The sequence below is a fragment of the Tyto alba genome, unplaced genomic scaffold, assembly GCF_018691265.1.
Source record: "Tyto alba isolate M040663 unplaced genomic scaffold, T.alba_DEE_v4.0 Super-Scaffold_40, whole genome shotgun sequence".
NCBI classification, from domain to species: Eukaryota; Metazoa; Chordata; class Aves; order Strigiformes; family Tytonidae; genus Tyto; species Tyto alba.
Genome location: NW_024881316.1, coordinates 47,282,982 through 47,344,939, shown reverse-complemented (window position 1 = coordinate 47,344,939; position 61,958 = coordinate 47,282,982). Strand labels below are relative to the sequence as shown.

Sequence of the window (61,958 nt, the reverse complement as noted above, 5' to 3'; positions counted from 1 at the left end):
AGGGGGGTCTCCCCAGAGCGGAGCAGAGGGGGAGAATCCCCTCCCTGGCCCTGCTGCCCCCCCTGCTCTGGCTGCACCCCAGGGCACGGGTGGGTTCTGGGCTGTGGGCACACATTGCTGGCTTATAGTTTTCCATCTGCTAATACCCCCAAGTCCCTCTCCTTGGGGCTGCTCTCCAGCCACTCCTTGCCCAGCCTGGATTTGTGCTTGGGATTGCCCTGACCCATGGGCAGGACCTTGCACTTGGCCTTGTTGAACTTCATGAGGTTTTCATGGGCCGACATCTCCAGCTTTTCCAGGTCCCTCTGGATGCCATCCCTGCCCTCCCGCGTGTCCCCGCCCCACACAGCTCGGGGTCGTGGGTGAACTTGCTGAGGCTGCATCGATCCCACTGTCCATGGCACCAACAAAGATGTTAAACAGCGCCGGGACCAACACCCACCCCTGAGGAGCACCACTCAGGCAGCATAAACAAAAGCCTCCTAAGGTTTTTGCTTTTAATTCTCGCATTTACTTTTCCTCCTTGCTCGTTTGCCTTGAAGTCGGCGACTGGCTTCCCTGTCCTCACTTTGCTGTTCCCGTGTAAGAGGGAACGCACAGAGCTGGAGCAGTGCTCACCCCGTGGTGATTGGCGAGCCTCCGCTAAAAAGCTTTAAAGGAAGGAGCTCTGCTCCTTCTCAAGGTGCGAGTGCTGGTGGAGTGTGCTTGTTCAGCTTCCCCCAGGTTTTGATGTCGGTACTGAACTACGTGCCTCTGTACTAATGTGCTATTAATACCCAGACTGCTGACTCTGAAACAGGGCCAGGGGAAAGGGTCTTTCTGTCATGACAAAAGTCACTGCTCAAGCCTGGGATAGAAATGCGAATCCTGCCTGGGTCTGGGTCCTATTGCAATGATTAATTCTTAAGATGTTAAAGTTAATTCCTTTGTTTAAACTCATATGGATGCAGCTGCTTTCCGCTCTTGGCTGCTTAAGATATCAGAGAGAGGTGCAGAAGAGGAGGAACCTTTGTCGCTCAGCAGAACAGCACGAGGGCTGCGGGCGATTAACCTCTGTGCTTTTGGAAAACGCCTCTTTTTCCTCCTCAGGAGGGTGTCAGGCTCTAACACACCATTTGTGGGGAGCTCTGTGTGCCTCCCGGGAAGAGATGTCAAGCCCCGGGGAGGCGGGGGGAGCAGAGCACAGGGTTAGCCAGAGGGCAGGAGGGTGGCTCCGGGGGCTGGGGTGTCCACCTTGCAGCCCCAATTTGTGACACCCCACGTTTCGAGGAGGGTTGGGGGGGGAGGGGAGCTTTCCTGACACCCTCGAGGCGGGTTGTTTCTATTTTAGGCGAACATTAGCAAGCATTTTGAAAATCTTTGCCCTTCTCCTGAAGGCTCGGGCCAGACGAGTGCTCTTCAGGCTATTTTCAGCTTCATACCATAATTGTATGTGATCCGAAATTCGCCGTGGGTCTGCGTGCCCGTGGCACGCCGGGGCTGGGGAGGGGGGTGTGTGTGCAGGTGGGGTGGGCTCGTGTATTCCCCCTGGGTAACAGCATCACAAGAACTGTTGCTGCCCTTCCTGGATGCTTCATTTATATCACACGGGGATGGCTGCCATGCTGCCTACTTCTTCAAGCCAGGGCCAGCTTCTGGAATAAAAACGGGTGTTTAAAGACGACCGTAACTCCATGCAGCAGCTAAGGGAGTCGGCACACACGGCTGGCTTTTGCAAAAGAAGACAGGAAACAAAAGACATTTGTGCTTCAGCAGTGCCACTGTGGAACTCAAATCTGGAGTTGGCATTGCTTGGCCAGAAAAGAAATTTGCTTCCTGCACCTGATACTGCAATCGGGAGCAAATTAGGATGTTTTCCTTCAAGCTGGCAGTGGTTATCTGTGTATTTTTGAGGAATCAAGCCAGCAGTTTGATAAAATTGAGATCCAGTTCAGCCCTGGAGTGGTTGTCCAGTACAACCATCATCCATCCTGACCCAGGGGTAGCTTCTGTGCATTTAGTATCTTCCAGTTGATGTATTTTCTATAAACCTCCGAGGAGCAAACTGAAGCTCCTGAGAAGGTGCAGCACACATGTTACCATTCAGCTTTGAGGGGATTTAATCTTCTTGTCAAAAAATATGAATGGCCGCGTGCCATCTACACACTCCGCTGCCCTCTCCCCCTCTCTCAGATGGCTCCCCACGGCAGAAAAGGTCTAAAGTGCAGGATAATATTCCTTCTGACCTCAAGCAGAGCTCTGATACGCTGCGAAGCAAAGTCCTACAAACCATTCATTATTTCCATTCTGCTGCCTTCTCTCTCTAAATCACGGTCCCACCTCATTTATCTCTCATCCTTCCAACGGAGGTGTGAGATTCTCCAGCCAGTCTGGGGGCCCACCAAGATCTTCCTGGGACCTGTTGCAGTCACTCACTGCTAAGTGTTTTTCTAGCTGAAAGTGCCAATCTTAAAAAAAAAAAAAAAAAAAAGATAAGTGCTGGTTTCAATGGCTTTTCATGTGGAAAATATATAGATCTCCTATAAATGACATTTTTTGAGTGAAGTCAGAAACTTCCTGTATAGAAGTAGAACAGGACGTTCGGTTTTATTTTTCCAGAGCAGTCTTTTATCTTGACGTGTGTTTCACCTCAGAAGATTTCAGACGGTGAGAAATTCCACTCCTTTCCTGATGCAAAAGGCATTTCCCCAGCACAGAAATGCTAAATGCTCTAGCTGCCACATCTTTCCAGGCTGCTTGGGCAGACCTCATCTAAGCACCAAGAAAAGCAGAAATCCCTTACAGATGTCAATGCTTGAAGGTCTTCATATTTCCTTTTTATTATTGTAATCGCTTTGTTCTTTAAATACACAGCAATCCCCACGCCACTGTGCAGACACAGGCTGGAAGGATCTTTCTGGCCCTCGAGTTTTAAAATCTTGCTGTATTAAAAAAAGAGGTGGGTATGGACAGAGGGAAGAGGAAAGGAAAATGGGCTTGGAGGCGTGGTTGGAGGCAGATAGACTTGGATGGTTTGAAGACGTATCCGTACATCTCAGCTCTCCTGAAGGTTTATGTAAAGCTGAATGGAAAAGCACTGCAGAAGGGGTTATTTCTTAGCACAGGTGTAACCTCAGGTTTCTCAGCCAAACTTTCCCGGAGGAGCAAACGGGACCCTTCACCTGAGTTAGCTCCCAGCCTGTGCACTGGTTGTGGATGTCCCTGGATCCACGGCTTTGACTGACAACATTTGCCACTGTCCTGAGGTGGAAAGCAGCTGAGGAATCCAAATCCCTGTCAGCCCGGGAGTGAGGTTTGGGGCAGGAAGGGATTTGGGGCTGGGGAGGAACGGCAGTTTTACCCAGATTACAGCTGATGCCTCTTCTCCTTATGCTACCTGCCAATCCTGTCCCTGGGAATAGGTCAGCGGTTAGCCCAGAGCAAGGACCATACCCAGCAGGCAATTTTAATGCAGTGACCCTGTTTTGGAGGGCAAGCAAGTCCAATATATGTCTACAGCAGGACTGTGCCAGCCAGAGAGGGCCCAGGCTCTGCTCAGGTTAGTCATGCAGTCCCTCTTACAGGTGTCTCAGTGTCTGGCACGGGGAACCAATAAGCAGGAGAGAGGGGATGTGGCACAGAAGTGTGGGCTAGGATGTGTCCCTCCTTGGGACCCCACAGCAACAGGCTTGGCCATCTCCAGCCTACCCTTCCCACCAAGGTCCTGGGACTCGACCATCCGGCCACGCTTGGGAAGAAACATAAGGAGGCCCTTGAATATCTCCCCATAATTAAATCAGACGTCCCCATGGCCCTCTTAAATTCAACAGATGCGTCTTCCACCTCGTTGCTGGTTGCTCAGCATGTCCCTGCCTTTGTTCCCAGTCCTGTGGGCCTCCTCAGCCCCTTCCTTGTCAAGGGAAAAAGGCTGGGACCACACTCCTGCCAGGATAAATGCATCCCCAGGAATTTCCCTCCTGCGGTGAGGTCACAGCATGTTTTTGGATGGGTGGGATGACCTTTAGACCAATCCTCAATAAAGGATGTTCTTGGCAGGGGACATCAGAGTGTAGCTCCAAGGACACCAGCGAGCTGATCATTTTTTGGCAAGAAAGGAGCATTGCTGCAAGGATGATCTCTCCTTATTGGTCTGGTGCAATAGGTCCTTAATCTCTCCAGCCTTTCCGTAATCCCAGGGTAAAGACCTGTCATCAGCAGAGCTGTTGCGAAAGCAGTGTGTCAGAGGAGAGAAAACAAAGTCCAGAGTTCATCCACCAACCATCCACTTTCCCTTCAACCGACGTTGCCAGTTCTATGCATCTGAAGCCCAAGATTCACGAGATTTGGTGCATTTTTAAAAGCCCTACCTCCTGGGGTCTTGTGATTCTGAGATACTCTCACATGAGGTTTAGAAACAATCCCTACCTTTCTAATTCTTATCAGTTTAAGGAAAAAATTACCATCTGAAAATTAATATGGACTGTATGAGCTCAAAAATCCGCAATTAATTTTAAAAAGTGCAGGGTTTTAGTATTTTATTACTATTTTATTTACAATCATTGTTTATATTTGTATTATCTTGCTTTATTTAGTGGACTCACATTATTTCACTATACGGCCATAGCAATATTCATACATTCCTTTGGTAAATACAAGAATTACACTGTTATTGCTCAGATATGGCTTGCCAACATTTCCTAAATTGTGATAAACTGCTAAAATGTCAGTTTCTGTAGTGTCTTACAGGGAGCTCATCACAGAGTGTCTGAATGTGTTCTGTTACGCAGAAAAACCACCCCAAGGATGCCATTTCATGGAGTAAGTGGTTTATTGAGCTCTAGCTCTAGAGAAACTTGATTTGATATGGATTTGTGTCTTGCAGCTGATTGATGTGGGTGTCTAATAATGAAATAAAAAATGTTCCTTTTGCAAATAGACACCTCCTCCTTCTTCCTGAGTCCAGCCCCCTCGCAGCCAGACACATGTGTCCCTCCATAGTCCTCCCTGATGCACTTGCCTTTGGGGAATGCAAAGGGAGGAAAAGTCAATAAACGAGCAATTTCCCTTTCTTCATAACACTCGTCGTTTTCATCTCTCCTCCTTCCACATCTGTGTGGGTTTTTTTTCCATGGTTATGTGTGGGTTAAGCGGGTTTGAAGTTGTGCCAGGGTCCAATAGGTGTCACAGCTGGCCCTGTGAAGCCAAATGTGCTTTGGAAACTGGGAATAACCCCATATTCCTCCTGCAATCTCTTCCCCCGCTTGAAGGCAATACGAAACCTGATGTATATAACAAAACAAAAAATTCCCCAGTCAGGTAACAGCCATCTTTACCAGTACAGAGGGCAGGAGGAGAAGTCAATGAGGTGCAGATCCTACTCTCCGAGCCTGGTACAGCTGATCTTCTGGTTTCCCTCCCTCGAGGAGCTGATACTGCTTGAGTGCTGATGGGGACCAGAGGGGTTAGTATCCAGCGTGTGGGTAGAAAGTGGACTCTGGCAAAATCAGAGCTCTAGCTGGGAGCGGCCGGAGACGCAGCGTGGCCCCACCACTCCGCACTGCATTGCATGCCCAAACTTCCCTGCGGACATCAGCTCCTCATGCCAACTGGCTAAGGTTCAGCCCTTGCTTTGCGCCGTGACACCACCTCTTTCAGCACTCGTCCATGAATATCTCCTCCTCTGTTAATGGCAGAGGACTTGCAAAGCCTCCTGGTGACACCAAGCAGAGGGCAGGGTCTATCTAGAGGTTTGCTCAGCCGCTTTCTCTGCTGGCTGGCTAATGAGCTGCCAAGAAAACAGCAACACCTTTATTTCTTCATCCATCCGACCCTCCGCCTTGTGGTCTTCTTGCTGGGTGGAAAAAACACCCCGTCCATTGCACAAGAGCAGTGGGGTCTCACTCGAGACACATGGTAGACAATAGAGCAGATGTTTGAGCTGCTGATGACCTGTGGCTGCCCAGGGGTATTTGCTCTGTTGGCAGCGTGTCCCGCGATCAGTGCCAGGAGATTTTCCACCTCCAGCCTCCCTGCCTGGCAACAGCGGTCAGGCTGTTTGCTCAGGGTAACACTGAACCTTTGGGAGAGAGGGGGTCACGTTTCCCACCCGTCCCCAGGCACGTATGCCTGCCAGTAACTCCGGTGGGTCCTCAGCTGGCAGGAGGCTGGAGCCAGCAAGAGCTGCATTGCATGGGAATGGTTGTACCTCAGTCCCTGGGGACACACCGTGTGTGTCTGTGCAAGGGTCCAAGGGCAGTTTGGAGGGGTTTCGACTCTCCAGAGATTGCAACCGAGCTACAGCCACCGTGGTGAAGGGGGGTTGTGGAGGGGAAGGGCAGTTGCAGTGTGCACAGGATGAAAAAGGCATCACTGGAATCCAAGGAGGATGCAGGATCCCACTCCACAGCCCCTAAGCTGCTTGCTGGAGGCTGTGACCCACCACCATTGGATTGCCCTTGGCTGGCCCTTTTGGGGATCAGGCACCACCCTGGTGTGCATCCATCTGCCATCTCCTTTGGCAGAAACACATGAACCAAAGTGTCTCCACTGCTTGGCCCTACAGGGTCTTCTTCCATCTCTCCTGTGTCTCCCTCTGTAAATCATTCAATACTCAGTGGAACACCTAAAGAGGCCAAGTGGAGAAGGTGTGAAGGCCTCATATAGCCTGGACACTGGAGTTGGTCACAGCTGAAACGGAGTGCAATGGGGATCCTGGAGGGGAAGGCAAAGAGGTGGGAAGTAGACATGAAATCTGGCTGCTGGCCCCTTCCCTGGCATTTTGGATTTCCTTAGAAATGCTGTCTAGACAGAACATGAGGATTTGAGACCTTCTCATGGAGTTCCTGGGACTTGGAGTGACCAGTGGGACAGGGTGATCAGAGCTCTCTGACAGATGTTTTTCCCCAAAAAACCAACCACACACGGTGTCCCAGCTCCACCATACATCCCTTTGGGGAACTGGTGGTGCTCTCCACCCTCTCTCCTCTGCAGGGAGTGCAAAGTCAACACGATTGGATTCAGCTTTAGCTGGGAAAATATTTCCAAATTTCTTCCCAGTCCCAGAACTTTCCATCATCAGAAAAGGGGAGAAAATGTTTGTATTGTTGATGTTGGCTTGGTTTTGGGGGGGTTGGGTTTCTTTTTTCTCTTTAGCTTTCTGGTTTTATGTATTTACTTTAAAAATTTTAATTTAAATTAAGAAAAAAAAATTGGCTCTTTTATTTACCAGAATGCAGGGGTTTAATAAGTAAAAATTTTCAGGGATCATTTTCTTTCTTAAAAGAACTCCCTCTCAATTCAGGACCAGGCAACATTTTTGAAAGAAAGGTTCCATATAAACCTTTTGAATGCAGAGATAGAAACATAGCAAGAGGAGAGCCGCTCACACTGGTGGCAGCGCTGCCAGCAGCTTCACTTGGGGAACTCAAAGCCTGGCTGCTCTTCCAACACCTTGTAGTTATTGCCAAGAGGTTTCTGCTCATTGCTCTGGCCAACGTTGCTTCACGATGGCTTTTTTTTTTTTTTTTTTTTTCCTGGGGATGGTGATTAGATATTTGCTGAGCTCGAGGCCTGAGCTGCTTGCATGCTACCTTCCAAATCCCTTCTCATCACAGCCACCTGCCAGGCCACGAGAAGCGGCGTTTCCATCTCTTCCGAGACACGTGGAGAATGTCGCAGCTTTACTTGTCATCCGTCCAGAGCAGGGGTCTCCATCCCTGCTGAGATGTTTGTTGAAGTGGAAAGTTTAATTTAAGGCTTGACTTGTCCTCTCTCCTAGGAAGCCGTTAATTAATTAGCACTGCCTTTGGCCAGGAGGCAGAAGTGGAGGTGGTGAGTGCTGCTGCTCCTCCAGGTGTAAGAGACACTTAGGTGTGCAGCAGTTGTCCCCATTTGGGCTGTGCATGGGGCAAGCAGCACTGCTGGAGCAGGAAAAGTCTTTGGAGAAGGCTTTTGCATGGCCAAGGTTGGTGTCAGAGGTACAACTGGGCCAGGTTTCTTCTGTGACCCCAGAGAAGTTGCTCAAAGAGCAATTTTGGAGAAGTGGGGAGATGGGCGAGTCTCCATCCTTAAATAGTGAACCCAGACCAAAAATGCTGCTTTGCATTTCTGCATCCTCTCTCCTCACCACCCTGGATTTTGAAGGCCTTGTGCATAATGTATTACATGGTCTGATGATGCAAAACTTCCCAAATACTGGATTTTGTTTGTGGGTCTTTGGTTTTTTTGTTTGTATTGTTTGGTTTTTGTTTTTTTTTTTTTTTTTTAAGGAAACTGATGGTTGTGCAAAACTGAGATACACAGGTATATGTAAAATCATCTCTCCACTTCCCAACAACATTGTTAAGAAAATTTTATCCCTATTTTCCCTGCCTTTTTTCCCCGTCCAGCTGCGGGTCAGCATTTTGGGATGAATCCAGCATTACTCTAGAACATGAGCAGTACATGCGTTTTGCTTTAAACTTTTGTTTTCCCCTGTACCTCTTCCACGCATTGGCGAGATTAAACCTGAGTGTCTGGCAAGGTCCAGGTGCACGGTGATAACCTGGGGAGCCCTGGTCATGCTGTGGCTCTTGCAACCCCCAAACTGTCTCCAAGCACTGTTAGGGGATAGCAAGTGCCACGCTGCTGCCGAGGCTGTGCCAGCAGCTGGGAATGGTTAGCAGCATGGTCCCCAGCCCCAGGGAGAGGAGATTTCCTGCCCTAAGCTGTGCACGATGCCTCGGAAACCCACGTGGCCCCGTAAGCAAGAGGCCAGACTGGGCTGCTTATGGAGAGGGTGGTCCCTGGAATAAATCCCGAAAGTATTAAAAATGGGAACTGGGGTTGTGTGAAAGAAACCTCTCCTGAGAAGGCTGAATTCAGGCAGGGAATGCAGCCAGGTGACCTGAAAGGAGGTTTGCATGGGGTCAGCATTGCTTTTTTGGTTATTTTCTAAAGGACTCAAAATCCGGCTGTTGCGCCTTGCTCCTCGCCAAGCTCCAGTGCCACAGGCATTTTTTAGTCGACTTCCTAGGGAAATGAAGCATTATATGCCCGACTGTTTGTCTGTCTGCCCGTCAGTGCTCCCCCAGCAATAATTGCATCCCATGGTTGACTGCAGACAAAAAAAAAAAAAAAAAAAAAAAAAATGCTGAGCTTGTAGAAATTCTGGGGCAAGGGCAGCTGGAAGAAGGGAGAGAAAGATGCTATGGCGTGAGCTGAACCCCATATTAGACACCAGAGAAGCCCCTCCCTGGCACAGATCTCTCTCCCTGGGGCTCATGGCTGCTCTCTCCCCAAAATGTGGGCTTGTCTTGCCATCTACTGGTAGGAGCCCGTGAGAGGAGCAGGAGCAGAGGACAGCCAGGAGAAGGAGACTGGGGGGGCTGAGCCCCACTGCAAGGCTCTGCTGCTGCTGGTACCCGCGGCGGGTGGGGGGACACACACCAGCCTGAGCAGGAGGGAACCAAGCATAGCCTCGCCAGTGAATTTCTTGCTTTCCAGAAGGCTTTCCTTGCTCCTGTGGTCTACTAATACCTGCTTAAACATGGTCATCCCTGTGACAGCATCATCCCTCTCCTAAAACCTCCTCCGGGGGTGCCTTCCTGCTTGGTCCCCTGCGGTTTGGCTCAGGGACGCTCCCTTCTCTGGCTCGTCTCTGCTGTTGCTCTCCTAGTTTCACCTTCCTCGATGCAGAGGTCCCAAGGGTGAGCTGCAAGTGGCCTGACCCACAGAGCCCATGGTGTGGATTATGGGGGGGTTAGGGGGGCTGTAAATCCCACCGTGGGAGAGATCTCCAGCCAGCGGGGCTTAGAGAAGCAAGAGGGACTCTCTTGTGCAAACTCTGATGCGCTGGAAAGAGACGGACGGGGGGAAAATCTCACCGTAGGTCTGGGGGAAAGGTGTGCCTCTGATGTGCGTGGCCATGCTTGGCAGGGTGCTGGGGGTGCTTAGATTTGGTTCAGCATCCTTAATACGGTCTTCTGGCAGAAGCTTTGCTGAAACACATCGCACCTGGGTGTTCCTTCAAAGGTTTCTGTGGGTGAACCATCGCCAAAACTGGATTTTGAGGGATGCCTGAGCCACTCGGTGGTTTTGTTCATGCCTGTGGCCCAGACTTGTTCGGTGGTAAACAACCCCGGGGCTTTCTCCACCAGCTTTTGAGAGGATGTTTGAACCAGTAAAAGGTGTCAGGAGAGGGAGCCAGAGCCTCAGCTGAGAGCTGTGAGAGCTGCCAGGAAGGGCTGCTCACGGCTATGGGGACATCCCAGACTATAAACACCCCCCTACACACACTTTGGAGCTGGTCCCAGCCACATTTGAGGATGCTCAGAGCAAATCCAGCAAGTCAGGTCCCTCAGGGCCCTCATTTTTGGAGACACATCCCGGTATATTCAGCACAAGGGACCAGTGCTCTGTGGGACAGCAGTTTACAAGCCCTGTGGGAGTTTTGCCTTGAATTTTAACTGCATTGAGTGCTGTGAGTGCTGCGTGCTTTGGGTGGGATTTCTCCTTGCCCCCTCTTCTGTGGTTTTAGGAACCTGAATTCAGCTGCCTGTAAATACACTCTGCGTATTTGAACGTGTTGGTGGATACCTGTATGCGTCAGCCCACGGCGGTGTGTCCAGGCTGTGCGTGCAGTGCTACACGCGTGTGGACGTGGGGCTGAACGTAGGCATGCACTAACCTGGGCCTGTTGTCTGAGAGCTCATCCAGGGCTGCACGGGTGTGTTTGTGTGAGACAGGCTGGAGATACCTTGGGCTGAGTTTTCAGTTTTCAACGTCTCTTGGATCCGTCTAACTTAGCAAATGCAATCCCTCTGTTTTGCTGAAGCTAAGAGGGGGTGGGCACGTGTCCTTCCAGAAGCTCAGCTGATGAGAAATACGTCCAAGGCTGAGCTGAATCCCCAGTTTATCAAGAGATGACCCCTGTGCTCTCGTGTTAACTTCAGCTTCAGGCTTTTTTCTTCCAGTTTTCCTTCTCCCTGCTCTCTCTGAATTTAAGGGATGCTCAGAAAGATGTGAAACCTTATCCCAACTTCTCAAGGATGGTAGCAGTGGAACATTTCTACAGTGCCGGAAAATGGACAGTGCAGTATGGCTATCTTAACCCCAACCTTACAAAAAAAAAAAAAAAATCCTGTTCCAGCAAGCTCAAAACCTTACTCAAGGTAGAGAAAAGCACAGAGCTGAGTGTGAGAAGAGGTGATAAATGAGACTTGTGTCTTTCATGGGAGGGAGAGCCTAGCAGCAAGATGGAACCTGGTGGCTTGATGCCTGGAGAGAATTAGGATCCTACCATCTTCATTTGCCCCCGAAGCAGGAAAAAGGATGGGGAGCCCGAATTTGATATCTGTCCTTTGAAATGCATGGGTGACTGCACCGCATCCCGTGTGTTCACCCACAGCTTGGCCACCCTGACCCCAGGGGCAGAGCAGCGTTGGGTGCTTCAGCAGCTGAGCAAGCACCATCCTGCATCTCAACGCCAGCTCAGTTTCAGAACTTCCTGAATTATTGATAGCTCTGATTCATTAGTCTATAATTAGCTCCCCAGACATTTTCCCTGTGGGCTGGAGCTGGGAACAAGTTTTCTTTTTCTTTCTGCGGTTTTGCTCTCGCTTGAATGGGTTGGAGAGGGAGGAGGGGAGCAAGGGATGCCCGGGGACCTTGGGGAACATCAAGGGAGGACTGGGATGGTTTCAAATGTGTGGGGTGGTTTAACAGAGTGGCCACACTCATTACAGTCCATCAGGGAAAGGGGCCTGGGGAGAGCCCTGGTTGTCTGAGGGGTCTTCAACCCAACTTGTATGGGGTGGAGGCTGTTCCAGGAGCCAAAAGAAGGTGAAGGGTCTTCTTCATGGCAACCTTTGGGACCTCCTCACCTCAGCCACAGTGCTGGTGAGTCTACAGGTCAGAGGGAGAAAAACACTGAGCCCTGGCTCTAAGAGAAAACCAGATGTCATCTCAAGGGGACAAAGGGTGGTGTTTGTAGATGTGTGGATATAGAAAATGATGGGTTCATGGTACAGATTGACAGCAAATGGGCTCTCCTGCTAGCAGAGAGCAGTTCGGTGTCAGAATGGGCTCTAAGAGCTATTCATAGTCTAAAAATGGCTTCTGTAATTTCCAGGAGGTCTGAGTGCATTGAATGTTCATTCCTTGAAACTGCAAGTCCCAGTCAAAACAGGAGCAGAAATAATTTATGCTTTTGAGGTCAGAGGCAGTAGCCCTGAAGTTTAACTCTATGTATGACTTTCTGAAAAAATAGTTTGAGCTGCAGCAAATAGTGGTACTTGCACACTGTCTTGGCTGCCCAAGTCCTAATTCAGGGGGGTCCATAGATACATTGGAGATCTTTTGTTTAAAAGGAGAGGCAGAGCAGGAGGAAGGTCAGCCCTGCTGCTCTCCCCTGCTTTGCTTTCCCTTTTGAGCTATGGAGGAATCCCTTCATGTGAGTGCCACGGACCCAGTGCCCAGTGCCACCAGCTGGGTGGGCAGGAGATGCGAGTCTCTGCAGGAAGGGCAAGGGGACCCCCGCCGTGGGATGCAAACCAGATGTAAGGATGCTGTTAAATAATGCATTTCACATGTGCAGGTCATGTCTGGATTTATGAGAAGGGATTGCTGCTGTATCTTGGTCAGGGACTGCTTGAGGGCAAAGGTCCTTCCCAGCCTGAGGCCCCTCTTTTTCAGCTGATGGATAATCCACTCCACAGTGTCAGTGGGAAGGACTGGCAGGTAAATGAGAGCAGAGTGTTACTAGTTGCAAGATGAACTGTGAGATTGAGTCCGAGGACACTAACCCCCGCTTCCAGCCCCGGAGCCTGTGATCACCCCAGCTGAGCGTGGCACAGACCTTCCTGCAAAAACCTCATGCACGGGGCAGACATTAAGGCCAAGGAACAGCAGCAGGAAGGACTCACAGTAAGATTTGTGCCATTGCTACCAATGCTGTTTTAAGTCTGGCGATGATGACAGGATTGAAGGGTTGGCAGAAGAGCTCCTGTTCCCATGCCTTTGCTGCGAGGTAGGATCACACCACATAAACTCATCCTGGCAAGTATTTCTCTGGGTTACTTTAAAAATGGATGGAGATTAAGGAATTTCCCTTCTTGAATGAGCCCTCTGGTGAGAAACCCTTTTCCAATCTCTAATCCTGCTTCAAGGGACTTGCCATTTCAACAGGACTCACCTCCCAGGGAGACGCATCAGCTCGAAGGGAGGCTTGTCAGGGAACTGGCTTATCAACAAGGAGGAGGTGAGTTGTCTTCAGTCCCAGAAAGTCTTGGGCACCCACTTGCTGGACCACAGAACAGTGACAGAGGCTCTGCCTTGAAGGAAAAACTGGTTCTGGGGTCAATCTGAGCCCTGGTGTGGAAAGGACCACTCTCTGCAACAGCACATCCTCTGCTCCCCTCTGCTTCATGGGGTCTTCCGCACCAAGACCTGGCTTATGGTCTTAAAACAGCAACAGACACACTCCAGCAGGCAAGTGCATCTATTTATAGTGTATTTGCATAGTTTACAGCAGGGCCCAATGCATGGCTGTCCCTTGTACCCTTTCCACGGGGCAGTCTGAGCAAGAGGCAGATCGCCTTCCCCCAGCACCACCGAACAGCCACTCTGACCCAGTCCCATCTGTTTGGAGATCCCTTGTTCAGCACTGGGAGGTCTTGCTGTCCCCATCACACAGCCTGCCTTGCTGTAAGTGCTTGCTTCAAGACGTATATTAAACATATATTTAAGCACGTTCCCTAGAAAATTGTCCCTTTTTTTTGAGAAACCTGGCATAATTAAAGAGTTGACTTAGTTTCAGCTGCGTGGGGAGGGCAGTACCAAGGCCAGTATAAAGCTGGAGGCTGGCTCAGGGTTGTACTCCTGCTCTGCACCCACTGACACATTTGGCTGTGGGCATAGGTTTGGCCAGGATGAGTCCCACTGACCCGAGCATCCACTGTATATATGCATGTGGGGGGTGGTGGACTAAAAAAAACAGGCTTTTTGGAGAAAGGAGGATTTTCCAGAAGACACCACCAGGACTTCGATGGAGATGAAGAACACTGCGATGATCCTTTCTACATGATGAGCATCATCCGAGGGAGAAAAGGCAAAACTAAGGGATGGAGCGGGATCACTGAGGTATGTAGAGCCATGGGACCAAGCAGGGACAAAAAGGATCATTCAGGATATGGCAGAGAAAACCCAGGGTAGATGCGACACAAGATGTACATGATCTAGGTGTGATACTTGATGAGACCATCAGAGAGATGCTGCCAGCACAGATTTATGTGTAGCTTCTCCTCCCACAGGGCAGGGAAATGATCTGAACAACCTCTCGAGGCCCTTTCCAGATCTATTAATCTGCATTTCCTAAGGGCCAAGCAGGCTTGTTAACCAACAGACTGACCTTCCCTTTCACCCAGCAATGCAAAAACCAAGAGATGAGTGGATAAGAGAGCAAAGGGGGAAGTTTAAGTTCAGGGCACAGGTCATGGGAGCCTGTTATAAGTAAACAGGATTTGTTTAAAAGATGATATATGCTGCACTAATATTGTTCCCAGTCTCCCACTCATCGCTGCAAACTATTTACACTTCCTGCAGCCATCAAACTTTCTTTCGCATCTCATATGCACTGCTCAAGGACATGGATATGATCTAGTAGCTTGTGGTTGGGGCTGGTCCTTCTGTTTAGGTTTCTTTTAGCTTTTCTGATGTAACTGCTCATGCAATTACACACTAATCAACTGTTTCTTGGCCTCTGAGGAACTCTGTGTCCCTGCCATGTTTTCTTGAAAAAACATGGGGTGATTATGAGGTGAAGTCCCATATAAATATCATAAAAGGCTTTGTGTAAATGGTTGCAGGCAGAAGTGCATTTCCTTAGCTGCATTTGTGCTGGAAAACAGGGTCCATGCAGGCCAGGAGATGGATCCACTCACTGGACCACGGCCATCTCCACTGGGTCGTCATACTCGTCCACACAGTTTTGGCCCATTGCTTACAAAATTAAGGATTTCTACCTCAAATCTGGTAGGGAAAGGGTTAGTGGTAGGATGGTGGAGAGCCTAGGAACAGTGAATTCTTCCCCACTGTTTGGCTGTATGAGCTCTGAGAGATGGAGTTTCTTCTGCCAGGGGTCTGAATGCTTGCCAAGCCCAGACCTGATCTAAGACACATGTTCTCATGGTGAAGAACAACAATCCTTGCTCTTTGCTTCTTTACCATTTAAGTTGGACAAAATCTAAGGCTTCTTGGGACCACCTTTGCCATGTGGGATCATGGTGGGGAAGGTGTATCCCTGAGCAGGTTAAGTATCTGCCTCATGCCAGACTTACATCAGACTGGGATCAATGGGCCAAACTCCCTCCCCAAATCAGTCCCACTGGAAGAGGTGCTCTCTTCTGACCTTAACACCACCCCATAGCTCCTGAGAGGGGGCTTTCAAACACATCCTTGAGGACTGCAGGCCCTGGAGGCCACTTCAGAGGTCACTTGGGTTTGGGTGGTGGATGCTGAGATGTGCCCCTTGGCCCTCACCCAAGGGTCAGGACAGCTGCTGGGATGGATGTAGTCTTTAAGATGCTACATACATCCCTCAGCTTCAGTGGCATCCTACAAAAAGCTGAGTAGATGCCCATCAACGCAGATGATGGCTGAATTAGGGGTAACTCCTTCTCTAAGAGAAGTGGAAGGTGCTACTAACTAATTTATCAAAGGACCATCTCCAAGCCAGGGCTGGCCCCAAGGGTGCCCCTGCCTGGAGCAGGTTGCCTGTGTGATGTTGGGGCTCAGCCCACCCTCCTGCTCTCCATATCCTTGTGAAATGCCTCAGTGGCTCATGCTGCAATCCACACAGGTCTTTTTTCCTCCTCCTTCTCCATCTTGCCTGCATAATTAATCAGCAATGCTAATTCTGTCACCCTGAAACTGTCTCCGGGCAAAGTGAGCTGGGGGCCAGGTAATAAATCTTCCATTGCTCCAATCCACAGTATCAATGACATTTTGAAAACCAACTTGCTTTGTAGTAAGTAGGATGCAGGAGCTGGGCACGGATGGCTTAATTTCCACTCCCTGCACCCCTTTATGCTTCCAATGCCAAAGACTCCAGAAAGCCCAGAGGAAACACACGAAGCGAGGATTTTTGGGTGTCTGTGTCTGAAAGGGGTGCCTGGGGTTGTTTTGCTGGGTGCTGGAGGCTGAGTAGCAGCCCTGACCCACATCACTGACTTTGCTGCAAGGTCTGACTGGAGAAGAAGCAGTCTGTGCCTACCTGAGTGCAAAAGGCATCCTTATTAGTCACAGGGGTTTATCAGTAGAGGACATTTTGGGGGTGTAAATAAAATTCCAAACTCAGTTTAGCTCCTGTGCAAATATCTGCTTAGTGCAGAATATGTAAATCGGGTGCATGGGGCTGGTTTTCTTTGCGGTGGGCAACCAGGAGCTGACCTTGGAGTCTGTGGAGTTGTATGCACTGACCCTGCCACTCCCATCTCATCTTGAGAGAAAGATGGAGCCAAGCACATCTGAGACTAATCCAGACATCTTGTTTGGAAAAAATTACCTCTCTAAAGCCAAACCCCAAGCCCTGTTAATAAGAACAGACCGGAGAAGACACAAAGAGCTGGAAACTGAATTGCATACGCTCAGAGACCAAAGAAGCAAACATCTTCATAGGGTTGGGCCATACAAAACCACGTAGGTCAGACATGTTTTTTCAAACACCAACCCTCATGGGTTAGGTGTATCTTCCTACCACCTCTGTGACAGTGTCCAGAAGCTGATGCCTAGAGTACCATAAGGATAAGACAAATCTAAAAATACACTTCCCCAAGGTACTCTTTCAAATTCAGCTGTGCCCCAAGTTATTCTTCAATTTATCTGTGGTTTCTGTCTGCTCATTTACCAGCACTGAATTTCACTGTAACAAAATAATCTGGTCTCTCATCAACTTCATGTCAACTTTTAGCAGCAGTAACATCTTGCAGCAAGGAGTTCCACAGTTTTAGTAACCAAAACCATTTCTAAGCACTTTCCAAATTGAATTGAGCCTGGGTGGCAAATAGGGTAACAGTCAGTCTCTGAGAAATACAGACACCTCCTCCAGCTTCTGGGCACAGGTATTGGCTTCTGTCCCCTCTTGAAAATGTTACTGCCTTTGAAGCAAATATGGGGACAACAGATCCTTTCATCTCTCAGAGGGGAAAGAAGCAAGGCCACAAAGAAAAACACCCAGATTTTCCACTTTTCTGGGCCAGACAGGTGGAAAACAGGACTGCCAGCAAAGAGGGAAACCCAAACACCTTAGGGGCAGTGTTTCATGGTGCTCCAGGCAAGTTTGAAATTGTTCTCCCTGAAGGTTTTAAAACTGCTCTTCCTGAGGTTGAAGACTGGTGGGTTCATTCCTTCCTTACCCAAGTGTCATTTCTCTTCTTCTGACTTTATTCTAACAGCTCAAAATGTTTAATGTCTGGGAGATTTTCCAGGTAGTTTAAACACCACCTTCAAGGGCTGACTTGATGGTTTCTTGCTTTAGTATATGCTGCAGTTGGATGTCATACTGGATGCAGGTGATTTCTGTCTGGCTTTCTCCATAGAACAGCAGCTTTCCATGGGATGATGTTGATTTGCCACTCCTCAGAGACTGGCTTACCCTTTCCACGCGTAACACCTGCCTTGCTTTTTGAAAATTGCTCCAATATGCTGAATCTGAACAGCCCTCAAGAGATCCCCATTCCTCCCTTTGAAGAGCCTCCTTCAAGGCTCTACCGTGTCGTTTCTGGATGAGCAGTTCGCATCTATTTCAGGTATTGGTGTCACTGATGTTCAAACACTATCTGGAAAAGTTCATTTAAAAAAACCCAAAACACCAGATGTAGGCCGCAGGGGTGAAACTGATTCCTAGCCTGGTGACTGGTAGCAGTTAGTTTATTAGTACAGACCACAGCAGAAATTTAAAATCATTAAATAATTCAGGTTGGAAGGGACTTCTGGATCTCATCTTCTACGTCCTGCTCAGTGCAGGTCTAATTAAATCAAGTCACTCAGGGCCGTGACCAGTTGAGTCTTGAATACCTACAAGGATGAAGATCTTACAACCTCTCTGGGACACCACCAGGGAACTTGTTTCTACTCTTTTTTCCAGAAGATACCCCCTGTAACAAAGACAATACAGTTGGTTGGCGCAGCAGCACCTACCTGCTGGCCTGGGGCAGGGGTTGGCAGAGGAGGAGGAGTTGTCACTTGTGCCCTCTGTTTTGAGAGGGGCTTTGTTAGTGATGCCCCATACTGTGGCTGTTTCAGCTTGGCAACTTATCCTGGATAGGTGGTCATGACATGAGATGATAGTCCCAGAGCTCTGAATGTTATTTACACCATGCTCAGCCCCTTAGAGTATCTGTCAAGGCCTGGAGAGACCTTCAAGAACCCACCCTGTGTCACTTCCCAGTCTTACCAACACCGAACATGAAAACAACAACCTGTTATAACATCTGCCTTCCTTTTTTGGTCTAGGCATGGTCTTTGTTGGCTTTAGCTGTAATTTTTGCATGAGGTACTAAGCAGGTAGCAATGTGCTCGTTATGGGTAATCACAGCCCATGTGAGGTGCCATGCTTTGGTGCTTGGAGGCCAAGGAGGGACTTCCCACGCCCTGTAAAGCTTTGAGGCAGGATGAGAGCCTTTTTCCCTTGTCTGACATAGTCTCCCTGGTCTAACATAGCTCTATGGAGACAGGCAGGGAACGGTGATGGATGCACGCAGCTCTGCAGCCATGACACACCTAGATTTGTGTGGGGAAACGGCCTTTTCCATGGCCTTCCCAGGCCTGGGCTTTGGAGGCTTGTGTTTCCCTTGGTCCAAACCACATGGAAGGTTTATCTGGCACCGCAACAGACGTCTGCGATCACTTCATCTCCCAGAGATGAGCCCAAGCTGCATCAGGCACCATGACCTGGTGTGAGTCTGCTGCCAGGAACCACCATGGCCATGGCTGGAAACATAGGTGTTAAGAGTACCTTGAAGCTTATCTGTATTTGGAAATAGGTTAAATGAATCACGAGTCTGCACAGGGGCACTGGAAGGATAAAACAGAGCCTTGCACTCACACCCATCCTGGTTTTGCACCCAAGGTGGTCCTGCTCTGGCTGGAAACCTGGCAGAAGAACAGGACAGAGCCCTTCCAATCTCTGGGACATCTCACATTGGAGTCAGACCCCAAGGTCCTTATATTCTCCATGGAAAATACCACCTAGTGTTTTGCCATCCAGGAACCCTGAGGCTGGACAAACTGGTTCAGAGCTCTCTCCCAACAAGAGAGATCTCGAAGGGCTATGGAAGAGGAAGGGGTGTGAGTTGCATGTGTTGGATGGGAGCCACCAACCCCCAGCCAAAGGACACTTTCTGCTCTACTGATCTGTTGCCTTTTTTTCCTCATTAATGCTACTTCCATGCTCGACGGTTGTGATTTGAATAATTTGGACTGATTAGTGTTTACATAGCAACATTTGGAGGAAATGAAACCACACCACAGCCAACAGCCAACTCAAGGCTCTGAAACGCTGTTTTGTTGGGTTTTCTAAAGAAAGGGGCTTACACGACTATGCAGACCTATGCCACTTGCTTGTCTACAATGTTAGTTCACCTCAAAATACGTGACAAATCACAGCCATGTCCGATCTAAGGGGGCAGGTCTCAAAGATATTTGGTTCGTGCAGGTTTTAAGTAAAACTATTTTCTGGCTGGAGCAGAGGAGATGCATTACTATTGGCACTGAAGGAAGGGCAAGGGTGGCAGTGCCTCAGACTGTTTCATATCCACTAAATTACAGACCCAGCAGCCGGGCAGTGCCTCTGCCCCCTTGCTCAGCACCTGTAGAGTTCCAAACAAGGGCAAGACATGGTGTATCCACAGCCAGAGAATCAAGGATGAGCAGGAGACAGGGGGATGGAGGAGAGAAGAGAGTGGAAGCACTGCACCTGGGAGATCAAGGGGACTTAGGAAGGAGAAATGAGGGTTACGAGATTATCTGGGAGTCTTGTGCAAATGGGTGAAAGAAGCCTAGGTGTTGCAGGACACAAACCTGAATGCTACAAATATTCACCCATTGCATGGAGCTTCTTTACCTTTTTTTCCTGATCAAAGATCATTTTTAAAACCCTTTTAGTGAATCCTCTGCCTTTCTTTATCCCTGCGGGCAGAGAGGCCTTATCTGATCTTTTTCTGGGAATAGATGTCCGGTCCGCTTCTTCAAAGGTTCTGGAGGAAAACGTGATCCTTGAAAACATTATGTACAAAGCCAGACAGGTTCCTCCTCCCCAGTCAACTTTTGGCACTGGCCATCTCTGCTTTCTACTTGTTTCCGTGGGGATCAGATGACTCCAGGAGTGTCCTGGCACCTCCACATTCCCTAGGGGAACAGTAAGGGGAATATCTGAATACAGGGGGAGATCTGAATTATGTCAATGGAGCTTTTGAGCTCCCCCAGTTACCAGTGGAGCTCCGAGTGCAGCAACACTGGTGTGACATGGGATTCCCCACCACAGAGGGACAGGGATGGGACTAGCATGAAGCTTCAGGGATCTTTTTGTACTTTGGTCCCTGGAGTATTTGCCCCTCTCTTCCAAATCCAGCCTGCAACTTCCCCCACTGGCATTCACCTGATGGGGGGCATTTCTCACCACCCTGCCTCTCATGTAAGCCCCAAACAGCCAGGAAAAGGAGAGGATTTAATAGAAACTGAAATAATCAATTCTTAAAGCCCTCCTCCAAAGCTGATCTTTTATCTGAGGAAGACAGCAGCTCCTGAGCCCCCTTGATGCTTGCTGGGAGTCTGAGCCGAGTACTGATATTCAGGAGGTGCTCTGATCTCCAGCAGCGAGCTGAGGGTAAAACCCTAGGAGAAGCAAAGCAACCTTCCTGTATTTACTTATTTATTTGACACTGTGTGACTGGGCGTGTCTGTTTGTATGTATAGGGATTTCTAAATGAACACAGGATTGGATTTCATATTTCATTGCTAGTTTTTGTTTGTTTGCTTGTTTTCATTTTTTTTTTGTTTTGTTTTTTTCCTGAAAAGGCTAAAATGTACCCCTCTAATTTAGGTAGATCTGAGTGTTGGCAGTGACCACACACCCCCCAGGTGCTTCCTCAGTGTCTCTGTGGATGGTTGAGAAGAGCCTGGCTCTGGCTGGGTGTCCGTGTTCTCTCTAAATGTGGGAAGAGCTGACAGTTCTGCCTTTTCGTTTCTTGCCAGCACGTGAGACTGCCAAAGAAATGCGAATGCATCCCCTCCTGGCTGCAAGAATTAATAATCAGTTTACTGATACAAATGACCACCAGCCTCTCTGTGTTCACGGCTCAGCTGTGATCAACTCTGCACATGATGCAGATGGAGATGGAGAGCTGCTCCCGGGGGAAAATTATTTCCCTGCTCTGAGAACCCAGTTTCTTCTGTTTTCCAAGGTCTCTATCCTTGCAGGACTTCTGCGCACTGTGACACATGTCTCTGCATTCCCTCCATTTGCCACCCTGCTTCCCGTCCAGACTGTGGGATCCCTTGGGACGTGTTTGCACAGCCCTTTGGGCAGAGGGGCATCAGTTCCAAGAGGAACCGTGAGGATCTGGGTAGTACAAGCGGGAGTGGACATAGGAAATATTTCCAGGTGGTCACAGCATGGCCCCTTGAGCCCACGTTGGCCAAAGAGATGCATTTTAGGGAGAGCTCGTGAACCCAGAACCTCTCCGAGGTCCAGTCCTTGAGTGCTTCCTCAGCACCCTCACCCCTGGGGCCAGGGACACTAGGGAGGACATCCCAGGCTAGTATTTAACATCCATTTATGGCCCTGTTGCCCATGACCATTTCTCACTCTTTTCCCAGCATCCTGATACTTTCTGCTGCCCACTGTGCCAAGAACTAATTTGGGTTATCTGTTTTAAACAGATTCCCTACTGGTTTCATCACTTGCTCCTGAGGACTTGGTGAAAGGTGGGTCTGTAGTTATCACATTGTCCTGGTTTGGGCTGGAATAGAGTTAATGTTTCTAGAATAGTTAATGTTACTAGATAGTAATACTAGATACTAATAATAGTTAATGTAACTAGAATAGTGCTGTGGTTTGGATTCAGCATTGGGTTTGGTATGAGAAGAATGCTGATAGCACACTGATGTTTTCAGCTGCTGCTGAGATTTCAAGGACTCTCCAACTCCACGTGTCCTGCCCGTGGGCAAGTGCATGAGAAGCAGGGAGGGAGCACGGCCAGAGCACCAGACCCAAATTGGGCAATGAAATATTCCATATCATGGAACGTCATGCTCACTGTATAGAGGAGGGGTGGTCGGGAAGGGGCTCTCTCTCACTTCTGGGATTGCTATTGCAGGATCTTGGTATTTCAGGATCACTAGCCGGGAACGGGCTGGGTATTGGTTGGTGGGTGGTGAGCAATTACATTGTACATTGCCCATTTATATCCTCTATTACTGTCATTGTTTTCATTTTGTTACCATTATTAAACTGTTTCTATCTCAACCTGCGCGTCTCCCTTCACCCCTCCAATTCCCTCCCCTGTTCCCAAGTTGGAGGGGAGGGTGGGTGTGTGGCTGCGAGGTGTCTGGCTGCCGACCAGGCTCAAACCACGATACATATCCACCTCCTTCATGGCCATTTGATAAATCCAGAGATGTCTCAGGACAGAAGACAAGTCCAGGCACTGGTTAGTTCACTAGTATGGATGCAGTTAGTCTCAAGCATGTCCTCTGCTGGATAAATACACTGATGGAAAAACACTTGAGAAACGTTTGTGGGAATGTGACATCTCTGAGGTTCACTCTGTCAAATCTGGCAGGGATCAGGGATCGTGAGGTTTCAAAGCTGTTTGGAGGGAAGAGGGGGTGTGGATGACACAGGGATGCACAATCAGTGTCATTCGTAAGTGTTGTAGGAAAAAAACAAAAAAACAAAAAAAAACCCAAACCAACACTCTAATACTGGCTTGTGCATCAATAATCAGAATTGATACCAAGAGAAGGAAGATAGGGACAAATGGGGAAATTTTACGAGACATAATTAATCAGACCTATGAAATAAATCATAGCTCTGCCCCTGAGGAAGCTGAAGAAGCAGAGAGGCAGAAAATGAGGCTGAGCCTCTCTCTTCCCCCACACCCAACATGCAAATCCATCTTGAGCAATTTCTGGAACAGCAGAAGGTCAGTAATTGATTTGGAGACCCGAGTTTCTGACTACATCATGATGCAGATGTGCTTCCCGGTCATGCTGGCGGCCACGCAGCTCCCTCTGCTGCAAATGAGCTTGGAATACGAATAGAGAGGGGAAGGAGCACACTTTCCCCTTGACAAGTGAGCAACGGGGAGACATAAAATACTTCCACGCCGCATTAACCCAGTTTTGTCTCAAGTTGCAACCCCCTCCCTGCCTCCCTTTGCTTCCCAGAGCAAAACGCCTGGTCAAGGTTGCCTTGCTGGGGTAAAAGGATGCTGGAGGAGAAGGGGATTCGCCTGGAGTTGTTTTCTTGCTTGAGCTGGAAGCTGTTTGATTTAGAAATGATATTGTAGTTTCAATAGCTGGAATGTCTCTGGTCCTTCCCACATCTCATCCCCACCCCAGCTCAGGCATCTTTTGGGAAGGACTGAGAGCGAGATGAACCCAGGGCTGAAACCATGATGGTGGAGTGAGGAATGGCTGCTCCTGGTCATGGTGGCTGAGCACTGGTCCAAATATGTGCAACAGAGACATTTCCCAGCCTGGACTTGAGCATAAGCCTTTGGGAGCCCCAGAAAAACTTCCCAACTCCTGGGCTGCTGCATCCTCCCCTGCAGAGCCCAGGGGGTATGAAGATCCAAAGAGGGGATAAGAAAAATTTGTGGGAGGGTTGGTTTATCCATAGGAATTGAACACAGTTTTGCTCAGGAAAACCTTACGCTGGCAGCAGAAGCTTCAAAGCGGGGCCCAGAAGGAAGATGTACCCTCAAAACGAGATCCCGAGGAGGGCAGGGTGCCTTCACCCTTTCCCACTCAAATTCTGTGCCCACTTGGCCCTTGCCATGAGAAGGATAGCCACTGCCATTGCCCAGACTGATGGATCAACAAAGGCTCTTGGGGTGACGACATGCAGCCTTCAGGACCTGGATGGAGAACCATGGCTTTGTGTAGGGAATCTTGCAGATCCAAACCAGCTACACCTCTAGTTGATGGGCTTTGGTATCTGAACACCACAGACTTGGAGTATAAAGCAGCTGCCTACAGAATTGACTGTGTTGGGAGCTTTTGCTGTGGTCTTAAAAAGTTCAGAGGTACTTTAAGCTCCAGCTTGTAGGTTTGAAGCTCAGGCCTGATGCTTACCAGCTCTGGATTTTGTGACGGTGGAGTTGGATGAGTATCTCAAGATTCACTATGAAAAACCCAGGAAAGAAAGGAAGGTGGTGCCCAGAAAAGCTGTGGAAGTGGTGCGTGGGTGGGTGCAGCCCCTGACCTGGCAGACCTCCTGAGGCAGGTGGATGTGGTGAACCAGCTTCATCCAGAAAGGGACATACCACCAAAAGGGCAGCTGGGGCTCCATCCTTCATCATCCTTGAGGAGCAGCACAAAGATCAGTTCCTGTCTGCTGCAGACTTGACGTTTGCTTGTATACAGTGCTCCAAACCCCACAGCAAAAGGAGGGATCCCCTTGGATACAGCCAGTGCAAGACGAGCACTGACAATGGGGACAGCGTAGCTTTTATTTATTCTTCCTTAATTATGTCCTCTCTTTTAATGAGATCTACACTGATACAGAGGACAGATGGGCTGGGTGAGCTGAGATCATTTTGTCCTTCCTGCTACTGCTCCCCCACTATTTCTACAAAGAAATGCTGCAAATAAAGGCAAATATTTGACTGTTTGGAATGCAGAGGAAGGAGAAACCAAAACATGAGCCGGTGAGTAGCTCCTTGCCCAAGCAGGGCTTTCTGTGGCACCAACGCTGTCCTCCATCTGCCAAAGGGGCTGGAGGAGGAGTTTCTGGCAGCCAGCTAGAAGGCAAGATTGAATGAGGAACATCTGCATCCTTTTCAAGCTCGTGCCCTTATCTCAGTCCCACAACTGAGGGCATTTCAAATTAAAAAGAGTCTTGGAGGGGATGCTGGGGAGGAGAGAAAAGCTGCAGCGATGGAAGGAGCGGGCGTGGGGGACTAGTGTAGAGGATTGAAATGTGCCATGAGGATCCATCTTCTGATAGTGGGTCTTGAGGTGTTACTTCAGTACCAAAGAGGAGCACTTCTGTCCCCAAGGACAGCCAGCACAGCTTGTCACCCACCGACCTGCCTGCACTGGTGAGGGCTACTGGGAACAGTGGGATGGTCCCTTGTCCCAGCGCATCTGCTGCGGTCACAGGAGCACCACGCAGGTGGGGACAAGGTGGCTGAAGGTCATGGGCGTGCTTGGCCCATCTGACAGCCCCCAGGGTGACACGTCCCCACAGCTGGTTCGTGACTCCCCGCCAGAGCATCATCATGCTCAACCCTGGAGCCTAGCTCTGCCCCTCACTGCTTTTCAAGGCAACATCCTGAAAATGAAGATTAGAATCGGTGTTGCAGCGAGCCACATGCACAGCCCCACGCACCCACATGTTTGCACACTGATGTGCACACACACACATGCACAGGTACACATGCACGTAAATGTTGGGCACATGCTTTGCGGTCCAGACTTCTCCCACCTAAACAGTTTTCACACAATACACTGCTGTGTCCAACACGCAGCGACACATGTGCACAAACACTGTGGTACGCGCAGTTTATTATCACTTTCTTATGTTCTGAACATATTACCTGTGCACACACACACATCCGAAGTCTGTGTTACACACGTAAGCGCCTTCAGAGTCACCGACGGGCACACACACGCCTGTGGCATACAGAGGTGTGCCAGCACACGCCTGCACAGCAGCACACACGCCCATCCACGCACCGACACGTGCCCCGTGGTTCCACTGTGGTACACACACACACACACTCTCCTGCCCAGCAGACACATCGTGCTCCTGAAGCTGATCCCCAACCTCTTTACACGTCTGAGGCCAATTAATGGGTTTTGGCAGTCATGTTAATAAATTATAATCCCTTGGTAACAGTGCATGGAGCCTTCAAAACCCCAGGCTCTTTGATGTGTGATCGCCTCTCCTGAATGCTTGATGCCATCTCTGACTCCTCACTTCCCCACCAGCATCCTTGCCTGAGTTGGTGAAGGTTGCCATGCTCTTGGGGAAGCCATCACTGCATTTAGCTTTACTGGGGTGTCTTTCCTGATGCTTTTAAAACCAGGGCTTAATAAAAAGCAATCACTCAGAGGAAGGGAGGTTTAGAACAGACATGACCCCATCCTCCCTTATGCAGGTAGACAACATCGTCCTGGACAGGTCAGGGTGAGAAATGTGCTTATGAACATACACTCCAGGACTTGGAGACACGTGAAATCTGAGGAGGGACATTTTCACACAGGGAGGAGTGTTAATGTCTGTGCTGTAGGGGAACAAAAGGGCTTGGGGGCTTTCTCTGGGGTCTGAAGAGATGCTACAGCTCACACACGGGCACCCAAAAAATCTTGGCACTGCTGTCTACTCCTACAAACCTCTCCTTCCCATCACCCACACCGCAAAGACAGCACAATCTGAAGCAGCCCTGGAGGAGAGCACAGAGCAGGCATCCCTGGTGCAGGGACATTGCCTCCTTATTTCCCAAAATATCCCATATCAGCGAATTTTGGCCCTTCAGCCTGGCACAGCCTCTGGACAGATGGCTGCAGGAGATAGCTCAGGTATGAAGGCAGCTCCTCCATGCTCGAAACCCTCCCTTTTCCCTCGGCACCCAGGCAAGGAAGGGGCCGATTAGCACAAAATCCATGGCAACCCGGCCGGCAGCCTCAGAGCCAGCTCCTTGCTCCCTCCCCTCCTCGGCACGCCTTTGTCTGCTGCTGGCACATCCCTCAAGCCCTCACTTTTTGCTCTCCTCCTGGATTTCAGAGGGAGTAGCTTTGCTCTTCTCTCCCCCTTCAGGCAGTGCCAGCTGGGGACAGAAGATTAAAGTTTCCCCCTCCTGCAAAAGACTTACCTGTAAGAGACACCTTTGCTCCTTTTCCTACACCACCAGCATTACAAAACCCACTGTCGATGCACACAGACACTCACTGGGAGCAAACAGCAAGCTGGCATGGGCAAGCAAGAGCTGGTGTGCATGTAAGCCTGCAAAAACAAGCCAGAAAAACTCCCAGGAAACCTCTCTGTAAGAAGCCAGGCAAGGGTTTAGGCTATCAGAATTCAAGGCTTGTTCTAGAAGTGGGTAAATAACCTGGATTGCCATCCCCAAGCTGATGATTTCCAGCTGCAAACAACCGAGTGGAAAAAAAAAAAATAAAAGAATCGGGCTGTGACTGCAAAAATCTTCTCGGCAGCAACGTGGCAATTACAAATCAGGGTGTTCCCCTTAGAAAAGACCCTGCAATAACACACAGGTGTGGCCTCTTTTGAGGTTAGGGGCACTCCTGCATCAGTGAAGTAGTGTGGGACCCACGGAGGGGAGCAGGGAGAACCCACGCTCAGCTTGCTGCTTGCGAGCAGCCCTGCTTTAGCTCCGAGCCTGGAGCCCGTGGCTTGCACCCAAGGCTAGAGGTCTGCAAGGGCAGCCTGCTGAGAACGAAACCAGTAGGAACAGGGGGATTTGCCACCTTTCCAAGCAAAAACAAGCCAGAGGGAATCCCCCAAAATCCATCTCTGTAAAACCCCTCTTACTGAGCCTGCTCCAGACGTGAAAAACATTTTGCCGCTTTTAAGAGCAGCCCTTGAATCCACCCATCTCCTCCTCTGCTCAGACAGGTTCCCGCAGGGAAACAGCCTCCTCTGCAATGTATGAAAACCCTCCAGGTACCTAGACATGATGAATTGAATATTTGCATCCCAAGAGGAGTGCTGGCACTGTGCTGCTGCCAGAGACTTTTGCCATTCCCTCTGCCCCCTTAAGCAATCACCCTGGGGGACCGGGGTGAGCCCCCGAGGAATCCTGTGCTGGCGAGAGCCCCCCAGATCCTGGCCAAGCAGCCTAACATCCCTTTGGCTGGGGCCAGTAAGTGATGGCAGACAACCACGGCAGCAGGAGGACCATCCCCTCTGCATTGCCTCGCCTGGAAGCTTCATGTTCACGGCCCTGAATGCAGCCCTGGGTTAAGTCATGGAAAAGGGGTGACTTTGGAGGGTGGGTTAGGGAAGGGCATTTCCTGAGCACCCGCGGGAGGAGCTCAGATGCCTGGCGTGATGCACTCCTCGTCTCAGTATGTGAGCGGTCTTGCTGAAGCTGGTAATGCCGCTTCTGCTTAAAGATAAGCATGTGGTTGCAGCCTGGGCTGGCTGGAGCCCAGCGCCAGCACAAAGAGGGCTTTGTACGAGCAGGATGCACAAGGAGATGGGGCAGAGCTGCTTCTCCGGGGATACTGGAGGCTTGTAGACAAAACAGGTCTCTGGGGAGAAGCTAAAAAGGGGACCTTTCTTTCTTTGCTTTTTGCTGAGATGGGGGAGAGCTGCACATCGTAATTAATAAGCCGCAGGTGATCAAACCCCTGCAGCCGCTGAGCAGTGAAAGGAAAACAAAGAGGCCGGGAGGGGGGGAGCATGGAGGCAGGAGTAAACACACTCTCCACAGGGCACTGCTGGGAAAGAAAGGCGAGCTAAGCTCGGAGGGGTGGGAGGCCGAGCCACAATGGCATCTCTCAGATCTGCCAGGCTTGAACTCATCAAAAGCCTGATTTCCTATGGGCTGTGATGCTGACAGCCAGGCGTGAGAGGACAGGCTCTCCCACCGGTTAGAGCAAAGGGAGAGGAAGGCAGTATGATTTCAGGGGAAAAGCACGTCCCTTTGCTCTTCACAGGATGCAGGTCCTTGGGCAGGCTGGGCTGGATGTCTGGCTGAGCTGAGGAAAGAGAGGCTGGTCTGGATGTCTGGCTGAGCTGAGGAAACAGAGGCTGGTCTGGTGCTTGAGGAGGGACATCTGGAAATCCCGCTTGCCACCAGCATGGGCTGAAGTATTGCAGCTGAACCTTTGGTGAATGCAAGACCTTGTATTCATGGTCTGTCACTACATCTATGCCAGTAAAATAGGTCAGGAACTACCCTCTGGTCCCAAGAACCAAGTGGAATGATATAGATGACATCATCCATATGATGACATTCATACCTATACCTAAACGTCCTTCCTCCCAGGGCTGGGTAGCTGTGTCAGGCTGCTGTTGGAGACCAGCCCGTGCTGCCATCAGTTCCCAGGTGTGGTTTGGGAAAGCGCTGCTGGTACGTGCCAGGGAGCACGGGGCTGGTTGCGGGACTCGCCCTTGGCTGTTGTTTTTCTTTGCTAGACAGACACAACGTGTAGCTCCGCTAGCAGCACAAGCTGGTGCTGAGTTGAGGGCTCCTGTCCCCATCCCCTCCTTCCTACCCCTCTCCTGTGTGTTAGCACACAGGTTTGCGCAGCCATGTGGGGAGCTGGAGTGATGAACCCTTCTAGGTTTTAACTACTCTGGCTAAACCATGCAAAAAAACCTGAGGCATAAGGTCAATCCAGCGTACCCTGCCTTGCGTGGGTCATCCTACAGGAAAGAAGGAAATAAGGGAGGAGAATGGTTAGCAAGCAGGTAGGTTGAAAGCTGGAAGAGATCCAGGACAGTTCCAGCGAGAGCAGGACTGGCCCTGTTTCTAACCCAGTTTTCTAGGAAAGAAAAACTTGCACCATCAGGATCTGTCGTCTGTCATTAGCTACCACCCTTGCCTTCCTCTCGCTCACTTTTAAGCTCATCAGCTGTCCTTGATCAATGCCTGTCCACGTCCATCAATGTGCTTGACCTGCTGCTCAGAAATGTGGAGAAGAGGGCAGTTGTGGTCAGGGGTGGCAGCTTGGTCTCTCGTGACTGTGAGGTGACTGGGCTTGCAACTGGAGAGAGGCTTGAGAAGGCAAGTTGTAGGCTGAGGACTCTGGACCTCAGGAGAGTTGACTTCAGCTTATTTGGGGAACTGGGAGGTTGCTGTGAGGGGAGAAGGTGTCCAAGACAGCTGGCTGATTTTTTAAAAGAAAACTTATTCAGAGCTTGGGAACAAACCCTGCCTTTGCACATGAAAATTAGGAATTTCAGCACAAAGCCTGCTTGGCTAATTAAGACACTTCTTAGTGAACTAAGCTGCTAAAAGGGAGCATACAAGAAATGGAAATAAGGAGAGAAAATGAAAGAAGAGTGCAAATGCATTGCTGGGCTACTTTGGGATAAAAGCAGAAGGGCTAAAGACCAGCTGGAGGAAAGACTGGCCAGGGATGCTAAGAGTAACAAAAAAGGGGTTTGCAAGTATTTTAATACTATACTTCAGGGAAAATGTGGGTTGATTGTTGGATGGAAGGACAACCTAACAATGGATGATTATAGAAAAGGTTGAATACCTTTTTTGCCTCAGTTTATATAGGTCAGACTTGATCCAAGCTTCTGCGCATAACAGCATTTGGGAAGGAGAACAGCTAGCAGTGGGGGAAGAAAAAATGTTAGGGACTATTTAGTGAAATTAAATGTATTTACATCCATGAGACTGGGTGAGATTCAGCCTAGTGCTCTGATAGAGTTCTCTGATGTGGTTAAGTCATCTACAAAAGAAACTTGGTGTCTGGCCTCTGTCCACCCATCAGGTGTCTCTAAGCATTATACACACCTGAAGAAAGGGAAAAAGGAGGATGTGGAAAGCTACAGAGGTCAGTCTCACCTTGGGCCATAGAAAGATAATGGGGCATGTCATCTGGGAATGAATTTCTGGATATATGAAGAGCAAGAAGACAGGAACCCAGGCACTCCAAGCTGCAGGGCATGGTTCTATGGAGGCTGGTGTACAAGCTGCTCCACAAAAACAGATGTGCGACTTCAGGGTGAGACAAACCATACAAAGGAATCTGATTTTCTTCTTCAGTGGCAAGGATTTTGAATTGTGGCCAGGAAGAAGGCTTATATTTCATGAGTATGAAGAAACCCCCTTAATACTGAAGTCCTGGTACTAAATCCTTGCCTTCTCTGTCAGAACCCTGAAACAGGGAAGAATGCACAAACAACAGGGCAAATTTCAGCTTGCACTGTGATACATGAAAAATCTCGAGGCTTGTATGCACTGAGATCAGTCCCTGTCCTTGCTCATCCCAAAGCAATACCCGAAACAATATGAGAAAGACTGAGAGACCCTGCAGGAACCTGGTCTTGCTGTGGCTGGTTCAAGCTGAGCAAACCCAGCTTCCAGTCTTTCTGTATATTTTTCTTTAAACAATCAAAGGTGAAGGCACGGAAATAAAGAGAGAAATCCAGTTTCCACTCTCCTGGGGACTGCTCTGACCACTGAACCATCACATGCCCCTTCTGGCCTGGTTTCTCTCAAACAAGGCTCAACCTAGGGGAGCCTTCCTTCCTCTGGATAATAAAATAAAAAAAAAAAAAAAAATGGATAAGAAAATGGTAAAGAACCCAAAGAAGCACTTTTCCCAGGCAGTGTGGCTGCCTGTATATAATCATCCCCTTGCTTGAAGCTTTCCCCTTTGACCAGGGCAGGGGCTCAGCTTGGCTGTTGTGTGGCATCATGGCTTATCCCACCCAGGATATGCAGTGGGAGATCTTTTGGTGATTGGCTTTTGCCTGAAGGAGGGATTTCCAGGAACACCACAATGCACCATCATTCAGAGAGGTCCTGAAGGCTGCCACTCCTCCCCATAGGGCCCCTGGAGCATCCTCCCTCCACCATCCTTTCCTCCTACATGACAAGAAACTGATAAATAATTTTTTTTGTTGTTGTTGTTGTTCATTGCATCTTGTTACAAAGATGTCCAGGGAGTATCCTGGCATCCCTGGGACCACTGTTTAGAGCAGACTGTCAGCTAACAAAGATAAGTAAGGTTTTACAGTCACTTTTCTTAATAAGCTGGACAACCCTCCCCATGCGGATCAGAGAGGATTGGAGTCCTCTGTCTGTGCTGGGTGGGCTTAGAAGAGACCCAGGCAGGGAAGAGCAACTTCTTCAGGACTTTGCTTTTGTGCTGTAGCTGTATTTGTGCTAGCAAACCAAATGGCTGAGGAGCATTTCCAGGAGCTGGATTTCAGTTGTTCAGTGGTCGTCACAGTCCCTGGCATGCTTTAGGCATGGGACAACAATCCCCAGGCAAGGTTTGGCAGCCTGTATGGGTCAGGGACCGTTCCGAAGATGTATTTTGGCTGTGGCTGCCCCATTTTGTAGTTAATAATATGGACTTGGCCAGATTGGTCACTTGGCCTTAGGTCAGAGAATGGGTCCTGGTGGCTGGTGAAGATGTAGCTCATGGTCTTCCCCTCCGAATGAGTGATCCTACCTCTGGGTGGGAGCTTTGTATGTCAGGAATCAAAAAGACTTTGTCTCTACAGCCTTGGTTTAAAAGTGTATTTGGGTACTGTCCCTTCACAAGACTTATGAGTCATTAGTGACTGCTGTTTTATGAGAAAGGCTTATTGCACTGCATTTCTTCACGCACTGCTGTAACTCTGTTGGTGAATGGAACAGCACAAGGGTCTCTCTTCTGTCCATGAAACCAACTGACATGGCCCAGACAAGTTAAACCCTCATACCCCAAAAGAGGTAGCTGCAGTCAGATTGCCTATTTGGGATGGTCCCTGGCTTACACTGACTCCTGAGCCATAGCTGCTGGTTGTTTGAGTCAGTGCTAGCTGGACTGGACCAACACCATGCTAGGAACCATGTTCACAATGGAGCTGGAAGAGCTAACCCTTGGCAAGACACATGCTAAAGCCACTGAAGCTTTGGCTGGAATTGACAGCATGGGACGGGACAGGGCAGTCTGACAAGCTGCTGGTTTCACGGGATGAGTTTAATAGTATTAAGAACTTGATCTCTGATTCGGTTAGAAGCCGTGCAACAGGCTTCTAATTTTAATTCACCTGCAGGACAGGCTTTCATCTGAAAACCCAGCCTCAGGAATTTCCAGGGTGGCAAAGGACACGCTGAGCATGCCAAGGTGGTCACATCTGAAAGTCCAGAAGGTCCTTGACTGTATCTCAGGCTAAGCAGCCTCAGCCTGGGGCATCCTACATCCAATTTTCCTCCTTATAATCAGAGGATGATTGTTCTAACTACCTTTCCAGGGTGGCAGGAGTTGACCTTTGCAGATCTCTGCAGGGCACTGTTAGCAGCGTTCCTGCTTCCTGTTGAGTTGACTCCTTAGCTACCCAGGCTGCAAGATAAAGCTGTTGGGGGAAACTTCCTCTGCCTCCCTGAGCAATCCCCATCCTCAAGAAATACCCTTGTAGCACATGGCGTTTTTGGAGCAGCTCCTTCCTACACCCATTGTTTCCAGAGAGGAGAGACAATGATCTAAGAATGCAAAGTTCCTGAAACCCCTCCAGAAGTCTGCAATTTATGAGCAGCCTGTTCCAACTGGAAGAGGGAAATTGTCAGTGGAACAAAAACATTGTGTAATAACCCTCGTCCTCCTCCTCCCCCTAAGAGAGGCAGGTGGGGGGCGTGGGGCAAGACAGACACCAGAGAGAGGGGGGTGTTGGAGAAGGGGCAGTGGTGAAGCACTGGGCATCTTCCACCAACATCTCAGGGCTTGGGTATTGCAGGACTCTTGCAGTGTCTGACCCAGGCTCTTTTAAAGCACATCGAGATGCTGAAGGCAACAGTGACCAGGATGGTTTGGCTGCCCCAAGGATTCAACCACAGGGGCTCTGCACCATGCCTCTTTTGTAAGGATGGAGCAAGTCCAGGTCTCGGCTGCTCTGAATGATGGGTGCATGGATCTGCTCTCTTGGTCCTTCTTCATAAAATAAATTGAAATGATGAGAGATATAAGAAGGTCATGGACTTGTTGGAGTAAATCCAGAGGAGGCCTAAAAGATGATCAGAGGGCTGGAGCAGCTCCCCTGGGAGGCCGGGCTGAGAGAGTTGGGGGGGTTCAGCCTGGAGAAGAGAAGGCTCCGGGGAGCCCTTCGAGCGGCCTCCCAGGGCTTAAAGGGGGGACAGGAAAGGTGGGGGGGGACTCTGGGTCAGGGGGTGTGGGGATGGGATGAGAGGGGACGGTTTTGCACCAAAAAAGGGCAGATTTAGGTGAGATCTAAGGCAGAAATCCTTCCCTGTGATGGTGATGAGACTCTGGCCCAGGGTGCCCAGAGCAGCTGTGGCTGCCCCCTCCCTGGAAGGGTTCAAGGCCAGGTTGGACGGGGCTGGGAGCCCCCTGGGCTGGGGGAAGGGGGCCCTGCCCGGGGCAGGGGGGTTGGGACTAGGTGACCTTTAAAGTCCCTTCCAACCCAAACCACTCTATGATTCTGTGATTCAATTAGATGAAAGCCTGAAATCAAGAGTTTGCCCCAGATCTGACCATTACTTACCTTAAAATCCACATCCAACCATTACAACTTGGGGCTCAGCTTCACATGAGTGAGCGTGGTCATTCGAGGCTCAGGGGTGTCCCCTGGTCGGAAAGGGGAGGGAGATGCTGCTGTTATTCAGCTTTCCAGATTTCCCAGGTAGCATGGAGACCAGTGAGGATTTCAGGAGCGGTTTGCACGACTTTCAGTGCCGCTCCTCCTTTGGGATGCTGCGTGGCTCCTCTGGATGCCAGCTGGGGTTATAAGCAATGCCCGAGGGGTGATTTCTCCCCGAGGTTTTGTGATGCCTCACTCCCTTGTGCATACCTCCTCAGACACAGAACTTGGTTGTAAAAATTGCAGTGAGGCAAGCGAGACTGAATCTGGTTTTGGTGTGTAGCCTGCCACCTCCTCCTTGCAATCCTTTTTTTTTTTTTTTTTTTTTTCTCTCCCCCCCTTTCCGTTCTGTCTTCCTTGATCTAAAATAAAACCCACTTAGCAGACAGCGTCAGCCTGTGAAAAAAACCCACAAGGTGCTGGGAATACTCCAGATGGTTTTATTTCCCATATATATATATATAAAAGAGGTTAGACTGGGGTAGTTGAAATATTGTGTAGCAGAGGCAATATGAAAATTCAGTCTTTATGTCCTTAAACATGTCATTCCCTGACTTTGCTGGTGTAAGTGGGACCTATCAGGGCATTTTTGTGATGATATCTCCATTGAATTTCATTAAGGATTATATGCAGGCAATTGTGGGACATGTCAAAATACAAATCACTCGCTGATTATGTGATAGTACTTCCCTGTGCCAAAAGGGTGAGGAATGAAACACTACTAAGAGCAATGACCCTTTTCATCGTTGCTGTGCTGGGGCTGTGACAGATGACCAAGATCTTGTCCATTAGTAGTATGTCATAGCAGACCATGCCAGGGAGAGTGGCCAGCTGACCGTAAGTTAAAATGTGTAAAATTACTTTGTGCTTCCTCTTAATTGACCCAAAAGAAGTCAGAAATGAAGCTGGGCTAATTCATTTTTAAGCAACTTCTTCATGCTGGAAATTATGTAGAGCTTTGGGTTGACTAAAACTTCAGGGATTGGGTCTAGCTGGATGAATGGCTGATACCTATTGAAAAAGAGAGTGGAAAAGTTTCATTAAGACTATTTCAGGGAAAATATGACTGTCCATTACAAATCAGTGTTTGAATGAAAATGAGGTGTTAATGGTTTCAGTTTTAATTTAAAGTTTTTTGTACTGTTTCAGTAAAAGCAAAATGTAACCAACTGAAATACTAGACTGACTACCCCCATCCAAAATTTGCATTGAGCTTTTTGGGGCAAGAAAAAATAATCTGAAACTTGGCCTTCTAGTTAGCCTGGAGAAATCTGTGGTCTTCCAGTCTGGCCATCCAAATTAAAAATGTAATTAATTATTCACATGGACCGGTCTCAAACACACTCTTTAATTTCAGCAAGGAACACATCTCACTGCTGGGTGACTGTGGACAACCCTTGAATCAATGTCCAGTAGATCCCTGCTTCAAATACATGGAGCAGCAGCCACTGGTGCTGATATTTCTAATGCCACATATAACAGCCTTCTCAGACTGTGCATGTACTAACCTCCCGCATTTGGCTACCAGACAAGAGCCCAAAGGCAGGTCCACCCTATAGTCAACTCTAGATGATCCTAGAGAGAGCCAGTCTCCCTCTTTCAAGGCATCATTTTCACTGAAAATTTGTCATTGTTATATTTTGATTAAAAATGCCTCTGAAAATCAACATGTGGGAGATTAATTGATTTTTTTTTTTTTAATTAAAAAAGTAAACAAAGAAGAATTTTAATGAGATTTTTTTTCCAAGATGTCTATGGGGAAATAAGGCTATTTCTGTACTAGTAAACTAAACGACATCGTGGCTGGATGTCTTGTCCAAAGGCCAACTGACAGTCTGGCCACAACCCAATTAAACCTTCACTACATGGGCAGCACAAGATTCAGCACCCAGACATGGCACTGATAATCTTACTGGTATAGACAGTGCTCCAGTGCACAAAATACCTTCTTCCTTAGAAGAAAGAAATGATACTCAGTGAGCTTTGAGGTGGAGGGGGAGGCAACATCGAGGGGTTATGTACTACAGGAGATAGAGGGCTGAACTCAGCTCCAGAGTCCCCTGCTCCATGTGGCTATGAACCCCTTCATGACGTTAATTTGTTCCTTCCATGGAGACCTGTGGAGGCAGATGAGTTATTTGTCTTCTCTGCATTGACCTAAGCTTGATGTGGAAACCCCAAGTCTTGAAGCCTCATTGCATCTTCCCAGCTATGTCAGAGTCTTATCAGATTCTGGTTCATGTCATGTTTGGGAAGAAAGACATGGGCCCACCACTCCAACTCCTGAGAGAGGCATCCTGCGGGCTCACATAGAATGGTTAGGGTTGGAAAGGACGTTAAATATCATCTAGTTCCAACCTCCCTGACATGGGCAGGGACACATTCTACTAGAGCAGGTTGCTCAAAGCCCCGTACAACCTGGCCTTGAACCCTTCCAGGGAGGGGGCAGCCACAGCTTCTCTGGGCACCCTGGGCCAGCACCTGGTCCCCCACACAGGGAAGAATTTCTTCCTTACATCTACTCTAAATCTGCCCTCTTTCTGTTTAAGCCATTACCGCTCATCTTATCCCCACACCCCCTTATCCAGAGTCCCTCCCCACCTTCCCTGTCCCCCCTTTAAGCCCTGGGAGGCCGCTCGAAGGGCTCCCCGGAGCCTTCTCTTCTCCAGGCTGAACCCCCCCAACTCTCTCAGCCCGGCCTCCCAGGGGAGCTGCTCCAGCCCCCCCAGCATCTCCGTGGCCTCCTCTGGACCCAAAGCTGGGCACAGCACCGCAGGGGGGGCCTCATGAGAACAGAATAGAGGGGAAAAATCCCCTCCCTTGACCTGATGCCCAGACTTCTCTTGATTCAGCCCAGAGCACTGTTGGCTTTCTGGGCAGTGAGCGCACGTTGCTGGCTCACAGTCAGTTTTCCATCCACCAACACCCCCAAGTCCTTCTCCGCAGGGCTGCTCTCCATCCACTCCTCACCCAGCCTGGATTTGTGCTTGGGATTTCTCCGACCCACGCACACACACAACAATTTATGTACACACACAGACCTTACAGACACAGTCAGGTACAGGCACGTCAACACAGCCACCCAGGTTTCAGCTCAGTGCTGGCTTGCATCTCCTGCTTGTCCCCAGGGCTTGGGCTGGTGCTGCGTGGACACAGTCACATTCACTCAGCTGCAGAGCTCTCTGCTTGGGCACGTGGAGGAGAGCAGAGATAGGCTGGGGCGATGGGTTGAGAGATTTTACCACTCTGACGTGGTCAGGAGTGGTGTTGGCACAGAAGGGAGAGCCTAGAGAGACCAGCACTCCCTCTACACAGACTGCCTTGGCTGCCAGGTGTCCCTAGGTTGCCATGGCTAGACGTCTTGAGTCCCTGCCCCTGTTGGGCTACACCACGGGTGTCTCTGCCCTCCATGCCATGTACAGGCAGGTGTGCAGCTATATGCACTGAAAGGCAAGAAAATATAACATCCATCTTACGTACTGCCAAGCAGAGAGGGAATCCCATGTGTTTGCTGCAGGTCCAAAGCTCATTGCAGCAATATTCTTCCCTTTAATCTTATAGTCACACTTTATGTTCGTTACACAGAGGTCCATTTTCTCCTCTTGAAGTTCCTTTCTCTGGTGGATGTGTGTTGCTACAGAGGACCCAGGATTTTCTGGTGCTGCTGTTGGGTGAATGTCAGCCTGGGGTGATTTCTCTGATATGAGATGTCTTGGGAGTAAGTTACCTCCTTTGATCTACTTCTTGCAGGGTCAACCACAGGGTCTTGTGGCTACTGGTGACAAGAAGATCAGAAACACATATTGCTCTGGGTAGAACTTCCAGGCACACAGGCGACTTCTGGCCAGCTGGAGTCTCTATATAAATATGTCCATGATTTGTCCATAATCTATACCACAGGCAAAATTAAGCTAGAGTACACTGGACTCAATGGAGCAAGTCAACAAACACATCTTCTCACCACATCTTGGGGCTGCATATCATTTAACCCATGGTTCCTCACCTGATGGGAGGGCTCCTTTCCACTGGAAATCAGCTTCCCACCTGAAATAGCTCCATGGAGCCTGTACTTGGGCCAGCAGAGGCTAAGGACTGATGCCCAAGGAGACATCCGTGGAAGAGAGTGACTTATTTTCTGAAGAGACATCTCTAGCCTGGGAGGAGATAAAGGGGAAGGGAGAAGGCATTTTACTTTGCTTTGTGGCTGATCTTTGACCCCCTCCTTTGATTTTTGAGTACAACCAACCACAAATGGAGCTGTGTCCTCTAGTTACCGTGGGGGGAAGAGAAGGAGAAGGGACTTTGCAAAGGAGCCGGGTAAATGAACGTGTTGGGTTCAGATGCTCTCCACGCTTCCTCCGTGCAGGTCCTGTCTTCTCGACGAGCATCTCTGGGCCATCCCAGTGCCCAGCTCTGCTGCTCTACCCTGCCACCAAGACCAGCTGTGGGTTCCCTGTTTGATCCTGTTCTCTTTGCTCCTTTTTGGCCTTTTTTCACCCAGCCATCAGGCGGAGAGAGCCCTGGCGCTGCCCAGTCCTCTCTCTCTTTCTCCCCCATCCTTCCCTCTTCTTCCCCCCTTCAACACAACGAGAACCGCCGGGAGTTGATGTTCATCTTGGTGACCCCGATGAGCTTGAGCGGTGTGGAGAGGCTGAAGGAGCTCATGAGGGGGAAGTCACAGAAGAGGTCAGAGAGCTCGTCCCTCTCCTCCAGCTCGTACGTGGCGTCGTTGAGCATGCGCTGGTGCAGGTGGCAGGTCTGCTCGATCTTCAGCTTGTTGATGTCACTGCGAAGGCGCATGAGCTGCCTTGCAAGCTGCTGGTCCTGCAGGCGCATTTCTGCCTGAAACACAAGATGGAGGGTGGGGAGAGAAGAGGGTATTGGCAAGGACACAACAAACTGGCTCATCATGCAGCTCCCTGCTAATGGGAAACATAACTCAGCTAGGGATGCTATGCCATTGCAAAGAACAGGAAGGGAGACAGGAATCTTCCAAGCCAACAATGCATCCCAGTTGAACACTGGCTCACGATGGTGAATTTGTAGTATTCAGGAGGTCTGTGCCTGCTCAGGTTTTCAGGAGCACCAGGAAACTGGATTTAAAGCCAGACATGTCAAAGCTGTTGGCTTAGGTATCCATCAGCAAGGCTTCCGAGTCTCCATCTCAACCTTAAGCAAAGCTCAAATTAATTTTGCTCATACAGGAGCTGCCATAGTAAGAAGTAACAATTAGAGGTGGAAAGGACCAATTAAAAGAACCCCAGAGAACCGATACCCAAATACTCAGCCTGGGTTTCTAGTCTGTATAAATCAGAGCTGGTTCATGACAGCCGGCAATGTGGATCTCCACATCCCCCATGGCTTATCTTGCTGATTTGAAGTGGCTCTTGGGATGGGACCTCCATGGTTTCCCACACGAGACAGAACATCTATCCTACAGGCTAATGAGCAAAGTGTTTAGGAGGATTTTTTTCCCCTCCCCTGGCACCTAACTTCACAAAGTGGAAGATTCAGAAGTGATGAAAGAAAAGAGCTGCTTTTTTTTTTTTTTAAAAAAAAAAAAATCTAACTTATAATTAAGCAGAAAATCTATTGCCACAGGATAACGGGGATGTTGAAGGAAGGAGGTGAGCACTGGGTGCAAGAATTAGCTTTTGTCTGGGTAACAGAAGCAGGCAGAGCTAGAACAGCAGATGCTGAGAATACAGTCCCCACATCTCACCCTGCTTCCCGCCTCACAGAAAAGCAACAAGCCACAAAAGCCACAAAGAAAAGGGAGTGATGGGAGAGAAGATGAAGAACTCTTAGCAAACTCTGAGGCTTAAATATCTCTGTAAGTTCTGGAGACAAGGAGGGAGCAACACTAGCTGGAAAACAGTCCTACATGAGATGTCCTGCCTCTTTCCCCGGTGTTGCCTCCATCACAGGACATGAACTGGCACTGGAAGGATCCCCTTGTCACCAAGACTCATGATTTTTTTTTGTTGTTGTTTTTTTTTTTTTTCCCTCCCAATGTCTCCCTGGGTATGTGCTGTCCTCACTGACTTCTCAGTGCATGAGACGATGCCCTGAGCTCATCTCCAGCTGCACAGTGGAGCTGCCCTGACCCCAAATCCATCCTTTACCTCACTCCTTTAACTTGCATCACTGTTTTTTTGGCTCCCTGTGGTTTGAATGAGCTCAGAAACAGATCCAGACTACATCTACAGCAATACATTAAATAGTGCATTGCAACAAAGTCTCTCCCCTTGATTACAAACAAGGTCCTGGCATCCTTTGAGCTGAGGCCAGCTCTCATAGGCCTAAGCAATTCCCTGCAGACACTCCTTAGGAGTTAACACAGATGAATTCATCCTTGGTAGGCATTTGGGATACAGCCATCTTGTCTGGATTTTAGCAGCATGGATGTGATCAGACCATACCAGTTTGCCTCCAGGCCTGAAAATGAGCTGTTTAGTTTACAAGTACAGATGTAGCTCTGAGGGCGGGGGGTAAATTTATTCCTGGCCTGGTGGCTCATGCATCAAACTGCAGAAGGGGAGGGAGGTGGGAATATTCCCTTTGGGAGGCTCCGCAGATGGGCCCAGTGTTTCTGTGAGACCTTTCTGATGCCTGATGCATGGGCTGCTGCAACAAGGCTGTCGACCAGAGCATCCTTGGGGTTCTTCTTGTCTGTGGCATAATCCCTCCTCCTCCAGGCAATGCCTCCAAAGACATCAGGATCGCCCCTGGCAGCACTGCCAGTCTCACAGCAAGGTGAAGCAGCCACCTTAGGAGGTTGAAGGGCTTGGAGGAAAGCCTGGATCTGCTCCAGCTTTTTTCCGCAGCTGTTGGGATGGCCTTTGAAATGCTGTGCTTAGAGCCTAAGCGGAGAGCTGACATGAGTATAATAACAGTTAATCCAAGCCAAGCAGGGTTTTTCTCACTCCTGCACCATGGAGGCATCCTGGAGGACCTTGACTGGTGCTCTCACTGGCAATCTGACTCCAGCTTGGTTGCCGGAAGAGGATTAAATCACCTTTGTACAAATCTCAGAGTAAAACTCTCTCTCTCTCTCTCCCTCATGAAATCTCTCTCAAATTGTTGGCAGGGTTGTGGCCATTTACCTGCTTCAAAAAAACACTCTTTCCTTGCAGACCTTGTAGCTTGTGCCCCCAGCAGAGTAATACCACTCGGCAGGCTTTTCTTCTCCCACGAGTTGCAATGAAAAAAAAAAAAAAAAATTGTTTATATTTTTCCTTGTTTCACAATGAATGCTGCAACTTGACTTTTTATCAGGAAGGCGATCGTGAGTGTTATTGAACTGACCCTTGGTGGTTCTTTCTTGTCAGTTTATCAAGCTACATAAGAAATGTCAACACATGCGTTCATTAAAGGCTTTGAGGAATGTGGGATTAAAAAAACCAAATCCCAACATCAGAAAGGTTTTAAAAATGAATTACAAGGCTATTGTGGAAAGGGATGTGAGTTGGAGATTGCTGTTTTTCCCTTGCAAGCCAGCTTTCCACTTGCTTTTGACTGGTTCTTGCTTTCCCTGTCTTTTGAGGAAGCCGTCTTGATTTCACACAGTCTGGAAGATAAAGCCCTTCAGGGTGTGTCCTTCAGGTGCTCAATCTCCCGTCACTCTTCTTGACCCCCACTGGACCTGCTGACCCTGGTGTTTGCCAAACCAGCCCCTTCCACAGCCACGTGGCCTGTAAAGTGGGGGGCAGCGTGACGTGGATCAAAGCCACCACCCAGCCACTTCGATCACCAAGGCTGTGACACCATCTTAGACACAGCCCTGTCCGGCTCTGCTCTGGGGCTGAACTGGGAAACAAGGGTGACCTGTCAGATATGCACCATCAGCCAAAGCTTTCCCAAGGGGATAAAGGCCTTTTCTGCCCTCCAGGAAATAAAAGTAGAGGGGCGAGGAACAAAGCCTGGTAATGGTTGACTAAAGGATGGCATGTACAATATGGAGATGGCACAGGGGATGAGGGCTGCCACTGGTCATGCCCCTTGGGAGGCCCTCTCAGCTTCTCGAGGGCTCAGGAGTGCCTTACATGGTGATAGGTCTCATGGAGGGCCATGGGGTGATGGCTTTGTGGGGAGCAGAGCATTAAAAGCCCCACTGTGGGCAGGAAGGGTGGGCTGCCCTGCAAGGCACAGCCTCTCTCACTCCTGCTCATCGCCAAGGCTTGGCCTGAGATGCAAGCACTCTGTCATCCCTCTGTGGACTTGTTCCATCAAGCTGTGCTTTGTTCAAAACCACTTAGAATATTAGCAGAATTTGGGTCTGAGTCCAGAAATTCTCATTCTTCTCTTTCCCAGAGGTTCCTCATGGATACTAGAAGCATTCAATCCATCCCATGATGAGGACCAAACCATCCCTAGAAATAATTGATGTTTTCTTTTTAAAAAGAGCACTGTCAGCTCAACAAAGATCCACAGAGCTTCCTGGAAAGAAATAATGGGATTACAGGTGCCACATCATGGGAAGTTGAGGGTTTTCAGTTTACACAGTTCACCCACAGGGTCAGTCACCACAGTGTAACTTGATGGACCTGTTTATCTGTGTGGGACGACAGCATGATCCCACATGCCTTGTGCAATGTCCTGGAGAAACCCACGGGGAGCACCCAGAAGAAGCTGTGCATTTTACTTCCTTCGAGTCTCACATGCCGAATGCACGAACAGCCTCAGGTATGTCTTGCTCACACAAACCACTTTTTAACACATTCTGCCTCTTTCTGCACGCCCAGCTCCTGCAGGAAAAGAACTGCTTTTCATCTGCACAGTTGGAGCTCGTTGTTGGGATGGACAAGCTACTGGTTTGAACTTCCCCAGGTGGGAGGGGGAACCAAATCTAGGTCCTTCCTAGCAGAGGAGCTTCTGCAGCTCCTAGGCTGAATCACAAAGCTGGACCACAGAGACCCAAAGTCTTATGAACCCAGGAAGGATTTTCTGTTTGGACTGAGCCTCAGAATCTCCCAAAGATTTTTAATATGAGAGAGGGAGAGAAAGTTTTGGATGCATCCTTGCCTGCTGTCCAGTCTAGATCACTTAGACCAAACAGGTAGAAGTAGCTCAGGGTGTAGCCCAGACTTGTGTTCAAGTTTGCCTTAATCATATGGTCATGGAGAGGAAGACCAGTAATGCTCCCATTGCCAGTGGTCCGTCTCCTTGTGCTGCTATGGGGGAATGCATCAGCTGAAAGCACCTCATGGCATGGAGGTGTGGAGCTCCTTGGGACCCCTTCCCAAAAGTGAAGTGCCCCATGGACAGCATCCCAGTCTGTGTTCCATGAAGCTCAGGATGATGGTCTCTGGAGAAGTGGCTGCTCCCATGGGGCTAGTCCTTTTTATTTACAAAAGATCAAAAGAAACCTAAATCTAAACTGGTGCTTTCCTAACTGAGTGCAGCTGCTTGGATTCAAACACAGAGAAACACAGGCCAGTTATTAGAGCCTTGACAAAGGCTTCAAAGAAGTCAGTTAAGTCTGTGTTTTGGTTTGAGGCTTCATCTTCAAAGGTGCTCAGGTGCCACCCTACCATGGCTAATTTTAGATGCTCATGCCCTTGTGGTGCAACCCACAGCCCCAGACGAGGTATCTAATCTCTTTCTGTGGTGTCTGGGATTTACACACCACCAAAGTCCAGGATACCTTTGCCAGCTGACACATGTAGAGCCTGATTTGGGTCGCAAATCTCACGTTTCTTCAGTGCTGAGTTTAGTCTGTGTTGACTCCCTCAGAATGGTGATCTGACCATTCTTGAGGGAGGTAGTTACCTATGTTTTCTGTTAAATTAAGGGGTGCTAAAATGCTTTGAGGATTGGGAGTGCCATACCTAGGAGAATGCCCACTGCCAGAGGAAAAGCCTAGCAGCTTAACATCTGAGTGAGGCGAACTGAGGGTCATCTCAGTGGGCTTGTACGTGGGCTTACATAGGAAAAGAGCACATCATTTCTCAGAGCTGCAGTTACATCTCTGCTACACTCATAAATCCACATCCACCCCATGAAACTCTCTCTCTCCAAACAGGGTGGATGTCCCTCAGGGGCAGTCCTGTTGTGTGGTAACGCCTAAACCGTGCCCCTGTTCTAGCATTCTAACAGTAGGCATAACCCTGCTCTGGTGCCTTTGCCCATGTCCTTTCACTGCTTTAAACAAAAATACAGAAAAATCCTTCCTGGACCTGCTATGTAGCAGAGAGGACTCCCAGCTCAGGCCAGTCTCCATCACCATATCCATGCTCTAGACTCCTCCTCTCTACCTCTGAACAATCACAGAGCAGTCTGCAACGAGGCTCATGTCAACACTGTTTTGGTGCCACATCGTTGTTTAAATTCGCTTAAGTACTTGTTCAGCCAATATCAGTATCCCAGATGGAGATAATAACAGTTAATATTTCATAATAAATGTCTGATCAACAGGACATAGGTGTTTTACGATTTCCCAGGGGAGATCATCAGACATTTGTGTCCCTTTTCAAGAGTTTTTTTTTCATTCCGGCTCAGATTTCAGTGCATAATGGTGAATTTGAGATGGAAAGTGTGTTTTCCTACTGGGACAAAGTCAGAGCTGTCCTAAGATGTCCCAGTTTATTGCAAAGTTTTGTTCTTTAACCACATTTAGGAGGAAGAGGACTCTGAGGGCTTAATTTTAGAACATGTAAACATTTGTTCTGACAACTTTCATAAACAAATAAAAAAATACAGTCTGACCACTCTGATCCTTGGGTCTGTCACCGTACCCTGGCTGGTGACTGATTTACTTTCAGCACTGATGAAGAGCAGCCACACTTGACAGCACAAAGGCAAACTTGAAGGCAAAGAAGAGGCAGGAGGAGTTGGGGAGGGAAGCGCTGCAGCCCCAGGGCAGTTCAGCTCATGCTGAGTGCTGCAATTTGCTCCTACACCTACACAGAGCCTCTCAGTGCAAAAACAAGAGCAGGAGTTTGCATGTCTGAATAAATCATCTTCTCAGGGCCAGATTCTCAGCAGGTCCCAGCTGACGTGGCTGGCTGGAGCTCAGTGGGCATATGTCAGTCCTATAAACCAGGGCCAGGACTTGATGTGCAGAATCAGGTCCTGGGACAGGTCGTGTGGGGTGAAAGACCAAGAACAGCAGATGCACAGTAAGACCTTGGGTTTGTCCTTCCCTTCTCAGCATGAGGAACCTGAGCCTGGCTGAACTTGAACCAGAGCAGACTCTGGAGAAGATGGAGGCAAATTCCTTGCAGCATTGGATGACCCCTTTTGTGTGAACTGGGAATACTGCTTCAGATTTTACAGTTAACTTTAATTTTAAAGCTGGGCACTCCTGGTCTATCACTTGGCCAAGCAACTAACCCATGCCATAGCTTGTTCTGTAGTACCATGACCAAGGGGGAGTTTGGGCCTATGAATACTACTAAAATCGCTTTGCTACCTCTACTGGTTTTGGCTGGGATAGAGTTAATTCCAAAATCGGGTGGTCCTGCACAAATTGCCTGTTGGGAACAGTCCCCAGCATGTGCAAACTCCTGAAGCTCTAACTGTTTGGCAGGGTGCTGTCTGGTACAAGCCAAGACCGTGCTGGGGCCATGCTATTGAAATAACCCAGCCTAAACACGCCGGTAGCTGTGATGAGGGTTGCACAGTGTGAGTGATGAAGCTGCACACCCTGTATTGTTGCATTTCATTCAGTAAGGACACGGGCTGGTGTACTTATTTCCTGAGTAGAAATCTCTACATACACCAGCTTTTGCCCTTTCATTGGCTAGATTAATTCTAAACGCTCTAAACTGACTTCTCATGAAGGGTAGAATGGGAGAGATTTCACTCTGCAGCAGAGGACAGTGTGGCAAAGGCAGATTTCACCTCAGTTATGACTACTGGATCATTTTTGGGTGATCTTCAGAAAGCTGCCCAGGATACGCAACACTTGCTTGGGCAAGGCTGGGTTGCATGGTGCTCCCAGGTTTGTGGTTTCCTACATTAAATCAGGCTGGAAGGATTGATTTCCTGCTTAGGGTGACCTTACCCAAGTTGTGGGGTGCTAGTGTCCCTCTTGGCTGCTCCAACCAGGGTACTGTCTTAGGGATGCTGCCCTTTCAGGACTTAAGTAAATATATAAACTTAGACATAACCATATCTTGCTATGAAGCCTTCCTGGTTGCTTTACTATGACAACATGGAGATAAACAAGGAAAAATCCTGACTGTGTTGGGATGTGTGGAAGCTTGTTCATTTATTTGAAAAGAAACTGGATTTCACCCTTGAAATGTAATGTGAAATGCATCTTTTTGTTCCAACATCCTGTGATGGGATGGCTTTGCTGTGTTCCCACTGTTTGCTGGCAGCTCTTACCCAACAATAGTGCCTCCAACATAGCTATTTAGCTGTGTGGTCAGTCAAATACATGGTCTCTCTTTTGGGGAAATTGTTCTAAATTACATGAGTCATGTCCAGATACAGCAAAGACCGGTATAATTAAGAGGCAGGAAAATGGAAAGTGAGGAACAATTAGGGTTTGCTTTGCCCTTTTTCTTCTTTAATTTAAACTTTCAGTTTTCGTCAGATGGTGGTTTGTATACCACACCCCAGTCTAAGGAGTAGAATTGGGCTCTGAAACAATTTATACTTCTATCATGGGCAGAAACTGAAAGAACAAACCAAATCTTTTAAAATCTAGGGCTTTGAGAAGGAAAATCTTCTTCTTACTGTCTTTGGGCGTGATGGGATTTGAGGTTTACATCAAGTGCACTATGAATTTAAGATTGCATCACATCTCAAGCATGGACCCAGACTCAGTTCTCAGATTTGGAGCTGAGATTCTCCAGAGTGCTGAGTGATTTTAGGAGATCAGCTCAAAACTCTTCCTAATAGTCCTGGATTCCTGAAAGCATTGCACCCACCTTCTGAAAGCCATGGTGCTGAGAAACAACTCAACCACCAAAACTGTGACATCCAGAACCACCTCTGCCAATAAATTCTCTAGAGATCAATCTAGCTGGGTGAATACAACAAGCACCACAAAAAGTTGACAAATAAATATTATTTGAAGCAAACATTGCAGAGGATTTTAAAAAAAACTATTATTCGTTGTTGCACATGGGAAGTTTTCCTCAAAGACTTTCAGTGCTTACCAAAAGCAAAGCATTTGCAAACGGAACATTTTCACAAGTGCATCCGAACCACAAGTGATGTCCCAGTCCCCTGGGACCCTGTGGCAAATATTGCTGCTGTCAATACAGTTGCAAATGCTGGTGGGACTCACAGGCAAAATTCCAATTGGGCAACAGAAACAAAGCCACCTGACATGAGTTGTTTCCAGGCACGTGGGCCAAATAATAAAGATTTTTCATTCTGGTGAGAAGGGAAGCATCACTGGGAAGTGTGGTCTTGGTGCCTGCCTGCTCCTACAGTTGTGAAGAGCACTGGGGTCCATTCTCCAGCCCTGGAAACAGCTGCCCTGATCTGGTCATGTCCATTCTATTGATCTCCTCTAGCATCCAGAAAAGATGTGCTGCATCCACGCTTCCTCCTGGGAATCATCCCCAGGCTGTGTTGACTCCTGAGCTGGATTGGGAGCTGCCTGCATCAGCAGTAGTTGGCCCAGGCCAAATTTATGCCAAAGACCACGATAGCAGCACAACATATAAGCTTCCAGCACCCATGCCCTGGTTCTGTGTGTTTTCCTAGCATAGGTGTAGCATTTTTGTCTTGTCTTCCTCTCTGTGAAACTATCAGTTCATAACTACCAGAAATAAACACATGTGTAAGATAGGGCCCAAGGTTGGGATGGGAGGATGATGGAAATGTGGGCTGGCTTCTAATGAAACAGGAGCCAACAGATGATGAACATATAAGAGCTGGACAAGGAGGGGTCTGAGATAAAGTTCTGGCCTCATGTATACAACAGAAAAAGGAATATTATTCATTAGATATTACATGGTCAGAACAAGGGGTTTCTACGACAGTTTGAAGTAAAATGAAACACTTGGTCTCACCATGTAGAAATGACTTGGGGGAAGCAGGTTATCACAAGACCTTCTAGGGAGTTATGGGTTAAAAAAAAAGAAAAAGAGGGAATTAAGCAAACCCTTGGAAGTTAGATTGGCTAATGACTGCTAAATGCAGTGGTCAGCATACATTCTCCTGCTGAGGGAGTTTTTAAACCACCAATAGCCACCAGCTGCAAAGGCAGATGCAGGGGATGGATCTAGTCATCCTTCCTTCCTACAGCCCTGACGAAGCATTCCTTCCCCATCCCCATCAGAGATGAGCTATTGCACCAGCAGTGTCCATGGATTCATGGTGTATTCATGCCTGCTGTATTCATATGAGTGCTGAGGTGTAATTAGGGAAGCACTGGAATGGGCAAACTGCTAAAAAGTCCTAACCAGTGCAACCATATTTCCCCAGCTTGCTGGATGGCAGCAGGGATGCTGAGATGGACCCAGCTCCTTCTCTGAGGTTATGGTGTTCTGACACGTGTCTTTTCCCTTCTCTGAGCTGCTTCTGCTCCCACCAGCCACTGAAAATGAAATGATTGATTGTTTTCTTTTCACCTGGGGCTGAAGGCAGGTAGGAACAAGGAGTTGCTTGTTTCCTCATTCTTTTTTTTTTTTTTTTTTTTTTTTTTCCACTCTTGAAAAACTGTGCTATCTAACAGAGACAGGAAACCACTTACCAGTTCCTTCCTGAGCCACGTCAAAGCTTCGTCGATGCTCTCAAAGCCACCTATTCTCCCTGAGGTAAGAGTCACCTTGTCCTGGGCAGGGCTCCCATTGAGATGCAGCTGCACCTTTCTCAAGGGGACAGGCTCCCCCATGGCCTTTTTGGCCTCAGTTTCCTCCTCCTCTCCCGTTGGCTGGGAGCTCTTCCATGCCTGCTCCTCCAGTTTCGCCTTCCACTCCAAGTAGGATGGGCGCCTGGTCTCCAGTCTCAGCTTCTCAGTCAATGCCTTGAGGCTCCTCAGGTGGTCATCAGGAGGAGCAGCACCTCCAGAGCCACTCTCTGCGCTGTCCAGAGCCTCTTCTATTTGGATTTTGGGTAGAGACATCCTCTCTGGGACTCAAAAAGCATAAGGATGTGCTGCAAAGGGCCAGGGACGGAGGTGGGAAACCCTCAGGGCTAGACCAGCTCCTGCAGAGTGACAAAACGCAGCCCCTCAGGGTGGTGGCTCCTGCTCAAGCACTGTGCCGGCTCTGGATGAACACCTAGAAGAAAAGCAGAGGGTTGGTTTCCAGTTTGAGAAGGAAAAAAGAGTGAGAAGGGAGAGACAGCTCTTGCTGCAGTGGAGGGAGCGAGGGCTTTGGGAGCGGCACAGTGCCAAGGTGCTCCTGGGGAGTGTTACCTCACCTCAGCTATCTGACTGCTTTTGGGGCAGGAACAGACAGGCTCTGGCTTTTAGGGAGGCTCTGGTTACCTACATCTCCAGCCTTAACTCAAGGGGCCATGAAAGGGTTGTCAAGGAGGCCAGGACACATTCACAGACGCGTCTGGAGCTGTATCACACAACCCGAGGTCCTCTGGAGACAGCAGTGGATGTTGCTGTGGGTTGGGGTGTCTATATGTGCTGTTTTACTGATTTCCTGGCTGGCAAACCTACATCTTTCCACTTGGGAAAACAGGACCAGGAGAAGTAAGACAACTCAAACTTCTTCCAAGAGCTTGAATCGAAAGAAGAGCTGGGAAAAGTGGCTTTTTTTTTGTTGTTGTTTGTTTTTCCCCCTCAGTTTTACCGATTTCTGTGTAGGTCTAGGTTTGCTAAAGATGCCAATATATACCCATAAGATTCAGCTCCCTCCTGTCCAGCAGGCTCAGGGCAGAAGCATGGTCCCCAGCCAAGCTGGGGTGCTGACATGGTTTGGATTCAGATGCCTGAGCTCAGGAAGACTTGGACTTGTGGTTTCCATCCCTGGCCATGTCCAGTCTGCCCATTTGGAATGGTCCCAATGATCCCCTTGAAAACACCCTGTTGGAGGACTAGCACAGAGAAGCTCCCAGCTTCTCCTCCAACCACTGCCTGTGGAGTCAGAGAAGCTGTGCCCAAAGCTGATGTAGCAAAATGTGGGACCTAGAGGGACAGAGGATTCAAATAACTCTGCAAGAGTTAAGTTCAGGCAGCTTCTACATTCATTTGCTGGTAGGATCAGATAAGAGACTTTCTCAAGGTCGTATGCTCATCTATGGCTGAGCTAGGAATAGATCCAGAGCTCTCATCTACACATCGAACACAAAACAAAATACTTTTTTTGCCTGCCTGGTAACATGCCCAGAAAGACCATCCAGGACGTATGCAGCTTTCTAGCAGGATACACTAAACCACAGCAATATGAATTACTCAGCCATTCTTTCCCCTGCTATTTGCGCCCACAAAGACGTGTGTAAGTCTGAAATCCAGACCTTAATTATCCCTCTTGAACCTTTTCAGTAAGAAGATTCAATTTAAAACGAACACCAAGAGCAAGATTTATCCCACAATTGTGTGCAGGCACATGAGCTGAACGAGGAGTTGATAATATACACACAGACAGTCTGGGGGTGGAGAATTAGTCATGTTGTGGTCTTGTTCCTGCTCCTATTTATGTTAATGAGAGTTTTACGGTGAGCGGGAGCAAACACAGATACTATATCAGGTTGAAGCCAACAGCTCTCATACCTGGATCAGCAACTATTTTCTCTCTTCTGTTGAAAAATAGTTTGTATGGAGGGGAAAGCAAAGGGCTGCCCTGTCAGAGAGTCAGGTCCTGCGTCAGATCTTGCATGGATGCTCTGCAGAGCTGAGCGTATATCAATGAATTTAACTTGTCTTCAGCTCCAGCCTACTGAAATCAATAAGGGAAAACACCTAATGAATTTAAAAACCCCACTTCTGAGCTTTTTTTTTCTGTCCACTGAGATGGAGATTGCTATGGATGGGCAAAACCAGCAGCCCAATAGAGTCTGCTGCAACTCCACATTGAGCTACTGGGTTTGATAAACCCTAACAAAGATAATATTTTTATTGTAAGACTGACTTTTCTGAATACCACAGCTACAGATCAGAGCCCCCCCCAAACTCTTGTGTCTTCAGCATGTATAAAATCCTCAAGGTGGAAAAGGCCCTGGGTGTTTGAGACCTGGATACAGCTCAGTTAGCATTTAAAACATCAGACTCTGAAAGCACAATAGTGGTTTGGAGCACCCCCTTTGCCACAACCCCACTGCCATCTCCTGTTTCCCCTTGTCACCTCCCAGCAGCTGTGGAGGGATTTGATTTTTCTGCCCTGAAAGCAGCACTGATTCAACCCATCCTTCACCTCCTCCCAGGTGCAACACGAAACCTCTGATTCGCTCTGTAGGGACACCCCCTAAATAGGCACGTCTGTTCCCCAGCCTGTCCAAACTCAGAAATGACAGAAAGCAGCTGCCTCTAATTTCCTATCAATATCTTGGGCTTGGATCAAAGACCTGCTATAGAAAAAGAGATCTGAAAGTGTTAAGCGTGTGAAAAATGTCTGTGTGTGAGGCTGTAATACAAACCTGTTTGCTGCCTCGGAGCTACCTAATTCCCAGGAACAAACCTGGTCTCTGGCTCAAGTCAACAGAATTCTCCCAGTCTCCCTGCCCTGGGCTCAATTTTCCCCTAGGCTGGTCCCCTGAAAGGGAGTTTAAGTGATTAACCCTTGATTTATCTTAATTATCACACTTGCCTGGCTTAGGGTGTTCATGCCATACTTAATTAGGGGTAACGGGAGTTCAGTACCAAAATGGGGTGAGGGTCTTCTCCCACCTCACTAAGGCCCTTTGCTCAGGGGTTTCCTCCTTCCCTTGTGTGAATCCTATCAATCCTAAATGCACAGGACACGTCAGGTCACTGAGACAGCAAAAAAACCTTTGGTTTCTTTGTTGAGCTAGGTTACCATCAGAGAAGACAGCTTAACTGACCTAGCCTGCAAACTATAATGCAAAGGGATTAGCAGAAACACACGTCCAGGATGGAGAAATAACAGGACTGTCAAGCTGGATTGTGTGTGAAGCCTTATTGTGTGTGAAGTCCTATCACGCCAGGAGTCATGGAGCTGGCATACCCTGGGGCTGGGCTTTTGCATGGTTATAGGTCAGCAGTGCAAAACCTGCTCTCTCCCGCACCAGACACACCTTGTGAAGCTCATGGGTTGCCCTGTGCTCTAAGAGACCAGGTCCAGCAGCACAGTCTGCCACCACAACGTCCCACTGCAGCCGTTCCTCCAACCCTGTAGCAGATGCTGAAGACCTGTCCCCATCACACACCCTTGGACATCCCTTCCCATGCATTATAGCAGGGGACCAGGAGAATAATGTGAATATCCCCTGTAAAACCCAGTGTGATGGGGTTAGGAGGCAAGGGGAGGTGTAGAGCGGTGTGAAAAAAGCTTCACTTTATCGTCTCTGATGGTGGATAACAATATAAGTCAGATGCTGCTCATGGTCAAAAGGAAAATTGCACAAAATGTTGCTAGGCAGAGCCTTTTACTCTGTGGGAGTTTTGCGTCCCTGAGAAGTTTTATATGTCTGTACTTTCCCCTTCAGCTCTCTGTGCCCTGGTCAGCTTTGAACATGAGGCATTCATGAAGCAGAATTGGTTGGTGTGTGCCGGGCCAGGGCAGCACAGGTACAGCCTGTTAAATTCAGGGCTGTAAATAAGGGCACGCGGAGCTTCGGCAGGTCACATGCTGGGGAGCAAGAGGTCTAGAGGAAGAAAGCGAAAAAAGAAGGGAGAAACACTCAGGATGGAAATGGGAAGGAAAAAGCAGAATAAATAAAACAATCAGCCAAAGCAGAGGTGTGGGGAGCAAATTATTCTTCTGCCTTCACTATTCCTGGTGGACTTCAGCTTACTGTAATACCATTTTTTATTGCAGAGGAGTAGCAGTGATTGTGAGAGCCTGTATTGCTCTGCTTCTCTAGTCTCTGAGAAGAATAAAAATAAAAGCCTCAATATGACACAAAGCCCAGGCTGAGGGAAGCCCTTTGCAGGGTGAAGGGGTGCCCACATAGCCCATGGATGACACTTCTGGCATGGGTTAAACAGGGCAGAGGTAATGGTTCAGCCTGTTAATGACCTTCAAAAAGCACTTCAGCCCCCTTTATGCCTCAGTTTCCCTCTCACTGAGTAGGCTATTCATGCTACTGAAAAAAGGAACAAGAGAAAAGGAAAAAGAAAAACAGAAATAAAAAAGCTCTGAGGATCTTCAGACACGTACAGAATTCACCTCTGGTATCTTCAGGTCTCTCCATCTCATCTGGGTGACCAGGCTCTCACTATAATCAGTGCAGGGACACCCTCTATGATCCACAGAGTTTGGGATGCAGTTCCCCTGACCATTTGCAGTTATTTGTTCCTTGGGTTTGCGTAGGTGTCACCCTGTGGTCCCTGCAGAAACCCCCTGATCCTACAAAAGAAATCCTTAGAGTAAATTGCCCCTGCTAACACCACCACTGAGCTCTGCGGGTCTGAGGAGGACCCTGAGCACGAAACGGTGGGCTGAAGAAATACTGAGGTGGAGGGAGAGGTGGAGGGGCTGGTGCTCACCCAGTGCAGGGAGAGCTGTGTTTGCTTTCCTTCTCGGCATGGCAAAAAGACAGGGATGGGGTGGGGGTGGCTGACCCCCCCCCCCCTCCAGAGGTCTGCAGCAGGTTGTCAGAGGGGTCAGCGAGGAGGAGATGCTTGTGCGAGGGGGTTGCCATAGCAATGGAGTAAAGGGAGGACTCCAGCTGCTGCACGGTGGTGGATGGAGGCTCCCGAGCATCCTCCGGGCAGCAGGCACGCTGAGGTCCTGGTCAGGAGAATGGAGAAACCCATCTGGGTCAAGGCTGCAGCTCCCCGGAGCTGGTGGTTCCCTTTCAGGAAGGCTGCACGTGGATCGCTCCTTTCCCCATGCTAAAATGACCTCACTCGGGAAGGGAGCTGCCGTGCTGTGTGGGTTTTGGTGAGCTCGGACTCTTCCTCACCCTGGGGTCCCCTGCCACAGCCCCTCAAGCAGCACAGCTGCAGCACATTGCTCTGCAGAGGGCTCCTACGGAGACAGAGAGCAAATTGCTCCCCCGGCCGTCCCACAGCCTCAGTGAACAGACAATCTCCCTGGGTTATATTATCCAGCATTCAGCCACCCAATCCCCCTCTATAGCACCTGAAATCTGCTCCAGCAGAAAACTGATCTGGTTCCCAAATGCCTTTCTCGCCTACCCCAAAGTGACCTTCAGCCTCTCTCCCCCCAGAAAGAGAATACTCCAGCAGCCTAAAGATCTGCCCGATCCTGAAGCCAGGGCTCTCTCCAGGGCAGAGGCCCCTGCTGAAATTGGTGCTGTCGGGCTCAGATCATCTCTGCTTGCTCATCATGGTTGGGGTAGGATGGAAGGAGATCTTGTGTCCATGTGTCCCATGCAAGGTTGGAGGGCTGATGGCAGAGCCCCCAGTCCCCACTGGACATCATGGCCATGGAGACCTCCTGGCCACGCTCAGGTGGGCTGTGTGAGCTTGTCCCTTCTTCCAGGGACAAGATGATGACACTGAAGCGACCAAGCTGGGCATCACAAGCATGAGCACAAGTCCACGTCTGGTGACTCTACCTTCGGGCCTCCGTGCAGGGCTGCCCACGTTGGCTGTGTCCCTTCACACCCGCACAGACCTGACTTCCAGCCTAATACACGACAAAAGCCCAGGGAGGACACCGAGTTTCTTTCTGCCCACCCCCCCCCCGGGTTGATCCAGAATGCAATGTCCTCGCAGGTGTTTGGCGAGGCGGTCACAGAGCTCCCCCACCTGAAGCAGGGTAAGGATTTGCCCTGGCATGTCCTTCTGCCCAAATGACCTCCAGAAAGACCCCTAAACGCTGCAATGAAGGGAGGAGGGGACAGCAGTATGGGGCTGCAGAAAACCCACCAGCCTGACAAGAGGAGCAGAGGCACACAGACATAAGAGGGGACGAGTTTCTACTCCCTGCCCTAAGGTACTTTTCCCTGGCTGATCTCCAGCATCACTAGTAGAGTCAGAACCTGTTTCATTAAATACATCTGTACCTTCCTGCCTAGCTACAACTTCTCCCTCCTGTGTCCCCTGCACAAAATCAAGCAGGCTCCTGCGAGGAAGCAGAGCTAAGATTGCTGCCTGCTTCAGACCAACCCTAGCAGCTCCATTTTCAGACCAGCTCAGCCCCCCTAATCAGCAGATTTCCAGCGGTTGTGTGGAAATCCTACATGAAGATGGGCATTGACAGATATTTGGCATTCCTGCAAACCAGTCTTCCGATGAGTGGGCAGTATTTGCAAACTGGGAAGCTGGACGGGGTCAATGCTCTCATTCCATCAGCCAAAATCAGATATGATTACTCTTAGAAGGGGATTAAGCAGCAGCAGCAAAGGCAAGTTTACATCTTCTTGGTGAAGACACCCCGTCCACCCTAGTCATCTTCTGGGAAGGTCTGTTGAGGTGAAGGGAGCCGCAGATTATGGGCAAGGGTTGATTCTCCATGCACTGCCCCAGGGTCCTAGCAGGTTTTGGGACCTAATCTTGGAAGTGGCACACCTAACCTGTCCCCAGAAATGACCCCAAAGGACCTGTGGCTTGGCAGAGCCAATTCCTTCCCTTATTTTCCCTGCTGCCACCTCAAGCACAACCGCGTTTCAGCAAGGAAAGAGCAGACGGAGCAGTCAGGGACCTCTGTGCCTGTGCAACCAGGGTAATACAAAGTGCTGGGATGCCTTGGGAATGAGCCAGGTCAGGCTGAGAAATGCTCGCTTCCCAGGAGACTACCACAGGGAGTTATTTTTCCCTAAATGCAGCACGGAAGGCAGAAGGGTGTGTTTTCAGGGAAAAAAAAAAAAAAAAAAACAAAACAAAACAAAAAAAAACCAAAACAACAAAACAAAACAACCCCTTCTTTCTGGTTTTGCTGGGCTTCATTCTGCCCAGAACTGAGCTCACCCCTTACAGAGACAAGCGCCCGGGCTAGCTCCCATTCGAGACCCTGAGGTTTCCAGTTAAAGTGATCGGGGGAGTGGGGCCAACCCCCCCCCCGGTGATCCCTTAATCCCCTTTACAAGTTCCCTGTCCCATCCAATTACCCGCCTTGGTGGCTGCCCGAGCAATGATCACACGTACCACCTCTGTACTCAGACCTGCCTTCTCCCAGTGCTGAGCTGCACTTTGCTATTTAACATTATTTAAGGCAAGCTGGTTGCAAAGAGACCCCCACTCCCTTCCCCTAGAAAGGCTACATTATTCTGAGGCTGGTTTTTTTTTGTTTCGTTTTTTTTTTTTTTTTTCCTGCAGTATCTCTGCTACATTTTGCAAACACCTAATGGCTGCGGAGCTATTGCAAGCCCAGAGCCCAAGAGAAGCCGGATCCCTTCCATTCTGCTTTATTTTTGTGTTGTACAGATCCCCCCATGAAGAGGTACCGCTGCAATAGGCATTTGGAAGCGGAGGGACCCGAGATGCAAATAACAACAACAACCCCAGTACGCTGAAATGATGGCTGGCAGAGAGAAAACCCACAGCAGCCAAAACAGGCTTGTTCCCACTGGAAAGTGGGGAGTCCATAGGATACAGGGGATGAGCAGACAAAGCCACGATAACATGGTACCAGTCAGATACACTCCTCACTGGCAACAAGGCACTTGGTTTTCATCCATTTTACCCCCCTCCACGGAGGTCCCTGAGGTAGAAAAGCTCCGAAAGGCAGAGCAACACTGAAAAATACAGGGAACATCACAGGAAAATAGGGAGGGGTGTCTAAACCCTGCGTGGCTAGCCGCTGCGGGAGAGGTGACAGTCTGCATGGACCGGAGAGGCTGAGGGGTGTGTGATTTGGGTGGTGTAGGTGCAGTGCTGTGGGTTTCACAAACACTTGTGCTGGGAGGGGTATGGGCTGATGGTATTATTTTAGCAATTAGCTCCAAGCTGTTATAAAGGGCTCTGAAGAAGTTCTGGGTGATTTTTTTTTTTCCTCCCCCCTCACCCCTCCCTCAGTGTTAAGGTGAGCTGTAAGGGCCAGACCTGAGCAGGTGGAAACCTGCTCCGCTCAGCACACAGTGCCTGCTTCAAAAATCGAAGGTAGCTACGCCCTGCCAGGCCACCACGCTTCATCCCATTATGTCTGCGCTGCACAAACCCACAAACATTTCCAGGGCTCTTGCAAATCTTGGGGAGGGGGCAGAGGGAGCAACAGGTGATCGTCCGGAAACCTGGCCAGACCCTTCCCTGTTACACCTCATCCAGTGCAGAAAAATTCCCCCCTGAAGGTGGTGAGTACCCCCACCCTGCTCCCAGCTGAGAGCAAAATCCACACGCCTCATCGTAAAGGAAGACTCAAACCCTGCCCTGATTTCCAGCCCGTCCCAATCAACTGGGAGCCACCGTGCCGGCCATCTCCGGGGGATTTTGGCAAGGCAGGAGATTAGGGGGTGTGGGGGGCACAATGCAAGCCCTAAGAACCACCCCCCCCATGTTGTAGCCAGCACACCAGACCCCGGTATTGAACTTCAAGGTGCATGGGGTCCCCATCGCCCCCACCCCGATGCTCCCCAAGGACCTGATCCTTACTGCTACCCCTTTCTGCAGGGCTAGAAAAGCCGGGGGCCCCCTCTAGCACCCAGCATCTCTCAGACAGCTCCTGTCCTGGGTGCCGCGGGGTCCCCCCCAGCGTCGCTGTGCTCCCCCCCAGCCCCAGCACTGCCAAGCCAACGCAAGCAACAAACTTACCAGGGACCGAGTCAGAAGGAAGATTGCACGGACATCTTGGCTCCCTCCTTCCACCTTGGGTCTCCAACTTGGTATTTGCAGAGCAGTGTCACCAGCGCCTTCAGGAGACTGTCTCATCCTCCTCTCTGTCTCGCTTCAGAAATCTGTGTGTGTGTGTGTGTGTGTTTTTTTTTATTTAAGGGACTTTTTTTTTTTTTTTTTTTCCCAGCGGTTGCGTCAGGCCTGTTGCCTGGAGACAGGCGAGCTATTCCAGTTTGAGCTTTTCAGTCCAGATTTCCTCTCTCTCTTTCATTCATACCACCAAGCCCTGAACCTACCTCCCACCAAGCAATAACCCTGGAGAGACCTGAAAGGGAGGAGCTGCACAGCCTGGGTCCTAAACATCCTCCGACTCCAGCACCCAAATGAGGGAGGAGGGGTAACGATGCCCTCGGCGTGGCTAACAGGGATGAAGGGGTGTTGTCGAGAGCAGGGACCCAAAAGCCTTGCAGGAGATGCCCGGAGACCTGGTGTATTCCCAAAGGAGCCTGTGGCTCTTCCCGACACGAACTGGGCTTGTGTCCCCGCGGCTGTTCCCGTTGCACGGCACGGAGAGCTATGAGCCCTTCTCCAAGGAGCCTGGGGTCCTCTGGCACTCCGGAGAGCTTTGGGATAACGTTTTCCAGATGCCACGGCTTGCCCAGGGGTCAGCGTGTTTTGTAAGGCTGCATCAGTATCTCCGGGAAGCCCTGGGGTGGGTATCTCAGGGCACCGTGGCTAGTACCCGCTTGCTGGCACCATCCATCCCCAGGCAGAAACCAGCTCAGAAACCAGCCTCTGCCTGTCTTTTGTACTGGGAAAATGCCTGTTGCTCCTCCGTCTGCCCCAGTGGGACTGGAAACGATTCTAACTGCTTCCAAGAAGGGACTGATAGAGGCACGTGCCCCAGCTGCTGTCTGACTCAGGGCCACAAGCAAAGGCAGGGGACAGAGGGGGGTTTCTTCCCTTCACCAGAAGCTGAGGGTTAACCCCTTGAAGCCTGAGGACAGCTCTCAAAAGCATCCCACACATCCATCCCGACGTGCAGCTATTGCACATCTGGTGTCTCAGGACCAATGGCTGTGTTTGCAAACCTGGTCATGTGAAGGGTTAAGGGTTGGCCATGGACACCTAACCATCCATGCCCCTTCCCACATTCAGCTTTTGTGAGAGTAACCCCCTCAACACCTCCTTTTTTTTTTTTTTTCATCCTTCTCTTCTCCTGCCTAAACCATCCCTCCTCTCCCTCATGGGCATCAGGGAGAGTTTTACAGCCCTTTCCTGAGTCCAGCATCCAACAAAGGCCTTACAAAATGCATTGCAGGGCTGGGATTTCCCACCTCTCTTCAAAAGCCAGCCAGACCGGGGGTGCCTCAGACCCCTCAATAATTTAGAAGCTATGCCTGTACAGCACTGAGCACGGGGGGAGCGGGTGCCCTGTGAGATGCAGCAGTGCAGATTCAAAGAGTGAAGAACAGCACTTTAACGTTCCCGATGCAAATGCAATTTTTCTGATTTCATTTTTTTTCATTGCCAGCACCCTTTTTTGCCAGGTTTCAGATGTGCATATGCAAACTCAGTCTGGTGATCAGCTCTTACTGTGCTGCAGGTGGGCACCCGACGGCTTACACCCGCCCTTCCTGGGGCTGCTGACGATGGAGATGGAGCGGGGAGATGGAAGAGCTGTTCCCTTCATGCTAAAACCATCTGACACATTCACAGCTGCATTTAAGCTCTTAGCAGAAAACGGGTGGTTCAACATTTCCTGCAACATCTCATCAAAACAAAAACTGGGTCTATGCCCGTGAAACTGAACGGCGTTGGGGGATGGACACAGAAGCCTGGTGAAACACAGTCCCTGGTCTGATTTTGATGTGGGATGAGCAATCCTGGGACGTGTCTCAGGAATGAGCAAGATCAGGGCCCCTTCCCAACAGACAAGTTGGATGCAGTCACCCAGATTTGATAGCCAAGAGCATTTAATTGCAAGGACTTGGCCAGGCAGGGTCAGTTGGCCTCAGGGCCAGAAACAAGGTCTAGCATGCATTAGTTTATTAGCAGAGGTGTTGCTACCAAGGCTGGACATCTATCTCATTGCAGTAACAGACCACACACTGTCACTCACTCCCTCTTCTGTAAATGTTTATTTTTAATTTAGTTGTGTAATGGATATCAAATGAGCTGCTATAAGACACCAGTGAAAGGCTGGAGTCAGGTCCCTCTGAAATCTCATCATGGGTTTTGAATGTTTTTTGGTCTGAATTTATCTTAAGTTGTGTTTATCCAGAAAAACTTCAGGGGGTTGCTGCTGGAGAGCAGTGATGCTTCCAGTGATGAGGCTCTAACCCCAACCACCTGCAGTGAACACCTGATATTAAAAGTGATGGGTCAAAGTAAACCTGTGCAACACTAACACTGTCCATACCTATGATTTTTTTTTTCTTTTGCTCAGTTGAAGTGAGGCTTTTCTTTTACACTCAGAGATATCGAAGCTGCCAGTTCCCAGAGCTACATCCTACAGCATCCCTGGGTACAGCACCTTTTCCAGCAGACTCCTGAATCCTTGGGAACATGTGGATCCAAGCCTGGGTCCTTGCTGGGATATGGTTTTGCAAAGCCCAAGCTGGAAATTGCCTGCTGTAGTGATAATTTCCTCCAGACTTTCTTGGGGACCCAGATCTCCTGTGTCAATCTGAGCACCACAAATGCTATAAGGTAGATGTGCCCTGTAGACAGATAAATCTCATCTGGACCTTCTGAGCTGCCTCTGTATCACCAGAAAAAAGGCAAAAATGGCCATTCCTCTACCATAATGGCAGAGGTTCAACACAGCTGGGGTTTGAACCATCAGGTTCTTGCCAAGAGAGCATGGGGGATCTGGACCTCACAGCAAGGGCATGTGGCCATTCTGTGGGACCACATGCTGGGAATGCCTTGCAGGACCATCGATGGTTGCTTCTCAGTTGATCACCAAATAAATGCATTTCCCACAAAGAAAAGTCCCTGGGGCTCGGCCTGCCCAGGCTGGGATGGGGAGGGATGGCTGTGGTGCTTTCAACCGTCACCATCCTACCCTAACCAGGTGCAGCCTCCACTCCCTGCACGGGGATCTGTACCAGGAAAGCCCTCTGACATCGTTGGAGGGCCACCTGGGAGCCAGTCAACCTGGAAATAAGGCAGAGACACCTACAGAGGGCAGCAGGTCTCCAGCTAATGCTGTCCCTTGGTCACCCCAAGGGAACCCATGCAAGCACAGAAGACCTGCAGAGGGTTGTGGTCACCTGGCTGCTCATCTCCATGGATCACTGGGAGTCCTGGGACTGGTCTTTTTGAGCATTGCTCTGTTGTTTAGTCTGGGTCAGCTTGTTTTAAGCTTGTCTTTTCCTGTCTGGGCTGGCACAGGGTTTCTGAGCAGCACTCGCTGCTAGGACAAGCCCCTGTACCCATGCGTTTGGCCCTGCTCTGCTTCTAGATGATGTTGAGCATCCACTCCCACCTTGCCAAAATGATGTTCATGCTGGGAATTGCCTTTTCTGTGAAAAGAGTTGTCCACCCCTGCCTTCAGGCCCAGGCTGGAGTGCAATGCAGATTAATTGTTGATTACTGGGATGTGACACAGGGAGAAATTGGGCTCCTGGGAATCTGGAATAACATGACAAAGAGTGCTGGGGCTGTTTCAGTGTAAAACAGGTTCAAGCAAGAGGGAAGCTGTTTTTTGAACCATATGTCCTGCATGTAGGTAGAGGTAACGTAGTGGTGTAGGGACGC

At 49.3% G+C, this 61,958-nt stretch overlaps 1 protein-coding gene across 1 annotated transcript; it reads right to left on the bottom strand.

The window, feature by feature from the left end:
* Window positions 1-34,891: 34,891 nt before the first annotated feature.
* FAM167A (family with sequence similarity 167 member A) lies at window positions 34,892-58,538 on the bottom strand. Its single transcript, XM_042803468.1, has 4 exons — window positions 58,173-58,538; window positions 49,134-49,662; window positions 37,516-39,316; window positions 34,892-35,485 (listed from the first exon to the last, which is right to left on the bottom strand). Exons 2-3 carry the CDS (start codon window positions 49,503-49,505, stop codon window positions 39,053-39,055), a joined length of 636 nt encoding a protein of 211 aa, XP_042659402.1. The 5' UTR covers window positions 49,506-49,662; window positions 58,173-58,538; the 3' UTR covers window positions 34,892-35,485; window positions 37,516-39,052.
* Between the last annotated feature and the right edge of the window lie 3,420 nt (window positions 58,539-61,958).

What these genes read in the sequence shown, in the direction of transcription:
- FAM167A (XM_042803468.1), bottom strand. Translation starts at nt 49,505, where the DNA reads ATGTCTCTACCCAAAATCCAAATAGAAGAGGCTCTGGACAGCGCAGAG. An exon ending in CGTGGCTCAGGAAGGAACTG is followed by an intron (nt 39,317 to 49,133) that starts GTAAGTGGTTTC and finishes CTTGTGTTTCAG; the next exon opens with GCAGAAATGCGCCTGCAGGA.